General features: G+C 40.6%; 1 protein-coding gene across 1 annotated transcript; it reads left to right on the top strand.

The window, feature by feature from the left end:
- The first annotated feature begins 63,459 nt into the window (after positions 1-63,459).
- Positions 63,460-69,582, top strand: LOC145098354 (uncharacterized). Its single transcript, XM_079035992.1, has 4 exons — positions 63,460-63,553; positions 67,036-67,437; positions 67,552-67,803; positions 67,904-69,582. The coding sequence occupies exons 1-4, from the start codon at positions 63,460-63,462 to the stop codon at positions 69,580-69,582; spliced, it is 2,427 nt and encodes an 808-aa protein (XP_078892118.1).
- The last annotated feature ends 2,507 nt before the right edge of the window (positions 69,583-72,089 follow it).

Here is a 72,089-nt window from a genome sequence, read left to right as displayed (position 1 = left end):
ACGCAACCAGAATCGTGACCCTACTCGCCGAGTCCACCCATGGACTCGCCAAGTTGACCATTCACAATTTCACTTTGAACCCTAAACTTGCACTCCTAAACTCGGGATGTTATAGCGACTCTGGGATCGCTTCAAGGGAAGAAGCTTTCGAAAATGCAGAGAGGTTGAGGGTTGAAGATGTGCAGAAGTGTTCTTCAGAGCCTTCTATTTATTGTAACGCCCCATTTCTGGTATGTAAATTTAATTAAAGTATCTCCATTTCTTAAGGGGTACTCGACGAGTGTGTAGCCCGACTCGTCGAGTAGAAGTGGGATGAGCTCGCGATTTAAGTTGGCTACTCGGCGAGTCCATATGTCGGGACTCGGCGAGTCTGCCGGTCTGGATGAAGCCCTAATTTCAAGGGTTTGTACCCTATTTAAATGTCATTATAGCCTCCCACCCCAGCCTCCAGCACCTTTAGAGCATTTCCCCTGTAAACCCTAGCCTCCATTAGTGAGCTTGAGTGTGTTTGTACTAGTTTGGAAGCTTTAGAAGAGAAGGAAGGAAAGAAGGTCCATAGAAGAGAAAGGAGATCCAAGAGTTAGCTTCCATCTGTTTCTCATTCAGGTAATAAAGTTACTACCTTGTGTATTCCTCCATTAAACCCTCTATTATGCTTGTTATGTCTCTTTTGGAGCCTTATAAGATTTAAAACTTGAGATATGGACTCTCCTTTGGATGGAAACCTTAGATCTGGACGTTATTGAACTCCAAGAGCTCATTATAGCCACTTTTATGCAATCATGGCCTTGTTCCAAACCCTAAGTGCCTAGTATTTGATGATTTTGGGTATTTTAGCCTTATACTCTTGTGCATGCACGTAAAGTTGGAAACTTTACGTGTAAAACCAGTCTTAGAAGCTCAGATCTATGATTTGGAAGCACTGAAATCGATTAGAATCGACTGGATAGTAATAACATGCTTGGGACTCGGCGAGTTGTTCTTCAGACTTGATGAGTTGTTCTTCAGACTCGACGAGTTGTTCATACGACTCGGCGAGTCACAGTCTGGACGTGTTCATATGTTGAAGGAGAACTCGACGAGTTGCTCATACAACTCGGCGAGTCGGATGAAGTTAGACTCGATGTTAGTATCGAAGAAGAACTCGTCGAGTCTTTGCCAAACTCGACGAGTAGAAGCGAGTAGAGGACCAGAATGGATGATTGGGACTCGGCGAGTTGGCGGCCCAACTCGGCGAGTCAGGTCAACTGGAATTTGGCTTTGACCAGGAAGTTGACTTGACCAAGGGTATATAGCTATTTTACCCTGAGAACAGTTATCAATATCTGATTTAGTGCTTATGGGATTATAGCCGGGGAGTTTTGGAGCAGCAGTCAGCCAGTTCCAGATTTAGTATCTCAGCAGCCAGTGTTACGAGGTGAGTTTCCTTCCAATAGGAACGGGTCTACGGCCACAATGTCGGCCCGTCTAGTTAGCAGTAGTTCCGGACTTCGTTCCGATGTAGTAGTTCAGTGTGCTTGATGTCTTTGTGATTCAAGCCTGTCTTTGTGTTATGTGTTTCGGGCTTGGGTCCGATGCAGTATGCAGTATATGTGTTTATGCTAGTAGTTATGATTATGCTATGCTATGTTCAGTCAGTTTCCGTACTTCGGTCCGATGCAGAGGGCAAGGCCCTGGTTAGTTCCGGAATTCGGTCTGATGCAGTTTCTGGACTTCGGTCTGATGCAGAGGGAAAGGCCTTGGTTAGTTTCGGACTTCAGTCCGATGCAGTTTCCAAACTTTGGTCCGTTGCAGAGGGCAAGACCCTAGTTAGTTCTGGACTCTGGTCCGATGCAGTTTCCGGACTTCAGTCTGATGCAGTGGGCAAGGCCCAATATGTGTTTATATGTTGTTGTATGGTATGTGGTAGTATGGGGGAGCTCATTAAGCTTCATGGTTACAGATTCAGTTTTGGTTTCAGGTACTTCCGCTAGCAAAGGGAAGAGCTCGGGTTGATGGCATCGCACCCACCACAGCTTCAGTTTTATCCTGGGAGTTTTATTTAGACATTTTGTTATGATTGATACAGTTTTGTTTGACACAGTTACTATGACTTTTGAGTTCTCATTCCATGGTTCTTGTTATATATGACATTGGATGATGTGATTTTTAGTAATATTAAAACAAAAAATTTTGGGTCGTTACAAGTTGGTATCATAGCCTTGGTTTGAGGGATTCAGGCATACTTTCGAGTGTGTCTGAACTCAAATTAAGGAAATGGTGAAAGATTTTTAAAAAGAGAAACGTTTTCGAAAAGAAATTTTGAAAAGAACTTAGAAAGAAAAAGAGTTTTCTTAAAAAGGGGTGTGGTGCATGCGATCAGCCGAGCTCAAGTAAGTACTCCCAAATTACCCATACAAGCTTATGTTATGATTATCCGTTTTAGTTTCATTAGAACAGCATGCTAGAATAGGACTAAGGATCTAGGTGGATGCCTTATGTGCCTACTATATGTGTTTCAACTTTATGAGAATTGCATGCTAGTATTGAGTAGACAGAAGTAGGATAGCCTGGTTAGGTTATGCCTGATAGTATGAGCTTAGCATTGTATGCTAGTGCAGATTAGTCAGTATGATAGCCAGAGTGGTATATGCTTGCTTATGTACACAATGCCCGAATGCTGCTTACTTTGTGCTTTTAGGAGTTCTAGTTGTCTTTCACTAACTAGTAAACGAGTATGTTAAGTTACATATTGAAAGGACTAAATAATTTCAGAAGTTTAGGTCTAGCTCTATTTCGCAGCTCTTGTTTGAGTCCAACCGTTATAGGGTAGGATCTCTCATTCGAAGAATTATATAGTCTGAGTGATATGTAATAATATTCGCGAGCTAGTTAGGGGAAGAAAGTGGGGATTTCTTATGCAGCTGATGGCGGAGAGTGGGTTGATGATTACCCTGGGGCAAGCCTAGGATGAGATCAGCAGTGGTAGTAAAAGGGACTTGGTGGAGTCGAGGCAGTTCTTGGGAAGGTATAGATAGATGTGGAAGGTAGTAAGGGCCCATACTACTGAAAGCAGAGGATCTGTACTTGAATTAAGGAAGGCCAAGGCGAAACCTGGAAACTTGTAGTAATAGTGATCCCTCAAGATATATCAGTATTTCTGACGTTGTCGCTATGTGTTTCAGAATGGTGGTTTTACGCCCTAGACCAGTAGTCGGCAGTTCAGGTGTCGGTGAGGGATCAGGACCATGCTCAGGAGCCGAGCATTTGGATGATCATACTAGGGAGTTTCTCTCTTCAGAGATTACCGCATCATACTCGAGCAGACTCCTGTGATCTTTGGTTCGATCAAGGAGGGTATTTTGGAGTTGATGGATGAGAGGTTGAGCACCTTTCGTGCTGAGGTGGCGACCATGATGGGGTTGCGCATGGTCACCTTCAGGGAGTTCAGAGCCTGTGGAGCTCCTGACTATCATGGGGCTCGGGACCCCATAGCGAGTACCAGGTGGTTGGCGGATGTCACCAATGCTTTCCGCACCAGCAGATGTCCCGAGGGGGACAAGGTCAGACTAGCATCGTGTCTTCTGAAGGACAGGGCACGAGATGGTGGGAGGAGATCAGGCATGTCATCAGGGATGACACATCACTTGATGCGATGACTTGGGCTGATTTTACTACCAGGTTCAGAGCCGAGTTTGCACCGGTTATCGAGGTGCAGCAGTTAGCCAGGGAGTTTCAGGATCTCACCGAGACTACAGAGACAGTGGCAGAGATTACCGCCAAGTTCAGGGAAAGTACTCTTCTCCTTCTTCAGTATGCAGCTGATGAGGAAATGAAGAAGGCCCATTATCATGAGATGTTGCGGAGTGATATCCGCCGGTTTGTGAGCCGGTCCAGCTGTAAAACGCTGGATGACATGATTGCTAGGGCTCGTGAGAGAGATTGATCTAGAGATGGAGAAGAAAAGGAAGCCAGAGGCGGTATCTGGCACTGGGAGTTCGGTCAAAAAGCCCAGGGTATCAGATCACAGATCTAGAGGTCAGCAGAGCCACGGTCGGTGTGGCAAGTGTGGGAGATTGCACGATGGGGTGTGCAAGGCATGGAGTCCCGGTTACTACTAGTGCGGTCGGACCGGGCATATGAGCAGAGATTGTACAGCTACTCCCACCGTTACCGCGGTATCTGATCTGATTTGCTTCCATTGTAATCAAAGGTGACATAAAAAGTCCCAGTGTCCAAGTTTTCCAGCAGCAGCAGCAAGGAAGGTGGCAGCACCTGCCCCTGCAACATTTAGGATTACAGACGACCGTCAGGGCCGAAGTGAGGCGCCAGTGGCGAAGAGTAGAGCTATTCAGATGACAGCAGAGGAGGCGCGGGCGACTCTTGATGTGGTGACGGGTATGTATCTTCCCTTCATCTCTTTATTAATGTTGATTTTTTCTTATGGTTATATGTTTTTATATAGGGTCGTTCTTAGTGAACGGCATATCAACTACTTTATTGTTTGATTCGGGGGCTACCCGATCATTTGTTTCACTTGCGCTTAGCAAGAGGTTCAGTAGAGCTCCAAGGGAGCTAGATTATCCACTTGAGGTTAAGATAGCTGATGACAGGACCGTCAGAGTCGCGAGAGTACATAGGGCTTGTTCGCTGCAGTTATTTGATGAGCAGTTTTAAGTGGACTTGGTTCCCATTCCCCTGCGAGGGAATAAGGTTATAGTGGGTATGGATTGGCTGAGCCCCAATGGGGCAGTGGTTGATTGTGAGCTACAGTTAGTGAGGGTCTGCACCCCTGGTGGGGGAGAGTTAGTGATTCAGGGCGAGAGGCCACAACGCGGACTGATTCTTTGCTCGCCAGCGAGAGCTCGACGCTACTTCCAACAGGGTTGTGTGGGGTACGTCGCCTATGTTTTGGACGCCCGGGAGAAGGGAAAGGTGACTGTTGACGATGTACCGATGGTACGTGAGTACCCGAATGTATTTCCAGAGGATCTGCCTGGGATACCTCCGGGGAGACAGGTTTAGTTTCGGATTGACCTGGTTCCGGGTGCGGCTCCGATAGCCAAGACACCGTATCGGTTGGCTCCTCCAGAGATGCAGGAGTTGTCTACGTAGCTGCAAGAGCTGCTAGACAAGGGTTTCATCAGACCGAGTATTTCACCATGGGGAGCCATGATCCTGTTTGTGAAGAAGAAGGATGGGTCGCACCGTATGTGTATAGATTACCGAAAGTTGAACAAGGTAACGGTGAAGAACCGTTACCCACTCCCGAGGATAGATGACTTGTTCGATCAGCTTCAGGGAGCATCTTGGTTTTCCAAGATTGATCTGCGCTCCGGTTATCATCAGATGCGGGTCAGAGGTGAGGATGTTCAGAAGACAGCTTTTCGGACCCGTTATAATCATTATGAGTTTGTGGTGATGCTGTTTGGGCTCACCAACGCGCTAGCCACGTTCATGGATCTCATGAACCGCGTATGCAGGCCGATGTTGGATCGGTCTGTGATAGTGTTCATTGACGATATCTTGGTTTATTCCAAGACTTAGGAGCAGCATGAGGAGCACCTGAGGGAAGTGCTAAAGACTTTGAGGAGGGAGAGACTTTTCGCGAAGTTCTCCATGTGCGAGTTCTGGTTGCGCGAGGTGCAGTTCCTTGGACACCTCATCAACCAGAAAGGGATACTAGTGGATCCGGCCAAGATAGAGGCCGTTATGCAGTGGGAGGTCCCAAGATCTCCATCTGAGATTCGGAGCTTTTTAGGGTTGGCAGGGTACTATAGGAGATTCATCCAGGACTTCTCCAAGATAGCAGTTCCACTTACCCGACTGACTAGAAAGTCGGTGGTGTTTCGTTGGGGGCCTGATCAGCAGGCGACATTTGAGACCCTCAGACAGCGATTGTGCGAGGCACCGATTCTTACCTTGCCAAAAGGAGTATATGACTTTGTAGTCTATTGTGATGCTTCGATCACAGGGATGGGAGCAGTGTTGATGCAGCGAGGGCATGTGATAGCTTATGCCTCTAGACAGTTGAATCCTCACGAGGCTAATTATCCGACGCACGATTTAGAGCTGGGGCAGTGGTGTTTACCCTCAAGATTTGGAGACATTACCTCTATGGGGTCCGCTGTACCATTTACATGGATCACAAGAGTATGAGGTACCTCATGGACCATCCGAATTTGAACATGAGGCAGTGTCGATGGTTAGATGTGGTAAAGGACTACGATTGTGAGATCCTTTATCATCTGGGCAAGGCCAACGTTATGACTGACGCCCTGGGCCGCAAGGCGATGGTGGCACCGATTAGAGATATATGTCTGAGGATGACGGTGATTACTCCATTGTTGGAGCAGATTAGAGAGGCATAAGTCGAGGGCTTGAAAGAGGAGAGGAAGAAGTGTGATAGGATTATGGGCCGAGTATCTTGTTTCGAATATGGCAGTCGAGGATTGTTGACCCTTCATGGGAGAGTCTGGGTGCCGTATTGGGGAGGAGTACGGCAGGTGTTTATGGATAAGGCCCACAAGTCCCTGTTCTCCATCCATCCAGGGGCGACGAATATGTATAGAGATCTTCGACCCGATTATTGGTGGCCTTGCATGAAGCGGAACGTAGCCTGGTACGTAGAGAGATGTCTGACTTGCAGGAAGTTCAAGGCAGAACACCAGAGACCCCACGGCAAGATGCAGCCGTTGGACATTCTGGTGTGGAAATGGGAGGATATCACTATGGATTTAATCACTAAGCTTCCCAGGACCGCACATGGTGTTGACTCGATTTGGGTCATAGTGGATTGGCTGACCAAGAGCGCGCATTTCATACCGATTCAGGAGAGCATATCGGCCGAGAAGCTAGCCGATATTAATGTGCGTGAGGTAGGGACACGGCATGGAGTGCCTGTATTAGTAGTATCAGGGTTTTGGCCCGGGTGGGTCGGGTTGCTTATTGGTTGGATCTTCCAGCAAAGCTTAGCCAGATCCACAACACATTCCATGTTTCTCAGTTGAGGAAGTTTTTGGTGGACGAGTCAGCAGTTGTACCCTTAGAGGATATTCAGGTTGATAGTAGTCTGAATTATATCGAGAGTCCAGTTGCGATCTTAGATCGGAAGACGAAGACCTTGAGGAACAAGGTGGTTCAGTTAGTAAAGGTGCAGTGGCAACACCGAAAGGGTTCAGAGTGGACGTGGGAGAGCGAGGGGGAGATGAGGGAGAATTATCCTGAGTTATTTTTGGATTCAGCGGTAGCAAACTTCGAGGACGAAGTCTAAGATAAGTGGGGGAGAGTTGTAATGCCCCATTTCTGGTATGTAAATTTAATTAAAGTATCTCCATTCCTTAAGGGGTACTCGACGAGTATGTAGCCCAACTCGTCGAGTAGAAGTGTAACACCGTGAATTTTCAAAATAATTTTTCGCATAATATAAAAACATATTCATTTAATTTTCATAAAAACATAAATGTTTAAAACTCCAATCCATGTCATACAAAATCCCAAGATCACATATCATAAAAATCCCATGTGTGTGTACTGATCAAGCCGGCGCCTTCCCACGGTCATCACTAGTACCTGAAACAAATAACACCAACACTGTAAGCATAAAGCTTAGTGAGTTCCCCAAAATACCACACGTAACACATATTAGCCACTCGAGGCTATAACCCTGTGGGTCCGTAGACCCTACTCTGTGAACCCACTGGTTCTAACTCTGGGAACCCTCCGGTTCCAACTCTATAAACATGCACAACATAAATCACATAGAAATAATGCAGTACAACACATAACATACATATAACATACAAATACTCTGTCACATAACTCTGATTACCTACTCAGGGTAAAGTATAGTGAGAAGACTCACCTCGCGTATCTCGATAACTCGCAAATCCCGGAAATCACTCGCGCTCGATCCTCCGAGCTATAATCCTCCTATAACACAATATGTCTCTAATTAACACTTTCTCAACAAAGGTTGACTACCCCCATCAAGTCAACACTGGTCAACTCTGGTCAACGGTCAACGGTCAACTTTGACCGGACTCGGCGAGTGCACTAGAGTGACTCGGCGAGTCTATATGTGTTCACTGACTCCCTAGGATCCTCTTGTGACACGTCGAGTACTTCCCTGACTCGACGAGTTCCACCTGGCATGAATCGCGGGGCCACCCCGACTCAACTCGCCAAGTCTCAAGAACAACTCGGCGAGTTCCAGCTCGACTCAGTCCATCTGTCAACCCTCTCTAACTCTCCCTGACTCACTGAGTCAACCCCTTAACTCGGCAAGACCACTCGCTGAGTGGTTAAGGACAATCTTCATGCTACTCGTCGAGTCTGTTCTTCGGACTCGGCGAGTCCATGCCATGCATCAACTCAAACTCGCTCCTGAGGTCAGATCCGCTCCAACAACTCATAGATCTAGTCCTCCCAAGCACATTCATCATGTAAAGTTACAATCTTGGCTACCATGCAACGCCTACAAGGCTCCTTTTGGTGAAATGACCTCTAAAATGGTAACCTAAGTCCCCAACTAAAAAGGAAAGGCATAAAGCAGGGCATTTGGGACTCTCTGGACCTAATAAGGTCCAGATCTAGGCACCATTTCCCCAAGGGACCTCTCACACTCCAAATACAAGGCAAACAAGGCATGAAGAAACCCTAAATTTGGCCATATCAACAAAAACACGAGAATAAGCTCTGAATGTTACCTCAAATAGCTTCCTCTGTCGAAATGGAAGTAGATCCAAGCTCCCCAACTCTCCTAGCTTGACCTTCCTCTTCCTTTCTTGCAAACACACACAAAATGGTGAATAATGGCCTCTTATCTCACTCACAAGGACTCTCAGCTGCTCTGGTGCTCTCAAGGTCGAAGGTAGCCGTAATGAAGGGGGTATAAGGTTCTTTAAATATGGCTCAAGGCCGGGAAATTAGGGTTTCATTAAACAGCGTGGACTTGCTGAGTCCGGACACGAACCCGCGTCCAAATCCATGATCATACTCGGCGAGTTTAGGCTCCAACTCGCCGAGTCTCCTCACAAATTATCAAAAAATAAATAAATGAATAATACCTGGGAATCCGGGCTGTTACAATTCTCCCCCACTAGAACTAGACTTCGCCCTCGAAGTCTCGCTCTGCAAATAACTCTGGATGCTGCTCACGCATCTCACGCTCCGGTTCCCAAGTCATCTCGGACCCTTCCGATGCTGCCACTGAACCAAAACTAGGGGTACCTCCTTGTTCCTCAGAACCTTGATTTTCCGATCTCTGATGGCCACTGGTCTCTCAGCATAATTCAGGCTCACATCCACCTGAATATCCTCTAATGGAACCACTGCCGACTCATCGTCTATACACTTCCTCAACTGCGACACATGAAAAGTGTCGTGCATCTGCCCCAACTCTGCTGGCAAATCCAAACGATAGGCTACCCGGCCTACCCTCGCGATCACTCGGAAAGGACCAACATATCGGGGCCCCAACTTGCCCCTCTTCTTGAATTGAATCACTCCCTTCCAAGGAGAGACCTTCAGGAGTACAAGGCCGCCGACCTGAAACTCAAGCTCGGACTAGCGTCTGTCTGCATAACTCTTCTGACGACTCTGAGCGGTCAACAACCTCTGTCTGACCTGCTGGATCTGGTCTGTCGTCTGAAGCACGATCTTTGTACTGCCCATCACCCGCTGTCTAACCTCTCCCCAACAAATGAGGGTCCGACACCTCCTCCCATACAACAGCTCAAAGGGCGGCATACCAATGCTCGAATGATGGCTGTTGTTGTAGGAAAACTCTGCCAAGGGCAAATATGCATCCCAGCTACCCCCGAAATCCAACACACATGCCCGAAGCATGTCCTCGAGCGTCTGAATCGTCCGCTCACTCTAACCGTCTGTCTGGAGATGATATGCGGTACTAAAATGCAGCCTAGTACCCAACTCCTCATGAAACTTCTTCCAGAATCTGGAAGTGAAATGCACATCACAGTCTGAAACAATCGAAATCGGCACCCCATGCCGAGATACCACTTCCCTCACATACACCTCTGCCAATTTCTCTGCTGAAGAACTCTCGCTGATAGCAAGAAAATGAGCGCTCTTCGTCAACCTGTCCACAATCACCCAAATTGCATCAACTCCTCTGGAAGTCCTTGGCAATTTGGTGATGAAATCCATGGTGATCTGTTCCCACTTCCATTCGGGAACCTCCAACGGCTGCAACTTACCATGCGGCCTCTGGTGCTCGGCCTTAACCCTGCGGCAGGTCAAGCACCTCTCAACAAACCACGCAACATCCCTTTTCATACATGGCCACCAATTCTCCTTTCTCAGGTCCAAATACATCTTAGTGGCCCCGGGATGGATCGGAAATTTCGACTGATGAGCCTCTTCCATTAAAATGGTACGTGTTCCTCCCACAAACGGCACCCAGATACGCCCCTGAAATGTCATAAGCCCCCGACCAATGGTAACGAACTCTGAAACCAAACCAACAACCCGCTCTTTCTTCTGCATCTCAGGGTGCACAGCCTCGGCCTGTGCCCCACGAATGGCGTCCAACACTGGAGCTATCACGGTCAATCTCAAACATACATCCCGCAATGGGGTGCTCTCCGCCCTGCGGCTCAGTGCATCAGCTACAACATTAGCCTTGCCTGGGTGGTACAGGATCTCACAATCATAATCCTTGACCACATCCAACCACCTTCTCTGACGCATGTTTAGGTTGGGCTGATCCATCAAATATTTCAAACTCTTATGGTCCGTGTATATCGTACACCGAACCCCATACAGGTAGCGACGCCAAATCTTGAGGGTGAACACCACTGCCCCCAACTCTAGATCATGGGTGGGGTATCTCATCTCATGAGGCTTCAGCTGCCTCGATGCATATGCTATCACATGCCCCCTCTGCATCAGCACCGCCCCCAACCCCAAAATCGATGCGTCACAGTATACCACAAAGTCCTCCATCCCTTCCGGGAGGGCTAACACCAGGGCTTTGCACAACCTTTGGCGAAGTGTCTCAAAGGAGGCCTGCTGCTCGGGGCCCCATGAAAAAGCAACACCCTTCCGGGTCAATCTGGTGAGTGGCACTGCGATCTTAGAGAAATCCTTGATAAACCTCCGATAATACCCTGCCAACCCTAGGAAACTCCTGATCTCGGAGGGTGACCTCGGCACCTCCCATCTCATCATCGCCTCAACCTTGGCCGGGTCAACCAATATCCCTTTCTGGTTAACGAGATGTCCTAAGAACTGGACCTCCCGCAACCAGAAATCACACTTGGAGAATTTGGCATAAAGCCTCTCCGATCTCAAAACTCCGAGAACCTCTCTCAAATGCTCCACATGCTGCTCTCTAGATCTCAAATATACCAGAATGTCGTCGATAAATACAATCACCGACCGATCCAGCATCGGCCTACACACTCGGTTCATGAGATCCATGAACACTACCGGGGCATTGGTGAGCCCGAAAGGCATCACCACAAACTCATAATGCCCATAACGCGTCCTGAACGCTGTCTTCTGGACGTCCTCATCTCGCACCCTCACCTGATGATATCTAGACCTCAAATCGATCTTGGAGAACCAAGACGCTCCCTGCAACTGATCGAACAAATCGTCGATTCTCGGCAATGGGTAACGGTTCTTGACCGTCAGCTTGTTCAACTCCCGGTAATCAATGCACATCCGGTGTGAACCATCCTTCTTCTTGAAGAACAGGATAGGTGTTCCCCACGGCGAGCTGCTCGGCCGAATAAACCCCTTCCCCAGCAGCTCCTGAAGCTGCAAGGATAACTCTTGCATCTCTGGAGGTGCAAGGCAATAAGGCACCTTAGCGATAGGCGCGGCCCCCGGAACCAAATCGATACTGAACTTCACTTGCCTCACAGGAGGCACACTCGACAACTCCTCGGGAAATACATCCGGAAACTCACGCACTACCGGGATCTCCTCAACTGACCTCGGTCTCTCGGAGTCCACCCGCGTATCCATCACATACGCCACAAAACCCTTACAGCCCTGCTGTAGACACTGCCTCGCCCTAGCGGCCGAACAAAATGCTGATCCTGAACGTGTACCCTCGCCGTACACCGAAAGAACTCCCCCACTAGGGTCTCATATGGTCACCAGCTGTCGCTCGCAGTCGATAACCGCACCGAATCTGCTCAACCAGTCCATGCCCACAATGACACAAACATCACCCATCGCAATAGGAACCAGATCAATCGGTAACTCAACACCGAAAATCTCGACTACGCACCCTCGGAGAACCTCCGTGGCATATATCACCCTCTCATCAGCTATGGAAACTCTTAGAGGCCGACTCAACGCCTCACGACTAACACTGATATGCTGACTAAAAGCCAAAGATACAAAAGACCGACTCGCACCCGAGTCAAATAACACCAAGGCAGGTACAGAATTCACAAGAAAAGTACCTACGCATAACATAATATAAGCATAATATATCAACATCAAAATAAATACACGAAAGAATACCTACCAGCCACGACATCGGGCGCTGCGCGGACCTCCTCCGCGGTCAGCTGAAAAGCTCTCCCTCGTGCCCTTGGCGCCTCGGCCTTCACTGGCCGACTCTCAGTAGCTCTGATGGCGGCAGGGGCAGATCCCTGAGGTGCTCCCTGAGATGATCCTCACAATTGCGGACACTCTGCCTTCCGGTGTCCAGTCTGGTTGCAGTGGAAACACACCGCAAACCCCTTGGGGCAATCCTTGGCCATATGCCCCTCCTTGCCACACTTATAGCATGATCCCGCTCTACAGACTCCACCGTGACCCTTGCCGCACTTCCCACAAGTGCGGCCCTTCTGGCTCCCTGGTTTGGGATCAGCGGGCTTGGCCCGCTTGGCTGCCGGCTGAGACTGCGTCGCCGATCCCTCCCCTGAGACTCCGCCTCCTCCCTGGCCTGAGTCTCTAGCTCAATCTCCCTCTTCCGGGCATTTGCCTGAAGCTCGGAAAATGTCCGGTACGAGGAGTTCGCCGCGAACTCCCGAATGTCTCTCCTCAAAATACTCAGATATCGGCTCATACGTGCCTGCTCAGTGGACACGTGCTCAGGGCAGAACATCGCCCTCTCATGGAACATCCTGGTAATCGCCGTAACAAACTCGGTACCCTGCTTGAGGGTCAGAAACTCCTGGGCCAAACGCTCCCTCTCCACCTGGGGAACGTACTCATCTCAGAACATGGCAGTGAACCTCTCCCAGGTCACTGCCGCAAGCTCAGTAGGCGTAAAGTGCGCCGTCACAAACTTCCACCAGTCCTTCACTCCCAAGCGAAGCTGGTTCAGCGTGAACCGAACCTTCAAATGCTCAGGAATTGAGCAAGTGAAGAAACACCCCTCCATGTCAGAAATCCATCTCATAGCCACCACCGGGTCCTGGGTCCCATCAAAATCTGGTGGTTTTGTGTTGCTGAACTCTCGGAATAGCAATGCATCACCACCCTGCGGCCTCGCGGTAGCAATAGCTGCGGTGGCCGCTGCAACAGCAGCCTCAGAAAGAGCGGCATAACGCTCGTCAAAGGTCTCAATCAGCGTGGTCTTAATAGACCCAAACATCTCTGGTATCTCTGCCCTGATGGCCGCAACCACCTCCTCATGGATGATCCAACGAATCTCCTCATCACTGGTCTCACTGCTCTCAGGCATCAGACGTGTCCTCACCATGATCTACCACTGAAATACAACATACGATAAATTAGAATCCATTCGAGCATACTCACACTTGACAACTCATCCCTCCTTGATCCTTGGTATTCCAAAGATTCTTACTTGGGCTGTACACCGCTCCGGTGCTTTCAGTAGTACGGGCCCAATACTACTGTCCACACCGTATCAGAATACACCCCAAGTCCTCCTCTTCGGATCCCAAATTCCAAGTACTCTATCATGCATAATCCACTCTCTAACAGATCTCTCATAATCCCCTCGTTGCTACCTACTCACTCTCAAGCATCTCATAGCAGCTCACCTCTCCCTAGGCTAAGGCATCACAAATCAGGCCACTCTAGTCCTAATAGGAGTACCTAGCCTACTCTAGCATGAGAATACATCATATCAATATCAATATCACATAATATGAGGGTATTTTGGGAAATCACCGTTCGGGCGCGGACTGATCGTACACACAACTCTGCTCTACGTTTTTCCAAAAATTTTTTACTCTTTTTGAAAATACTTTTCAAATCATCAGTTTGAGTTCAAATACGCCCGAAAGTGTACTCAAATCCCTCAAACCAAGGCTCTGATACCAACTTGTAACACTGTGAATTTTCAAAATAATTTTTCGCATAATATAAAAACATATTCATTTAATTTTCATAAAAACATAAATGTTTAAAACTCCAATCCATGTCATACAAAATCCCAAGATCACATATCATAAAAATCCCATGTGTGTGTACTGATCAAGCCGACGCCTTCCCACGGTCATCATTAGTACCTGAAACAAATAACACCAACACTGTAAGCATAAAGCTTAGTGAGTTCCCCAAAATACCACACGTAACACATATTAGCCACTCGAGGCTATAACCCTGTGGGTCCGTAGACCCTACTCTGTGAACCCACTGGTTCTAACTCTGGGAACCCTCCGGTTCCAACTCTATAAACATGCACAACATAAATCACATAGAAATAATGCAGTACAACACATAACATACATATAACATACAAATACTCTGTCACATAACTCTGATTACCTACTTAGGGTAAAGTATAGTGAGAAGACTCACCTCGCGTATCTCGATAACTCGCAAATCCCGAAAATCACTCGCGCTCGATCCTCCGAGCTATAATCCTCCTATAACACAATATGTCTCTAATTAACACTTTCTCAACAAAGGTTGACTACCCCCATCAAGTCAACACTGGTCAACTCTGGTCAACGGTCAACGGTCAACTTTGACCGGACTCGGCGAGTGCACTAGAGTGACTCGGCGAGTCTATATGTGTTCACTGACTCCCTAGGATCCTCTTGTGACACGTCGAGTACTTCCCTGACTCGACGAGTTCCACCTGGCATGAATCGCAGGGCCACCCCGACTCAACTCGCCGAGTCTCAAGAACAACTCGGCGAGTTCCAGCTCGACTCAGTCCATCTGTCAACCCTCTCTAACTCTCCCTGACTCACTGAGTCAACCCCTTAACTCGGCAAGACCACTCGCTGAGTGGTTAAGGACAATCTTCATGCTACTCGTCGAGTCTGTTCTTCGGACTCGGCGAGTCCATGCCATGCATCAACTCAAACTCGCTCCTGAGGTCAGATCCGCTCCAACAACTCATAGATCTAGTCCTCCCAAGCACATTCATCATGTAAAGTTACAATCTTGGCTACCATGCAACGCCTACAAGGCTCCTTTTGGTGAAATGACCTCTAAAATGGTAACCTAAGTCCCCAACTAAAAAGGAAAGGCATAAAGCAGGGCATTTGGGACTCTCTGGACCTAATAAGGTCCAGATCTAGGCACCATTTCCCCAAGGGACCTCTCACACTCCAAATACAAGGCAAACAAGGCATGAAGAAACCCTAAATTTGGCCATATCAACAAAAACACGAGAATAAGCTCTGAATGTTACCTCAAATAGCTTCCTCTGTCGAAATGGAAGTAGATCCAAGCTCCCCAACTCTCCTAGCTTGACCTTCCTCTTCCTTTCTTGCAAACACACACAAAATGGTGAATAATGGCCTCTTATCTCACTCACAAGGACTCTCAGCTGCTCTGGTGCTCTCAAGGTCGAAGGTAGCCGTAATGAGGGGGTATAAGGTTCTTTAAATAGGGCTCAAGGCCGGGAAATTAGGGTTTCATTAAACAGCATGGACTCGCTGAGTCCACTCTTGGACTCGCCGAGTCCGGACGCGTCCCCGCGTCCATATCCGCGATCATACTCGGCGAGTCTAGGCTCCAACTCGCCGAGTCTATTCACAAATTATCAAAAAATAAATAAATGAATAATACCCCGGAAACCGGGCTGTTACAAGAAGCGGGATGAGCTCACGATTTAAGTTGGCTACTCGGCGAGTCCATATGTTGGGAATCGGCGAGTTTGCCTGTCTGGATGAAGCCCTAATTTCAAGGGTTTTTACTCTATTTAAACGTCATTATAGCCTCCCACCCCAGCCTCCAGCACCTTTAGAGCATTTCCCCTGTAAACCCTAGCCCCTATTGTTGAGCTTGAGTGTGTTTGTGCTAGTTTGGAAGCTTTGGAAGAGAAGGAAGGAAAAAAGGTCCATAGAAAAGAGAGGAGATCCAAGAGTTAGCTTCCATCTGTTTCTCATTCAGGTAATAAAGTTATTACCTTGTGTATTCCTCCATTAAACCCTCTTGTATGCTTGTTATGTCTCTTTTGGAGCCTTATATGATTCAAAACTTGAGATATGGACTCTCCTTTGGATGGAAATCTTAGATCTGGACGTTATTGAACTCCAGGAGCTCATTATAGCCACTTTTATGCAATCATGGCCTTGTTCCAAACCCTAAGTGCTTAGTATTTGATGATTTTGGGTATTTTAGCCTTATACTCTTGTGCATGCACGTAAAGTTGGAAACTTTACGTGTAAAACCAGTCCTAGAAGCTCAGATCTATGATTTGGAAGCACTGAAATCGATTAGAATCGACTGGATAGTAATAGCATGATTGGGACTCGACGAGTTGTTCTTCAGACTCGACGAGTTGTTCATACGACTCGGCGAGTCACAGTCTGGACGTGTTTATATGTTGAAGGAGAACTCGACAAGTTATTCATACAACTCGGCGAGTCGGATGAAGTTAGACTCGATGTTAGTATCGAAGAAGAACTCGTCGAGTCTTTGCCAAACTCGACGAGTAGAAGCGAGTAGAGGACTAGAATGGATGATTGGGACTTGGCGAGTTGGCGGCCCAACTCGGCGAGTCCGGTCAACTAGAAGTTGACTTTTACCAGGAAGTTGACTTGACCAAGGGTAAATAGTTATTTTACCTTGAGAACAGTTGTCAGTATCTGATTTAGTGTTTATGGGATTGTAGCCGGGGAGTTTCGGAGCAGCAGTCAGCCAGTTCCAGATTTAGTATCTCAGCAGCCAGTGTTACGAGGTGAGTTTCCTTCCAGTAGGAACGGGTCTACGGCCACAATGCCGGCCCGTCTAGTTAGCAGTAGTTCCGGACTTCGGTCCGATGTAGTAGTTCAGTGTGCTTGATGTCTTTGTGATTCAAGCCTGTCTTTGTGTTATGTGTTTCGGACTTGGGTCCGATGCAGTATGCAATATATGTGTTTATGCTAGTAGTTATGATTATGCTATGCTATGTTCAGTCAGTTTCCGGACTTCGGTCCGATGCAGACGGCAAGGCCTTGGTTAGTTCCTGACTTTGGTCTGATGTAGAGGGCAAGGCCTTGGTTAGTTCCGGACTTCGGTCTGATGCAGTTTCCGGACTTCGGTCCGATCCAGAGGGCAAGGCCCTAGTTAGTTCCGGACTCCGGTCCGATGCAGTTTCTGGACTTCGTTCCGATACAGTGGGCAAGGCCCAATATGTGTTCATATGTTGTTGTATGGTATGTGGTAGTATGGGGGAGCTCATTAAGCTTCATGCTTACAGTTTCAGTTTTGGTTTCAGGTACTTCCGCTAGCAAAGGCAAGAGCTCGGGTTGATGGCATCGCACCCACCACAATTTCAGTTTTATCCTAGGAGTTTTATTCACACATTTTGTTATGATTGATACAGTTTTGTTAAACACAGTTACTATGACTTTTGAGTACTCATTCCATGGTTCTTGTTATATATGACATTGGATGATGTGATTTTTAGTAATATTAAAACAAAAATTTTTGGGTCGTTACATTTATAGTCATGGATTTTGGGTACGTGCGTCGCGCATGATCATCGTGGCTCCATCCACAAAATGTCACGTGTCACTTCCCAAATTGGTCACTTCACTCGCAATTTGCTCGAATCCGATGTCAAGTGCGCGGCGTGCAGAGACGCGCCCCTCACGCACACAAAAAGATTTTGTAAAAATCATAACTTCTTAATGCGAGCTCCAATCAAATCCCTCTTTATATTTATATGATGATCTCAATATGTACTAGAACTCTCCTTTAGGTTGTCTTAGCTAGTTTTGAGTTTCATTTTCATGCTTAATGGGGGTAAAAATAAATGATTTTACAAAAATCATATCTCTCTCATACGGATCATGTTTTCGAAAAACTTTGTCCTACAGCTTATATCTTGAGGAGTACTACGAAACTCCTTTTTGCACTTTTAGTCAAAACTCAACCAATCTCTAAGTACTATTTTGACGTAATTAATTTTAATTGCGCGGTTGATTTCTATTTTATAAAATCCATAACTTTTTCCTTTAGAGTTGGATTTTTACGAATCTTATATCCTTGAGATTACGTTAACGAGTACTATCCAAGCATGTTAACCAGCTTAGAAAATGGTACAACTTTTCAGACACTAATGTTTTAGCCTAATGGATGTTTTAACAACTAAACGTAATGACACATTTTACAAGACTAATCTATTACATCTATCTTCCCTACTCTTTCCTAATGGTGATCAGTGACAGAAACCTCTTGGTTGTCACAGTCCCAAAATTTTATCTTGTCATCGGGCTTCCTTTGAACAAGTGAGTATACTTTTCCTTCATTTGATCCTCTCTTTCCCATGTGTACTCTGGTCCTCAGTTAAAGTTTCATCGCACCTTGACAATGAGAATCTGACTCTACTTGAGTCGTTTGACCTCTTTGTCCATTATTTTGATTGGTTTTTCGATGCAGTTCAGTTCAGGTTTAATCTGAATTGCATCAAGTGGAATGACAAGCGTGTCGTCAGAAAGGCACTTCTTAAGATTAGACATATGGAAGATATCATGCATGTTATTAAGCTCCTAGAGTAACTTAAATCGACAGGCAACTGGACCTATCATGTCAAGGATTTCGAATGATCCTATGTACCTCGGATTTAGTTTACCCCACTTTTCGAACCTTATAACTCCTTTTCCAAGTAGATACTTTGAGCATCACCATGTCTCCAACTTGGAACTCTAGGGGTTTTCACCTTATGTCATCATAGCTCTTTTAACGGCCACGTGCTGCTTTCATGCGCTCCCGTATCTGCATTATCTTTTTAGTCGTCTCATGGATAATCTTTGGGCCTGTTCATAGGGTATTCCCTACGAATTTCGTGGCCAATTAGGTGCCACCAACTTCTGTCCAGAAAATGGGAGATCGATATTTCCAACCGTATAGTGATTCGAACGGTGTTGCTTTGATGCTTATGTTATAGTTGTTGTATGAGAACACAACCATGGGAAGGCGAGTATCCCATGCACTTCCAAAATTTATCACACATGCTCGGAGCATGTCTTCTAGCGTTTGGATGGTCCTTTCATTTTGGCCATCGGTGTGCGGATGATAGGTTGTACTCATATCCAGGTGAAGGGTTTTGAGCATTCTAACACTCCTAATGTGTACATGCAACCCTAGAAACCTTGGATCTATGTTTTACTATGATACATGCAAAATTGATTTTCCAAGGTTTTTAACATATCTAGCATACCATGGGGAACTTTTAAACATAAATGTCACACCCCCGAACCAAACGGCGGAAACGTCCAAGGGCTCGCGTGACTTAAATTGAAATATCATCATAATGAATATACATGAAACATAACATAAACATCACCATGCATTAATATATTACAACTGGCATTGTTCACATCAAGTACATTGTCTAAATATTACATTTCCATAGCATAAATTGTTTGAGAGTTTTCAAAACATAACATCCTAATATACTTGGTATTGTTCTTCAGTTTATCTGTTACCTGAGAATACAAGTTATTTTGAAAATGTCAACATAAAGAATGTTGGTGAGTTCATAAATAGGTTTGATATGAAAATGTTTTGTGTAGTTTATAAAACCCCGAAAATCCGATATTTTCTGAACCAGCAATTGTTTATACAAAAAGTGTGAAGATCCATAGGTATATGCATGAATGATTTTGAAAACGTGTATAAATAATGAGAAGTTTTGCAATATAGTAATTGAAAATACAAGTGAATAATATTGATTTCCCCTGAAAAACCCGATGTTTTCCGATAATTAGTATGATCGTTTTGTATTATTATATTGTCACAACGAATAAATATGATTTCTCCTTATTACTTAGATGGTATTGGATTTTTATGTGAGTCGTTATAACCATGCATGATAATGACTACTTCGTCTGTCTTGGCATTCTAGTGAATGCCAAAATTGATCTTATGATTTTTTCACCCTAGACTGGCCGAGTCTAACTATAGCGAACAACTTAGTTGTGGGGGAGTCACCCCCATATAGATCTATACACAAACTCTCGCTCTCCCTCCAGGAGACTTTGATTATAACTACAGACTACGACCGACACTTAATGGTGTCGCCCGTTATTACTCATTTAATCCAAATGAATTTGATTACCCTTGATTAACGACCTGATTTTTGGTTTACTTAAATAGAAGGTAAGTCTAACAGACGAGGAGTAGAGGACAACGAGGTCCCACTAATCGCGTATGTTATCTAAGGTTGTCGAGTATACGAAGGCGCGTTGGCCTACTTCGCATATGATTTATTTGGACCTTACTAGCAATGCTAGTGGGCCACTGAGGCCCAACAGCAAGTAAGTGCCATTGAGGGTCCCTTAAGCATGTAATTGGGTCACAGGAGGCCAATTAAACATGTATTATTGTTGTTAGGCCCAAACGTTATGTTAATGGGTCACGAAGGCCCAATAAGCATGAGTAGAATCTTTCAAGCCCAACAATTTAAATATTTACTTGTTTTAGGTATAGTATAATTGTCGGAAAGTCTGATTGAACAATTGTTAAATCGCAAAGGCACGAAGTTTGACGATTGTTTTATAACGATATTTAAATATATGTATATTTTTCATTGTAAATTCATAAGTTGTAATTTGGTATTTTTGGCCCAATATATTAATAATAAAATAATTGACTCCAAAATATTGGTTTGACCTATTCAGCCATTCTTTAATAAAAATGACAATTTTAGCCCCCTTTTTGTAAAAAAAATGACGTTTTAGGTCCTTAAACTATTTTTCTTGACATATTGGCCCAAAGACTTATTTAAATAATGTTTTCAGCCTAAAGTTTACTTTTTGGCAGTTTCAGCCCCTTTAGTAAAAAGATTTTCATTTTAGTCCAAACTTTTCGCAACTTTTACAAATTTGACCCAAAATCCAAAACCTTTACATTTTTAATCCTTATTGGCAAAAGGGTCATTTTAACCCTTGAAATAGATTTATTTACCATTTTACCCACTGTTTTGAGAAATTTACCATTTCAACCCTTAAAAACCATATTTTTCGCAAATTAGGGCCTATGGGCCGAAAAGCCCAAAATTTGAGCCCAATAGGCTAGAACTTTCATTTTTAGTCCTTTGAAAAGCATAATGTTCATAAAAACTTCTATTTTAATTGTTTTGACCCTTTTGATCCTTGTAAAAGCTGTAAATGACAACTTTTTCCCAACTTTTGTTTATTTGACAAAAATAGTCCAAAAATGAGTTTTATGTTGTAACTTGCTTATTATAACCTTAGATGATAATTTTTCTTAACTTGTTAAGTGTAATACATCCTACATCACATATGTTTCCCTCATGAACTATAGATCTCGAATATCTTTCATTTTTTGCACATATTTACCACATAAACACAAGAAACCACACATAACATACAAATACACATAGATCTACACATTTTACTTGTATTTTCCCCCATAAAACATGTGAAAACCAAAAATAGAGGGGTATGAACTCACCTTCGCTTGTTGTTTTCGGTTTTGAAGAAAGAATGGAAGAGTTTGATGTTATTTTCGGCCCAAGAAAGCTTCTTGAGAAGACTTTGGCTTAGATAGGTTCTAAGAAGCATGATCATGAACTTTCATGAGTTAGAATGAGATTTATAAAAAAATCAAGAAACTAAACCATGGATCTAAGTACAACTTACCAAGGATGATGATTTCTTATGGAAGAACCTCCTTGAAATGCCCTAGATCTCGAAACTTTGATGGAGGAATGAAAGTGTTCTTGAGGGAATTTGGAAAGAGTTGGAAATGAATTATGTGTGTGTGTGTCTACCTTCGGCTGAGAGTAGGAGAGAAGAGGGGAGAGATAAATAGATGAAGTGATGTTGCATGGGGAGGAGAGGGTGGTGCATGGATACCCAAAATGTAAAGATTGGGTGTCTAACTGTGACATCCCTAATTTCACGGCCAGAAAAGACCGATTTGTTTATGCTTTGTTTTATAAATCAGAGTAATCGTTTAAAGAAAACGGTTACGGAATTTGTTCCCAAAACAAGATATGATAATAACTTATCAAAACATTTCTCAAAGAGAATGTATTTTTTATTTAATAATAAAACCTCGGGATGTCATGTTCCGATACAAACACATAAGAATAAACATATCATACATTCATTTATACTAGTGATTTGCATCTCTTTTAATCTCTCAGTGAAATGGGTCTTCGCATCGATACCTGTGATACAAGGAAAATTGAGTGGGTCAGGCTTAGGAGCCTAGTGAGCATATAGGGTTTTCAACCCACAATAATACATTTATTATATTCAATCATCGAAAAATCAACCCAAACACCCATCCCCATATCTCCTTTATTTCTTAAGGGTTTACCCTAAGAATCAACTATCCTTCATCCATTCATTCCTAAGGATTTATCTAAGGGATTGGCACAAAGTCCATTGCTGCCAAAGTTTATCTATCGGGTACTAAATCCATAGTTATCAGGTGATAACTCCATAGTCACCAAGGTTTACTCAACAGGAACGAAGTCACATCGTCACCAAGGTTTACTCAATAGGCGCTAACTCTATAGTCACCAAGGTTTACTCAACAATAGGCATTAACTCCATAGTCACCAAGGTTTATACAATAGGCGCTAACTCCATAGTCGCCAAGGTTTATACAATAGGCGCTAACTCCATAGTCACCAAGGTTTACTTAACAGTAGGCGCTAACTCCATAGTCACCAAGGTTTATACAATAGGTGCTAACTCCATAGTCACCAAGGTTTACTCATATCATCTTCCATCACACACCAACTATCCCATCTACCCATGTTCTACCCAACATTTTCGTAGATATAAATACTTACACAGTTTAAATCATTTAACACCTATATAAAACATCAATTTCCATGCCCATCTCAAATAGACAAACAATATATAACACCTAGCACGTATGTTATAGAGAATAAATCATATCTATGAGTTAGAAGAAAGTGAATATGCATTCTCACATATAAACAACAATATGTACACAAAACACGTATTTCATATCAAATACTTCATAATTATGTGATAGAAGAAAGTGACTATACACTCACTTGATCAGAAGATGATCGGACAGCACTACGACTTGTAGAAGTAGTATTCTTCGGCGGATCTGGAAGATCTTCACAAAAATTGGTATCTCGCGGGCAGAGCTTCAACTCGGGAATTGCACTTCTAGGGATCTTTGGGGCTTCGGGACTTCCTACAGGGCTCGGGATTAATACCAGGGCTTCGGGATATTTCTTGCACGAAAAACGAGGTAAAACGAGAGAGAAAGAAGAGAAAAGGAGCAAAGAACTCAGCAGCCTCAACTTCCTTTTATAGGAGGCTGGATCCTCGATTTACGTTGGGCGTAAATCCAGGTACGCTGGGCGTAACCCGGATAAGCCCGGTGACTCCCCCCTTTGGATAATATCTGAATTTATATTTAAATTTAATATTTTAATTATTTAATAAACTTCAAAAATTCATATCTTCATCATACGAACTTCTGTTTTGACGTTCTTTATATCCACGCGTAGGTGAGACTACATTCTACAACTTTCATTTAGACTCCGTCGGATAATTTTGAATTTATTTATTTTATTTATTTTTAGTAGGCCGGGACAGGAAAACTCCGTTATAAATTTATGACTTCTTCATCCGACGTCCGTTTTCGTCTGTATTTTTATCATCGCACTACTAATGATGAGTTTTTCGATTCTCGTTCAGATTGCTTCAGCTAGAAATCACTCGATCTCGAATTCGAGTTTCAGGCTGCATACTGCTAAGCCGAAACTTAGAAAAATCATAACTTCCTCATACGAAGTCAGATTTGGGCATTCTTTTTATGCACGCTCTCGGTTTAACGTAATCTACGACTTTCATTTAGATCGCTAAGGCTAAATATCGCTCTAACATAAATTCACTTTTTACATCACGCTGTGTCGTGTCGGTTCTGTCGCAAAACTTGGACATGACATAACTTCTTCGTTATAACTCGGATTTCGGCGTTCTTTATATGTACAGAATCCTTGTAACATATAATACAACTTAGTTAAGATTACTCCTTCTAAATAATCTTCCGTCAAAAAGTCATTTTTGACGCTTATCGTCTCTAAATTGACTAGCCCTGATATACAGGCGTTACACTAACCCTCAATAATTCACTTCTCTCCTTTTTTTCTTTTTTTATTAATATCATGGGTGTGGGCCAAGAATCGGGCTAGGGAAAAGGAGTTGAGTATTTTGGGCCATTAGTTGCCCTAGTTCGAAATCATAGGCCCAATAAAGCTTATTAGTTTAGTTAAGGCCCATTAGGGCAATTTATTTCATTTTAGGCCTATTATGGCCCAAAATGTTAAATTTTATGAAAGTGGGTCCAATTAGAGCCCATATAAGGGTTCTAGGCCCAAAATAGTCAAGTTGGAAGTTTATTGGTCCATTAGGCCCAATAAGGGAATCCTAGTCCATAATGGACTTAAACCGGGATTTCTAGGGTTTCCAACCTTTTGTTGACTATTTGAATGTATGTAAGGTGTTTGATGAAATTTTTTTGTTATTGAATAAATATCATACATGCTTTCAAGTTTTAATTACAATGTTATCCTTGTTAAGTGTTTACAAAGCATCAGAATTCCTGGTTGTGACAATAAATGCTAGAAGAAGAACATACCTTTAGTAGTTTGGATTCCTTGAGAGCCTTGTGAGCCTAGAACCTCAAGTGTGATGCCTCAAATGTCTCACACAACACTACAACTCTTGGAATATACTTGAGAGAAGTTCACTTACACCTCAAAATCGGCTAGCCCTCTATCTTGTACAAGTAGTACCGATTTTGCTAGACTAGGGGTCTTTATATAGTTGTGGCACAAGTAGGGTTACACCATGTAAACCCTAATTGTCATGGCTTTTCATATTCCATGATCCATGGGTTTGTAACCTCCATGGGTTATCTATGGAGCACCTTATGGGTTTTAGCCCAATCCATACAAACCATGGATCATTAGCCCACTATATAAGAATAGATTATTTACACATTCAACCCCATATATTTAATTAGTCTCTTTTTGATCACTTAATTAATTCCAAATTAATTCTTTGGTCAATACTAATTAAATAATATTATTAATATATTAGAACTTATAATATATTAATAATCCTTAAGTGTCCTTTCTCTCATTTAGTCTATCCAAGTGTTGCAATGCCATGCAACCCAAATGCACCATGCCAACTGGGTCAAGTACATCCCATAAATAGTTATGAGCTTAGACACCTAATCCAACAGTCTCCCACTTGGATAAGTCTAATAACTATATCTACAAGAATAACTTCAGGAACCGATCAGCAATCGTAGCTCTTTCAAGGTCTCGCGGAACTAAGATGATGATGATACGCCATTTAAGATAAGTGATCATATAATCCTCTATTCTAGATATCAACCGAACAACTACATGGAACAATGTCTTACTTATTGTCCAGCTGTTTGTTTCCCGATTTCCGATTTGTTTGACATAGAACTTAATTGAACACATCAACTTAGTTCTGACCGGTCTCGGTACATGGGTCAACACAACATCATCGAGGGGCCCAAATATCGCTTCTAATCCAAGAAGGAATAGATAAACTTCGACTCATATGCTTGTTCTACTACTTGTTGAATCATACACAAAGGCACGTTTTATAACATCGAGTTACCAATGCATTTTCGTACAATCAGTGTATAACCAACTCATACGCAACAAGTCATATCTCTAGGTTTGAAGACTTATATGATATTACCATCTCACGATCACTTGAGATAAATTCCATGAAGTGATACCAATGAGCGTGGGTTGAATCCAATACTCAATACTTATGAGCACTCATGAATGTTGCAGCAACTCGTGCTATGTCCCATACCTTGGACATCTATAATCCAACTTCATGACAATCTTGATTCTAATCTACTTCCAACATATGACCGACTGTGGATGGTTTGAATAACTTAGTCATTCAGGAAGAATGACCTAGTTATTCTGGAAATCAAAACATGTAAAGTGAAACACTAGAATAATTGAATCAAATATGGTCTCAGAACTTATGAATATAAATAGAGCATCTTTTATTTATCACCATATTGATTACACATTATTCATTGCATACTGTTTCAAACTATCAACTTTATACTTGAATTAAAACAATAGTTGTCCCATGCTCCAAGCATGTACACTATGGTTGTTGCTAAACACTAGTCATGCCATACACCAAGTATGCACACTATGTTTTCCCAGACATTAGTTATGCCATACACCAAGTATGCACACTAAGTTTGTCTATGATCTTTACTCTGTGAAATAGATTGATTGAACATAATTCCAATGATACTCATTTCACAATCCCAAATCCTTACCGCAAATGCAAGAATTCCAAATTCCTGCCATTTACCTAAATCTGTTAGATTCTAAACTTATATGCATTGGTCCTCTTGTAATGATTATGCACAAAGTCACAAAGACTTGTCAACAGGCATTACAAAGTACTCCAAAGGAGATCAACTCCATGGAAATGAAGTCTCATATTCAAAGTTCATTGCTTTGAACATTCTTCTTGCATTAAATTTCCTAATCTTACACAGATTTAATGAATAACTTCCACTATGGGAACATTTCCATATTCCCCTTTTGACTATTACTCTTGAACAAGAGTTGACTCTTTTCAGAATATGTCAACATGGTCCTTCCAAAATTAACACTATACTTTCAACTATCCCTGAGCAACCAATCTTTGGTAAACCTTATATTGTCCTCGACAGTTGCTTAATCAAATTAGTCATATCAAGTTCTAGTACTTTTTCCCTCTTAATGTTATGGGCATTTGGAAAAATTTAGCACAAATGAATATTATAGCACATGAAATCGATCCTATATCTGAAGTATATGGGACACGATTCATAAATACATGATACTAGACCAGTCTTTTGCTATAATATTTATATTTCTATTTGCCAAGTTCTCATAATTCAGATTATAAAAAGGGATGTCGTAATCATAATCGAATTTTAGAACGCAAATAATGGAACCATATATAGAATTTTCATATGTTGAGCCATTCCAACATAAAATTCACACACACACACACACACACACACATATATATATATATATATATATATATATATATATATATATATATATATATCCTTGACTAAAGACGATTAAAACCTCAATATAAGCTTTTAGAATTGAAATGAAGTATAATTTTCTCTCCCTTAATTATAGCAAAACAACTTTTTCCCAATTGAAACCTTTTTTTTCTATAATTAACATTGCTAACTTGCAACACTTATTATAATTTTCATGCTCCCACTTGCATGATGATTATTAGCATAACACTTATGCTCCCACTAGCTTTGACATGTACTTAGAAATCAGTTGGACTTCTAGAAATCAATACTTTATTGAACTTCTTACCAAAGTTCATATTTATGATACGAGATGCTTTGATAAAACTTTATCAAAATCATATACCTTTCCTTAGATAACACACATGTGTGTCTAAACAATTTCAGAACTATGAAAAGGGATGTTGTAATCATAGATTCAATTGTTTAGACCTTTGCCATTTCTCACAAGTCCATGTTAGTGTGTTGGTTAACCACACACGCTCCACTAACGACTTTAAGAATGCAAATATCACAATTGCTATCTACTTAAAATCTACTTAGTGAAAGCGTTTCCTCACCATCATTTTCATGAATCGGATAGAAAGCTTCTGACACTTTAGATTTTATGGTGTATGTGTGCCTATCCATGTGAATTTGTCAACAACATAACCACAAGACAAGGTTAGTGACAAATCCAAACTCTTATGGATTAAACTTGTGCAATCTTAACTTCTAGCCACCTGGAAGCACAAGGGTCTGCCATTGCTTCCAAGTTGTTATGCAACCAACTGAGAACTCTCATAACTCATATGCAAAGCCAACTTTAACTGAAATGGGCACATAAATAGGAATATGTCAACATGATAGGTTATAAACCTCAAGTCGTGTGCTAGTGATAAACTATATGTTTTTCTTCTTGATTAGATCTGGAAGCTTTTCCAAGATCTTTAAGACTCCCACTGTCATCTTGACATATAAGACTCACTTGCTAAATATTCAAGAGATAGTGCGGATTCTTTATCAAGACAAACACTTCACACAATTGTCCTTAGTTGGTCTTTGGTTTATCCAAAATATCACAACTTACCAATTTCAAATGTACAAGAGTAGGACACACTTTACTCCTACATTTGACGAGTGTTATAAACCTTTCTTTAAGATATGTCACTCAAGTTACAATCTTGGAGTATGACTCTAAGATTTGTTTTTGGAACGAAGTATGACTCATCTTCTTGATTTAACCACTTCAACATTTCATGATTCCTCTTCTTAGCCATAAGAATGCACTAAGATGTCCTTAGAGGACCAATTGTGATATGGTTTCTTAATCATTAAGATGATCACAAAACATGATACTAAAGTACTCTCCCATCTTTTCAGATTTGAGTAACTTTTATCTTTCTGCCTTATTTGATTCTTCTCATTCGTTCTGTCATACATTGAAACTTTTCCAATGTTTCAGAATGATACTTAAACTTGTAAGTATAAACATATTTACTAAACTTTAGTAAATCATGACGAATAGTCTTATCAATCTTTTATGGTGGACTTGACAAGTGAAAAAGAATGTGTACTCGATCCCTTAGTCCTTCACTCGACTCACATATACATGTGAACAAGGTATTAGTCTTAATTTTCCAAAGATGAAAATTCTTATTCATCATATGACTTGCATGATTCCAAGTTTCTATCCAACTGAAACTTGGGTAATGAGAATCTTTCCTTATTTGGTAAATAATGACACTACCACAAACGAAAGAATCAAATCCATTTTCCAATGGTGCTATCAGTTGAATCATATAAACAACAATTTTTACAAATGCCACTGTAAGAATATTTAAAATAAATAAAAACGAAACTTTTCTTTGTTTTAAAACTTGCGGAAAAACTTATCCTTACAATGCAAATGCATATGAAAACTATGTTGTTATCTATTCCTAAACAATTTATCACAACTCTTAAGCAGTAGCTCAAAAATTCTGATCACTGAACCATGCAATCGAAATCCATCTTCGCGATCAGAATCAACTTACTCTTCTTTAAGCTTCCTCTCTTTTCTTTGATTCTTAAAACTTCAACATGTGACTCAGTCACATCATGTAATAAGAATCTCCAAATAGGAACTTAATAGAGTTAGATAGTGGACTTACCTGAAGTGGAGTAAAAAAAATTGACTTGACCAACCTTATGATCTTTCAGGTAAATAAGGCAGCTTTGCAACTAATGTCCCTTCCTTTGGAAATAGAACCATATGGACTCTTTGGTAATGGTACATGGGACTATCTCAGACATAGCCTTTCTCTTTACCATTTGATCAACTGAGTTGACTATGGCCGATCCCTTTCCATTGGGAAGAGAAAGCTTCTCTAGATATCCAATGTTACCAATTGTCAATGTCCATTGTAGTTTGGGAAGTTGATCTACTAATCAAATTTGCTCTACCAGTGCTCCAAATCATTTCTGATTCAGCAGCACCAAGAAAATAGATAAGATAATTAAGGGTCATATCATAGTCTTTTACATAGTAGTCCCAAAGGACACTTACTATAAGACTTAGAAAGTGATTGAACAACCAAATTTCTCAAGACTTTAACACCCAACTCTCTCGGCTTGTCAAGATGTGACTTCATCTCCAAGATGTGAGCACACATAGACCTTGCTTGCCAATAGGGCTTGAGTGACCTTGAACTTGTGGGTTAGGGAGAATAATTGGAGGAGATAGAGGAAGTGAAGAATGATTTCCATGATCCAACCACGGGACGTCATCTTCATTAGGAAAGCTTGTTCCAAGAGATTTGGGAAGATCATAGATGTCTAAACCAGGCATCTAATGGGAGATATTTAAGATAGATGATTTAAAGTCCTAAATATAACATCCAATATGAAATATTAAGGATAGGACCCAACACAATATTTTATAACTTGGAAGAGGGATTCCGTAATCCAAGCTATAGAATATTTGAAGGTAGGCAAATGACGATTCACCAATTTCCACCATGAAAAACGAAATAATTATCAGGTTTTAATTGGTTTTGAAACTCCTAGATTCTTTGAGATTCATTGAACTTTTCAATGGCACGTTTCAATCTCGAGTGTGCCCTTCAGGTTTTGTGAATGGGATGTCGAGGATCGCAAAACAAGGTGTGATGTATCTCTGCAATTTACTTGGTACCCTTAATGTTTTACCCCTCAATCGATGTGTCGGTTAACCACACACGCTCCATCGATACTATGATAAACATTAAGTTACCCTTTGCCTACCTTGTCAAGTCCAGCTAGTGTGTCGGTTAACCACACGCGCTCCACTAACCGACTTAAGTAAAGTACAAAGTGTAATTTCATGGGTTAGCACCTTATTCACATTTTCCTAAAGTAACTAAGATTGGGAATTTATAAAACATTTAGTTACTTTATATTTATCATTAATACTTTTAATGAAGATTTAAAGTCCTTGTCTTACCCGTTCGACTAACGACCCTCCACCGATCAAAGAAGCGGTGGGTGAGAGGGGACACCCATTAAGCTGCCATTTTATAGGCAGCAACCTTATACCCCCCTTATAGACCGACTTCGTGAATGAGGCCTACTCAGTGGCGGAACACAGAAGGGGCCAGGGGTGGCCATGGCCCCCCTGGTTTTGTATCTACTATATACCAGTTATTATATATAATCACTAGGTGTATAAATTAAGTTTTTTAGAAAGCAAATGAACGGCCCCTCCAAATTTTATGAGCATCTAAGTATCAATTAAAAAAAGAAATCAAACCTAACATATTTGTTAAAGAAAATTTTCAGCTGGGAAATCCACTAAATTTGGAAACTGAATAACTAACTCTATAAAGATATCAAAAAACCAATTATCGACTCACATCTTCAAAATAATAAATAAATAAACCTAAAATTCTCATCGTCGTTGCTATGCCTTCTTGCTCTCTATTTGTCTCTCTCACCTGGTTAAGTCACCGAACTGAAAAATGTGTTGTTTTCTTCAATCTCTCCTCTTCGTCCGAGTGCGGGTACCCACTCCCCCTCATGTTTTCTATTTCTGTCCCTAAAAGGTATGACATTTCTTCTTCGTTTCTCTCTTTAAAATTAAGGTTTCTTTTGATAGTTTCTATCTGGGAAAGTGTTGTCCAGTAAAGTGCTGTCTGGGAAAGTTTTTCTGACTGGGAAAAAAACCATGTTGTTTGATTGTACATCTGATTGACTGTGCTGAATGATGAAAAAAAAAGTAATAATTCAATAAAAAATAAATTTTAAAAAAGTTATTTAAAAAAATTAATAATCCAATAAAGAAAGAAAGATGCGGGGTTTGGTGTATAATTTTCTTTCCAGTCCATTCAGCCAGAAAGATATGATTTTGGGGCTTTCTGGGAAAGACATATCTTACCGGGAAAGACCCCTTCTTTTGTTCAAATCAAACAGTCTTTCCGGTCCATTCAGCCGGAAATATCTGTTTGGACCTGGAAAGATGGGTATCAAACGGGGCCTAAAAGTGCAACAAAGTTAATTAAATAAAAGAAATGTGAATTCTTATAACCTGCAGAGCTACCCACTGCATGAGTTGTCTATGTCAAATAGTATATATGGTCTAACGTGCAAATTGTCAAAACCGTAAATCAAAACAATAAAATAAACAAATGAGTGTAGGTGTACCGACCCTATTTTCCGAATAATAGAGAACTATTTGTTTTATTTTTATTTTAAGATTGTGAATATAAATAAAATAAAGATTATGTAATATTTGATTATTTGTATTTGTATTTGTTTCATTAGTTGTTAGTTATTAATTTATTTTTGTTATGTAATATATATTATTATGAAAAACCAATTTACTATTCACGAATTTGTTAACAGAAAAGAAAACGAAAAAATTTCTTGTATTGGTTGTGTTTGGAAGTGTTGGTTTTGGCCCCCCAAAATTCGATGCTCGTGTTCCGCCACTGGGCCTACTAACGGTAAAACGACTTATTCTTATACATATATAATTATTATTAAACTTATAATATTATAAAGTATAAGGGTTGAATTTTAACTTTTAAAATTCTAGGGGTTGGAACTAAAGCTTTTAAAGTGACTTTACATGTTCCAAAACTTGAGGGCAAGTTTTGTAACTTTCAAAACTTTTCATTTTTTCATAACTTATGAGTTAAATGGTTTATTAAAACAAGATACTTTTCATTTTATGTAACCTATGTGTTTCTTTAATGGACTTTAAAATGATGACTTTTGATAATCCATAACTTGAGGACAAATTATAGATTCCATGAAAACACATAATGATCAAGAATAAAACTAACAAGCAAGTTACAAATAATTCCTATGATCTTCTAAACTCATAAGTGTATGAACTTTCATATCAACAATTTCAAGTATCATAAATAAACCATACAAAGCTTGAAATTTTGATAATAACCTTTGAAATTAGATTAGCATAATCATTACCACGTCAAAAATAGGTTTTAAGGTTCAAAAAACAGTTTAGGGTAATGATCCTCATCCAATACCAAGGAAAACCCCGAAATTCTGCATACATGGGGCATCACCACGTCGTGGTAAAGACTGCCACGCCGTGGTGATCAGTCAGATGCAAAAAATGCAGAATTTCAACTTTTGAAAAAACATGTAGCATCAAGTATCAAGAAAACAAACCTAGGCTCTGACACAACTGAAGGGTTTTGAGCATTCTAACACTCTTAAGTTGTACATGCAACCCTAGAAACCTTGGATCTATGTTTTACTATGATACATGCAAAATTTATTTTCCAAGGTTGTTAACCTATCTAGCATATCATGGGGAACTTTTAAACATAAATGCTAGAAGAAGAACATACCTTTAGTAGTTTGGATTCCTTGAGAACCTTGTGAGCCTAGCACCTCAAGTGTGATGCCTCAAATGTCTCACACAACACTACAACTCTTGGAATATACTTGAGAGAAGTTCACTTACACCTCAAAATCGGCTATCCCTCTATCTTGTACTAGTAGTGCCGATTTTGCTAGACTAGGGGTCTTTATATAGTTGTGGCACAAGTAGGGTTACACCATGTAAACCCTAATTGTCATGGCTTTTCATATTCCATGGTCCATGGGTTTGTAACCTCCATGGATTATCCATGGAGCACCTTATGGTTTTAGCCCAATCCATACAAACCATGGACCATTAGCCCACTATATAAGAATAGGTTATTTGCACAATCAACCCTATATATTTAATTAGTCTCTTTTTGATCACTTAATTAATTCCAAATTAATTCTTTGATCAATACTAATTAAATAATATTATTAATATATTAGAACTTATAATAAATTAATAATCCTTGAGTATCCTTTCTCTCATTTAGTCTATCCAAGTGTTGCAATGTCATGCAACCCAAATGGACCATGCGAACCGAGTCAAGTAAATCCCAGAAATAGTTATAAACTTAGACACCTAATCCAACACCTGGCACGTACCAAGGGACTAATGTAAACTCTGCGAGAAGCGAGAGGTAAACCTACTATCCCTATTAGAGATAATAGATAAGGGTACCCCATGCAATATGGCGATCTCTCTAAGGTACGTATTGGTCAACTTCTCCATCTTATTCGTTTCTTTTATTGGTATGAAGTGGAAGACTTGGTTAATCTATCGACAACTACCAATATAGTTTCATAACCAACAGTAGTCTTTGGTAATTTAGTAACAAATTCCATTGCGATCTGCTCCCACTTCAACTCAGTAATCTCTGGTTGCAGTAGCAATCTCAAGGGTTATTGATGTTCTGCTTTGACCTAGGAACATGTTAGGCATTTACTTACGTAGGTTGCAATCTCAGCCTTCATGTTTGGCCACCAATAAAGGGCCTTTAGGTCCAGATACATCTTGTCTGCTCTAGGATAAATGGAATACTTAGTCCTGTGGTCCTTATTTAGGAATAGTTCCTTGACCACTCCAAATTTCAGAACCCATAATCGATTCATGAAATATCTCATTCCATCATCCTTAATTTCGATTTGTCTTTCCATCCCTCTGAGGCATTCTTCTTTAACATTTTATTTTATTCAAGCCTCGATTTGAGCACTCCTAATCTACGATATTAGATTTGAATGGATAGTCACCGTAAGTACTTTGACTCTACGAGGTTTAACTCGTTCTTTACGGCTCAAGGCGTCAGCTACGACGTTCGCCTTTCCTGGGTGATATCGAATCTCATAATGATAGTCGTTCATAAACTCTAACCATCTTCTTTGTCTCATTTTGATCTCTTTCTGATCGAAGATGCGCTGCAGACTCTTGTGATCCGTGTATAATACACACTTGGTTCCGTAAAGATAATGACGCCAAATCTTTAGGGAAAAAACTATCGCTCCCAACTCTATGTCGTAGGTGGTGTAGTTGTTCTCATACACCTTAAGTTGTCTTGTGGCGTAGGCTATGACCTTCTCCCTTTTCGTTAATACACATCCTAACCCCTGATGTTAAGCATCACAATACACTACGAAGTCATCAATACCTTTTGGAAGGGATAGTGTCGGTGCACTACACAACATTTCCTTCAGCTTTTGGAAAGTTGTTTCCTGTTGGTATCTCCAAACGAATTTTACGTCCTTTTGGGTTAATGTTGTGAGGGGTTTAACTATGCAAGAAATTTTTTCTATAAATCTCTGATAATAGCCAACCAGTCCTAAACATTGACGAAATTCTATTGGCATCTTGAGCGCTTCCCAATTCTTTACCACTTTTATCTTAAAAGGGTCGACATGAATTCCTTTGCTGCTTACCACATGACCAAGAAAGTGTACATTTCTCTTATCCAAAATTCGCACTTAGAGAATTTTGCGTACATCTTTTCTTTCCTTAAAATAGGATCACTCGAAGGTGTTGCCCTTTCTCTTCCTTGGTTCGCGAGTATACCATAATATCATCGATGAATACAATCACGAATTTGTCCAAGTAGGGCTTTCACACTCGATTCATGAGATCCATAAAAACAGCTCAAACATTGGTTAGTCTGAAGGGCATGACTAAGAACTCGTAATGACCATATCGTGTTCTGAAGGCAATCTTTGAAATGTCCTCTTCCATGACTAGAAGTTGATGATATCTAGATCTCAAGCCGATCTTAGAAAAGTAACTGGATCCTTGCAGTTGATCGAAGAGATCATCTATTCGGGGTAATGGATCTATTCTTAGTGTTCAACTTATTTAGCTCTCTATAGTCAATGCACATTCAAAAAGATCCATCATTCTTCTTAACAAATAGAATGGGCATTCCCCAAGGCGAGAAACTTGGTCTAATGAAACCCTAGTCAAGAAGTTCTTGTAGTTGGTTAGAGAGTTCTTGCATCTCCAAGGGTGCCAATATATAAGGAGACTTTGCTACTAATGCAGCTCCTTGAACTAGATCGATATAAAACTCTACTTTTCGAGCTGGTGGTAGACCTGGTAGATCTTCAATGAATATAAAAGGGAAATCGCACATTTGAGGTACTTCCTCGATTTTTTCTTCTTATTGTCTTTCCCATCGACAATATTGTTTTGGTTAAAAATCGATCAAGTGCAATTCAACCAAATTGTATGAGAGGTTGTGATGTTAGTGTAATGCAAATGTAGAATAATGATCAAAGTGAGACAAGTGGATTACAAGGAAAGCCCTTGATCCTTTTTTAGGATCTCCTACATAAAACCTTGGATGGTGATAAGGATCACCTTCCATGTTGCTTTTTATTGATTTTAATATGTGATTACATAGATGATGAAGATAATACGAGTACAAGTGTAGTACTAGAGCTAATCATGTATGTAGTGTGCGAGTTACAAGTGTTATTTATAGTATAAGCTAATTAACAAGAAATCCAAAGGATCCTCCTTGAACAATGTGACATCCCCAATTTCACGGCCAGAAAAGACCGATTTGTTTATGCTTTATTTTTAAAATCAGAGTAATCGTTTAAAGAAAACGGTTGCGGAATTTGTTCCCAAAACAAAATATGATAAGAATTTATCAAAGCATTTCTTTAAAGAAATGTATTTTCATTATATACCAAAATCTCGGGATGTCATGTTCCGATACAGACACATAAGCATAAACAGAACTTACATTATTTACACTAAAGATTTTACATCTCCTTTAATCTCTCCGAGAAATATATCTTCGTATCGATACCTGTGATACAAAGAAAACTAAGTGGGTCAGGCTTGGGAGCCTGGTGAGCATATAGGGTTTTAATCCCACAATGTTATATCATATAAATATATATAGAACATCCAAACTTATATAATATCACCATATAAAAGCAACTCTTATCCCACCCCATCGATCCTCACAACGACACGATCTAAACTCTTATATCTAAACTTTTCCTCTTTATCTGATCCCTACTTACGGATCTAAACTAATCTCTCCACCTGATCCATACTCTTGGACCTAAAACTAACCTCTTGGTCTAATCCATACTCCCAGATCTAAACTAATATCTTGGTTTGATCCATACTCCCGGATCTAAAACTGTGCTCAATCCATACTCCCGGACTAAGGACAATTTACTATACCTAAATCTAGTTCTGATCCATACTCCCGGATCTAAACTGTGCCCAATCCATACTCCCGGACTAGAGACAATTTACTATACCTAAATCCTGTTCTGATCCATACTCCCGGATCTAAACTGTGTCCAATCCATACTCCTGGACTAGAGACAATTTACTATACCTAAATCCTATTCTGATCCATACTCCCGGATCTAAACTGTGCCCAATCCATACTCCCGGACTAGATACAATTTACAATACCTAAATCCTGTTCTGATCCATACTCCCGGATCTAAACTGTGCCCAATCCATACTCTCGGACTAGGGACAATTTACTATGTCTTAATCCATACTCCCAGATTAATAACAAGTTTATCTCTTTTCCTATTCCATATTCTCGGATCTAATTCCAATCTCTTGATCTAATCCATACCCACAGATCTAAAACTAACCTCTTGATCTGATCCATACTCATGGATCTCATCTACCCATGTCCTACCCAACATATTTGTAGATACAAAATATCTATACAGTTTAACTCGTTAAAACCTATATAGTTCATCCATTCCATACTCATCTCAGATAAACAAACAATATATAAACACATAGCACGTATTTCATAGCAAATACTTCATATATATGTGTTAGAAGAAAGTGATCACATACTCACCCAAAACATATACTTAATACATTCAAACAATACTTGTATTATAATCGTGTTTATGAAAGGGACTATACACTCACCTGATCAGAAGATGATCAGGCAGCACTACGACTCTAAGAGTAGTATTCTTCGGTGAAACCAGGATCACTTCACACACCGGGCTTCTCGCGGGTAGAGCTTCGGCTCGGAAACTCTTTTTCTTCTCGAGATCTTCGGGATTCGGGACTTGCTTCGGGTCTCGGGGTTGATACCGGGGCTTCGGGATATTTCTTGCACGCAAATCGAGGTAAAATAGGAGAGAGAAGAGAGAATGAGCAACCAAACTCAGCTGGCCCTTCAAAGCTATTTATAGGGCAAAATTAGCCCTTGCCACGTCGTGGCACCCTTTTCCACGTCGTGGGCTTGGTCGTCACTGCATGCATCATCGCAAGTTGCATCTGGCAGACTCCTGGAGGTATCAGAAGACCTGCCACATCGTGGCACTGCTTGCCACGTTGTGGTATCTAACAGTTTTGGGGTTTCACGCCCCGAACTTCAGAAATTCATAACTTTCGCATATGAACTCCGTTTTCGACGTTCTTTATATCGACGCGAAGGTGAGATTATGCTCTACAACTCTCGTTTAGACTCCATTGGCTAATTTTGAGTTCACTTTTAATATTATATATATATATATATATATATATATATTACTTACATATTATTTTTAGTAGGCCGGGACAGGAAAACTCCGTTATAAACTCATAACTCCTTCGTCTGACGTCCGTTTTCATCCGTCTTTCCGTCATTGCACTACTATCGATGACATATTCGACTCTCTTTTAGATCACTAAGGATAGATATCTATCTACCTTAAATTCACTATTTACGTCGCGCTGGGTCGTGCCGGTTCTGTCGCGAAACTTCGACAGGTCATAACTTCTTCGTTATAACTCGGATTTTTGCGTTCTTTATATGTACGGAATCCTTGTAACATATACTAAAACTTAGTTAAGATTAACCCTTCTAAATAATCTTCCATCAAAAAGTCATTTTTGATGTTTATCGTCTCTAAATTGACTAGCCTTGATCTACGGGCGTTACAAACAAGTATTTGCACGTTGTTTGACTTGGTATCCCGAGTCTTAAGCTTGGTTGAAGTGACTCTCCATTGAGAATTATTATTGTATTGACTAGTTCTATATATGTGAGAAAAAGAATGAAGAATATAGTCATTATAAGTGTTAGTAAATATTAGTGATAATAATCAGGATCCTAGGATATGCCTAAGGATCCTAAGACTTCAGGATTATTAAGGATCCTAAATATGATTCTGGGATCTTGCCCCTAACAATTTCCCCCAAATTATACACGTGAAATATTAAGGTTAATTTCCAAATATTTAAAGGTATAATTTAAAAAATAAAAGAGATAAAAAAAATTTGAACTTCAAACCCTAATTGGATTGGTTTTATCTGTTGCATAAGCATCATTGCTCAAATCTCTCTCTCTCTCTCTCTCTCTCTCTCTCTCTCTTCCGTTACTTAGGTTAAATAAGAGTAACTGACTTAAATTCTTTCACCTTCCCTAATACTTATTTCAATCACCTTTGGCCACCTTCACACATAATTCCTTTCTCTTCTTTTCCTTGTGTTTTCCTCTTTTTTCTGATCATGGGCAAGAAGCCAACCCATTATCGTGCCAGCATTACTGCCCCTCCAGAGAACGACTTCATTGATAAGGGGATCCAGACCTACGATGAGGTATGTTCCTTTGATGATGAACATATGCAATCTCTCAAAGTCAAGAGAGCTTTTCCTTCTGATGTAATCTTCAGATCCTTCGAATCTTCCATTCAGCCCAATTTTGTTTCTCCTTCCTGGATATGTTTCCCTGAGTATCCCTTTTCTCTGGATTTCAAATACCCTTTTCCGAGCATTGTTTCTTTTTTCTTTCAAGCTACCAAACTTTCATATATTCAATCCATGCCTATTATCTGAGGATTCTATTCTGGATTGACCAAGTGAATCGTTCCCACAATCGGGACATATGTCTCACCGAGTTGGGTTATGTTTATGAACTTTCTACTTTTGGGAATTCTCGTTTTCTGCTTAAGGTCAAGACCAACAAACCTTCTCTTATTTTTAAAACAAAACATAATGACGAAGCCTGGAAGGAAAAATACCTTTTTGTGAGGCACGATTCTATTGATGGTGGGGATCTCTTGCCCAAAGCTTGGGTTGAAACAGGTGATGAGTTTTGAGCATCACATCAATCCTATGGTGCACATGAAAACCCTAAAGCTTTGGATATAAGTTTCTCTAATTGTACATGCAAATCATCCAAAGCTTGTAAACCCTAATCTAGCATACAACAAAACAAAAATAACATCTAATAAACAAGTTAGAAGGTTACCTTGATTGTTGCTTGAAGACCTTGAGCTTTTGAGAACCTTAGCACCTCAAATGTTGTGCCTCTAATAGATCACAAACACCAAAGCAAGTTGGAGAATAATAGGGAGAAATGGGAAGGCTAAAATCGTCTCTTAGACTCTTCTTAGGGTTGTGGTAGCCGATTCATGAAGCATTGTGGTCCTTTATATAGGTGAGCTGCTAGGGTTTCAGTCAAAACCCTAATTGAATTGCTTAGGCCTTAAGCAGTCCAAAGGAACCTTCCAGAATAAGGCCTTGGACGAATTCAAGGTGGGCTTCCCTCCTTGATTTCGTCCATCCCATTCTAATGGATCCTCAGCCCAAAATCCAATTATCTAATAATTGCAATTCCAATCCCCTAGGTTCAATTAATATATTTTGATCACAAAATTAATTTTTTAATTAATTTTTGACCAATATTAATTAACCAATGTGATTTCTCTTTTAATGTGTTATTCATATAATATATTAATAAACCATAATAACCTCTTTTTCCATTATTCATCCAGTCAAGTTGCTTTGGTGAAGGCAACCCAAAAGGACTATGCTACAACCGGGTCAAGTACATACCAAATATAGTTATGGGCTTAGACACCTAATCCAACAGTCTCCCACTTGGATAAGTCTAATAACTATAGATGCAAGTATGACTTCAAGATCCGATTAGCAACCGTAGCTCTCAAAAGCCGTTGTTGAACTTTGGCACGTCCTTTAGATAAGGATCGTACAGTCCTCCGTTCTCAAGATATAGTGTGGACAATTACATGGAACATAGTCATACTTATTGTCCAATAGTTTGTTTCTCGATCTCTGATTCGTCTGACATAGTACTTAATTGAACACATCAATTCAGTCCTGACCAGGTGTAACATCCCAAAATTCAAGACCAAAAATTTCTTTTTATTATTAAGTTATTATAAAACCAACAGTATAAAAACATGCATAATAACATCACATGTCAAGACCCAAGTGTCAGTAATTAAAATATGTTATCATAAAATAATATCAGAGTATAATCCTAAAGTCCATCAGTGCCTCCATCCAAAGGTCTATAAATTACCTCCTTTAGTCCTAAAGCCTCTACACCAATCAAATTCTAGCCCATGGCCCTGAAATAAGAAATTACAGGAAACAGGATGTTAAATTCTAAGTTCATAAAAATGAAATCTTGATTGTTAGTTTCCATCCATGCATGAGTTTTAGTGTCTTAATGAGTTAAGGAGTTAGGGTTTTGTTGTTAGGAACTTAATAACCATGTAAGACCATAAAGTTGGAAACTTTATGGTTATGATGTTAGTTTACGACTAGATCTGTTATTTGGACAAAAGAGATTAAGGATTAAGCTCTTAATAAGAAGGAAAAGGGGTCAGTCGCGTATGTTGGGCGTACCAGATGGTACGCTGCGCATACGCAATCAACATCCTGTGTTTTGGTCAATGCCTCAATACGCCCTGCGTACAAGCTGAGTAAGCTCAATGTACTCAACCGAGTTGACCCGGATTGACCTTTTGACTTTTTGGCATTTTACCAGGATTTAACAAAGTTTAAGCTAAGGGTATATTGGGTATTTTGAGTTGTATTTGAGAGTAGTCACTATTTGATGAATAGGTGATGGGTAGAGCTAATATTTGGAGTAGATACCTATTCATCTATTTGTTCGGACTGAGAGGTGAGTTTTCCTCATTATACTTATGGGTTGAAGGAACCAAGGTCGACCCATTAGATTTGGTATCATGTTTTATTGTGGGTTGTTATGATGAGATATGTATTAAATGGGCATGTGATTAGACTTGTAGATCTATAGGACAACCTGTGTTTGATGATTATTGTTTGATGTTGTATTTTCAACATGTTATGGTTCGTTGGGTTGAGGTGGACTAGCTGGTACTGAAGGCTAAGATACCCTAGGGCGGCCCGGATATACTGAAGGCCTAGAGGTGGTCCAGTCAAATCAAAGGCCCAGAGAGCTATCCAGATAGACTTTAGATCCGGTGCGGTAGTCCAGTAAGGCTGAAGGCTCATGTATGCATGCGTTTGTTTGTATGGTTGTATGTGGTACTTTGGGTGAACTCACTAAGCCTTGACTTATCGTATCAGTTTGTTATTTCAGGTACTTCAGAGGATCAAGGAAAATCAAAGGAGTGATTGTGGACATTCATTTGGATTATTTTATGTTATTGGATTATGAGATACCATTAGGGATGAGCAGCGGAAGCGGGTACCTGCTTTCGGAACCAGAACCGTCTCGGAACTGTCGGTTCTGGAACTAGAACTGCCTTAAGCGGTTCCGGTTCCAATTCTCATTTTTACAAAACCGATACCCATTGGATACCCGCCGGTTCCGGTTCCAAAACCGGGTACCCGGAACCGGCGGGTACCTGGAACCGATACCGACGGGTACCCGCCTATTTATAATATATATATATATATATATATATATATATATATATATATATATATATATATATACGGGTACCCGCCTATTTATAATATATATATATATATATATATATATATATATAATTTCTATATTTTGTTGATTTGTTTTTAAAAATTAGGGCAAACGTTTTTAGGGTTTGTCACTTTGTTTGATTCTTTCTTACAAACAACCGCCGACACCCTATGCTCTATTCTCTCAATCTACCTTGTCCGCCCAGGGTGTCTTGGCCTACAACACACAGCAGGACCTGCGTCAACCCTTTCCCCAAACCAACAACATGTGCACATACATATAAACAAGTAAACATGTAGATCTCAAAGATAACTAATCATGGAAACCATCCTATAACCAGAATACTGATCTAACCGATCACTAACATAACAACCATCCTATAACCAGGATACTGATCTAACCGATCTCTAACATAGCAACCAACCTATAACCAGGATACTGATCTAACCGATCTCTAACATAGCAACCATCATATAACCAGAACACATATCGTAAGCATGACGTATAATAAACCCGGATAGACATCCGAAAAGGGCCGACATTAGTGACTTAGACCCTGTTGATATAGTGAGGATAAATCACATGGCACTGCTGAAGTCCCGCAGATAAAAATCCAGATGCTGGTTGACAGCTTCCCGAACTGTCAACATCAAAGAATACCCAATTAATAATTGGTTCCAAGCCTAAGGTCCAACTCACACTTCAAAAGCCCAAAAGCCAAGTAATGGGACAAAGCCCAACATATGGTCCAATTTTCCAAATTAGGCCCAGACCTCTACATGGTCTTTCGTTAAGGCTCATCTATTTATTCTAATCCAAACTCTTGATATTCCCATGGCTCAATATCACATAATCATAAGGGCCCAATTATGGCCCACGTATGGCCCAATTTTCCATATTGGGCTCAAGTCCCTCACATGGGCCTTACCCTAAAGCCCGTCTAATTATTTAGTTCATTTACTTGTTCTTGGATAGTCCATCAGTAGCTCAATCTCCAAGCCCAGTGGAAAGGTCCAATTCAACGCCCAAGTGAGATTAGGGTTTACACATGAAATGATGATTAGGGTTAAGTATTTCTTACTTAACCCCTTAGGGACTTAATCCATTAAGTCCAATATTGCCTTAGGTTAATTTTCCAATGATTATTAATTAATATTTTAACTCTACTAAATAAATCCTGTGCGTGTCCCGATAAATCCCCAAAATTAGGGATCAAATCCATTAGGGTTTTCCAAACCCTAATTAGGTTTTACTACCCATTACTAGCCTATTAGTCAATTGGTTCGGCTTTAAGGTCATTTTGGACCTCATTGGGCCCATTAGGGCTTTTATTGGGCCCATTAGAGTTTCATTAAGCCCATTAGGATGTTTATTGGGCCCACTAGGGTTTCAAACATCCCAAACGAGTCCAAGAATGCAAATGAGGCACACCGCCACCCAACACGGCGGCCGGTGGCGGTAGGAGGCGACAACCACCACTCTACGGGTGGTGGTTTGGGTTTTTCCTTTCATTATACCACTTTTGTTACAATTACAATGCTAAAAACAAATTAGCACTCACACACACACACCTAATCCATAGTACAACATGCACACAGCCACCACCACGCGGCGGCTGGCTGTGGTAGAACAGAAAGGTGGTGATAACCACCATGGTTGGCAGCCATGGTGGTCCTTCCATAGTTTCCGGCCAAAAGGGAACAACCACCCTCGCAAAACAAAACCAAAAAACACACAAGCATGAACTGATCACGCAAACCCATCTATCAACGACTTGAAGGCGGCAAACGGTGGTAGATGGTGGTAGGAAAACGGCAACAACAACAATATGGCGTCAGGCAGTGACAGCAGCGCGAGTGGCGGCGACAACCGCGATTTTGGAAATGGTAGCCACCACCTCATGGTGGTGGCGGTGACTTCTCTTGGTTCCCAACCAAGTAACTTTGACCTAACACGAGTAGAAGGCACACGAACTCAAACCCCGGCGTCAGATACGCACCCACCTCGATTGCTTTGGGGCGGCAACATCAGTGTTTGCGATGAAAGCCACCATTTCACGGTGGTGGCGGCGGTTTGGTTATTGATTCACACCCCAACAACACGTCGCCCACACATGAGATGACGTGAATCGGTAGCCCTCAGCCACCGACTGTGGTGGCGCTACGATGGCGAGACGGAGGAACGACGACAGTACCCGAAGAATGATCTTCCGACTTCAATGGAGACGACATCGGTGTTATTTGGTACGGCGACCCATGGAACCAACGTCACAAAAGGCTATTCGTCCCTGTCGTGGTTGCACCGTCGGTTGGCTTGGACGTGGCGGCCAGACATAGCAGTCATGGATGCGACGACTGGAGAATGGAGGAAGGGAGAGGTGGCGGCTGGAGCTTAGAGCATCTAGGGTTAGGGTTTAGAGGAATAGACGGGTTATATACCTGGTTCCTTAGGCTTTATCCCATAATAGCAAAAATGCTCCCTCCTTGTAGTATTCTTTTCAAAACAAATCCCTAATTTACTAATTAAACCCCGCCTTTTGAAAACCATTCCAAATAAAGTCCAAAATGTTACCAATCAGTCCCTCTTCTACGAAATTTTCTCATATTAGGTCCAAAACTTACTCTTTAGTCCATGCTTCCATAAATCCTTACAAATTAAATCCCAAAATTACACTTTAACCCCTGTAGATTCAAATCTTGACATTTGACTTCCCGAAACCAGCACCCCACTAAATATTATTCGATTTTGGGATATAATAATACGGAATAACAATAAAAATCACTTCTCGGGGTTTCGGGTTTATTATTTAATTATTATATTTAAATGGGATGTTACAACTCTCCCCCACTTAAATTTGATTTCGTCCTAAAAATCGTTCTTTATCATTCATTACACGCCAGACAACTTGAACTACATGGCCACAACTACAAGCATACCCCAGCCTTTCCCAGGCAACCGTACTCATCCCTCGCATGGTCCTGAAACCTGGTGATAAACGAATTCCTTGCAATATGATTATATATATACTAAATTTGAAGTGCGAAGTCTCGAGGTGGTCTGGCTCCTTGACAGACAACCCATACTGAATCATTGTCGAATTCATTACACTGAACTCCCAACTGGCTACTCAACTTCTGATAATCTGGGGTTCCTACTAGAATATAGAGTCACAGACCAAATTTCCCTGCAGAACACTTATGCTTGACAGAAACTCATATGGAATATCGGATTCCTGCCCGGTTGCTGAACCAATGAGCGATCGTACAGTCGCTCCACGCGATTCCTGAAAGAAACTTCAACTACTAATTGCCCTAGCTATATCGCCACTCATGGCTCTATCAATCCTTCTGGTCTATCCGACCATAATAGTCTAACAATTTGTCGTCATTGAACCAAATACGAAAAGTGAACGCTACCAGAATACTATAGTCTTACATCATGTCCGGTCTCCAACGACCTACCATTTTCTGATTCCGATTATGCTGTGGTCTACCCATAATCTTGCGAACTGGCCCGCCTTGGCCTAATCGTCTGAAACATTTCATGAATGCTACAGGTCCTTCCTCAGTCTCACAACACTTCCCTCACTATCTGACCGCTAGGTCTAATAGATTACATACAAAGTCTTCAGCATGACTGGACCGCCTCACCAGGCCTTCAGTCTATCTGGACCACTATCAGAACCTTCAACATGTCTGGACCGCCTTTCCGTGCCTTCAGCATGTCTGGACCATTCTTCGAGCCTTCGACCTGACTTGTACGCCCCGCTGGCCTTCAGTCTATCCGGACCGCTCTAAGTCTGTTGTGCATAAACCTGGACCCATCCTGGTGCCCTTTCCTATATAGCCAGTTCTCCCCCACTTGGGATTTCGAACTCCTGCTCCAATCCGTGGACTATAATCTCGGCCTAAATCTAGACCTCATGTTGATCCCCCACCCTCTCGGGAAACCGTATTCCGATCGTTGATCCGCGTATCTACCGTATATGCTAAATAACCCACACACTTGTGGTGAATGTACTGTTGAGCCCTGACAGCTAACAAAACCCTTAATCTATCAATCCAAAAACCCTCAGAGTCGAGCACACACTCGACCGAACACCCGAACTGAGCTCAATTCATGACTAGAACCCCAAACCGATTCCCCAAATTCTGCTATCAAGCACCAAGAGGACCTGATACACATGATGGGGAGTTTTACCAAACTCCCAACTCACACAGCTCTCAAACCAACAACCACTTGGGCTGTCTTTCTTCCTAACAAGGATGCGAAACTTATCCCAGTTTCGAAACCACTCCCGTTTCTATATCTCAGGGTAACTCTCCCCCACTTATATTCGACTAAGCCTTCATAATACATGAGAATTTGGAGGATTCCAATCCTTTTCACTTTCCAAGTATCGATCTGATGACAACCAACTCCTTCCAACCAGTGCTCAATTACCGACCGATCCCAATTGATCACACGCTTTTAAGAACTAGATGAACACTTCCTGAATCCTAGGGAGACCAACAATCCTTAATGCTCGAATGATCCCACACCCAAAAATCTTGAAGTCCAAAGATAGATGCTCCAACTAATATCTCAACAATGAGCTACTTCCCTTGGTGCTTTCCTCCGCCAATCAATAACGGTTACTGAAACTACTGAATCTTGACAATGTTGAACAACCATCCTGTGGGACCCGATCCGCAGACCTCCCACATAATACCCTTCTTCCCAGGGTGCTCCAAACAAATCTCCCATTCTCGGCTCTAGAAATTTTATCATTCAGGGTCTCGCACCCTGATTCGCTCATCAACTCAAACGTCCACAACTGAACTGCAGTAGCTGAAGCAACCTCTGCCCTAAACCGGGCTACAAACTACTCCCAAGACATAGTCTACAATCCTAAAAGTGAAATAGGTCGCACAATCAATCCTTACCGCCCGATATAAGAGATCCAAGGCGAATCGGATCTTAGCTCCTATGGGCCGGGACGGTAATCGCGTACGCCACACAAGATACTCATGCCATATCGGCCCACCTGCGCTCACCAGTGCTGAAATGATGTCACCAACTGTCACACCCCAAAACCGATAACGGCGGAATACGTTTTGGGGTGGATGACGTATCGAACAGTATCATCACAATTGCATAATAGTAGAAACAAGAAACATACAACCATAGCATTACATAGTGAATTTAATTACAAGCGTGTTTTGTAATGTTTAACAATCACCCAAAAGTAATCAAAAATAAGAGATGGGTCTTGTGTGCTCCACCTTCTCCAAAAATGCTCCGACTGTACCTGTCTATCTTTGACCTGAAGATACAAGTTATTTTGAAAACGAATATCAGCATAAAGCTGGTGAGTTCATAAGAGTTTAGTGTGAGTTTTTGTATACAAAGCATTAGTGCTAAAAATGTATCATTTATGTTCATAAGTAGTAGAAACTTAGAAAATTCCATATTTTCCAGAAAATGCATTGTAAGTGACAATCTGTGAAAAGTATGCGTTCTTCATTTCTTTGAAACAGTTTATTGTAAAAATATATTGGCAAATCTCCAAATAACAAATGTGATAGAATAGGTTAAGCCTGTAATCAGTGATAGAGGTGTAAGCTTCCTTTAGTGATAGATACTTACTTGCTTCGGGGTGCAGTTAGCATTTAGTGTAGTATTTTAGAGTAGTTGTAGCGTATTCCTTGTATATTACTAATAGTGAGGATAATAGAGGATCCCATGACCTTCCCAGTCATGCACAGTATAGTGAAGTAGTGGCATCCCTGGGCCTGCACGGCGCGGACTGAGTTTAACAGTCGGGATGTAATAGCGTCTGCCCCGTATAGATCTATACATGTAGAGTCGTCTCCCTGCTGGAAAACTCCGGGCGTAGTGGATAGCAAATAGAGTATCTCGTAGTGGGTTAGTGTATTATTGTTTGTTTAGTGTTTTCTCTATTTTTATAGTGTAGTAATCTTTTAGTATTGATCATAGTGTATTCTCTTACTAGTGTATCGTCTAGTAATAGTAAGTATTATAGTGTAGATAGAAATGACTTTAGCGAGTAGTAGCTGTAGCAACCGTAACTATACCTATTATAGTTATCTTAGTGGGGATGGTTCTTGGCATGTTAGTGACTTTAGTATTAAGTGAAAGCAGTAACATTCGTATCCCACACTGATATACAGATTATATAACTAAGAAATCAACGACAGTCGGACGGATAACTACTACCCTAAGCCCACAATCAAACAAGAACAGGAAATAAGGCGAGATATCGGTCCTAAGTCCTCCAAGTCTTACTTATATAAATATATCAGAGTGGTTACATTTTATAAGTAAATTGATTGAATAAAAGTATTTTTCCAAAAGAACATTTAAAATCGGACTCACTGTTTAAAAATAGTTTGAAAAGGGTAAAACCCGTTTATAAGGCATAGGGACAAATCACATGTGATTTGAACTAAAGGTAGTGAATCACATGTGATTAATCCTTGTAACGCGGAGACCGTTCTGTAAAACTTTACATATATATTTATAAGCAACTTGTATCTCCCCCCTAAAACATTTAAAACATTTGAAAGGTTCATTAAGGGGTATGAACTCACCTGAAATCGCGGAAATCGGGTGAGTCGGGTAAATCGGGTAAAAGTGTCGATTGAGCGTTTGGTACCAAATAACCACTTGAGCACCTTTTAGGACCCTAATGTCATATGAAATATGTATTTTACAAGAAGTTAATCATCTTATGTTTTTCATTACAGTATTTGGACATTCTAGCATCGTTTTCGGGGTTTTAAGGCCTAGAAAGGGTTCCCGGGAGTGGTACAAGGCCATGAATGATTTACGGGAGGGTCCATGAGCTCACTCCCTTGGAGTTTATGGCCCAAAGGCCATCCTTTGGGAGTTTATGACCGTAAGCCCCCTAGGCTTGGCCGTAAACTCTTGTGACACTCCAAAATGTATGTTTAGGGCCTTATATCACTTCCTTAATTTAATGGTATGTATTTTGGACTAAGAGGGAGGGATTAAACCCTTAATTTGTGACATTTTTGGGGAGTTTACGGCCAAGACTTGTTCTTGGTCCGTAAACTCCAATAAATCCTTCAAGATGTATGTTTTAATGGTACAACATGGTCTCATACACCTTAGATAAATCCTATAAGGCCTAAAAATGAGTTTTGGGAAAATTTGGCATCAACTTTTGGGGAGTTTACGGCCCAAGAACATCCTTGGCCATAAACTCTTCATTTTGCATCCAAATGTGAAGTTTAATGGTACAACACACCTCCAAAGGCCTTAGCTAAATTCCTTACATGCATTTGAGTGGTTTTGGGACTTGTTTGACACAAAAACTTGGGTGTTTACGGCCCAAGCTTAGCCTTGGCCTTAAGCTCCTCTTTTTGTGTTCAAATGATGTTGTTTGATGCTTTTAAGCCTTCCTTGTTGTCAAGTCCAAATTACCAAACACCCTAGAAGAGTTTTTGGGGCTTTAAACATAGATTTATGGGGTGTTTGAGGTGTTTACGGCCTAATCACAAGCTTGGGCCGTAAACTCCTTTTTAGGCATCAATTTCTTGTGTTTTAGTGTCCAAACCCTTCTAGATATATGCCTTAATTAGTATACTAGCTTAAAGGAAGGAAAAACATGGTCTTTGGCATGATTTTGGGGGTTTACGGCCTAAGGAGCTTCTTAGGCCGTAAACTCCTTTTTGGTCCTTGATTTCTATGATTTTGGCTTCTAAATTCAGTAAAGTAAGTCTAGATTAAGATAGGGGATGAGTACTTACGTTTGGAAGTCGGAAATTAGCGGAATTGGGGTCGATTTCGGGTTTAGAGAGAGAAAGTAGAGAGAGATAGAGTGGGTGTGTGGTAAAAGAGTATTCAAATGTTGTGTACACTCATTTCATATGTCTCGGGTATCGCACCCGATACACGGCTACCCGATGTTTAAAGTTAACTGGGTTAAAACTTTTTACCCGGGTGAAGTGGTTGAAAATGTAATACAACTCTATTAGGTTAAACGGGGTTAACACATACGAGTTATATTTCTTATGATCATATCAAGCCATGCATAAATTTAGATATTCGGATATTGACGATTCCAAATGTTACATAAAATAACGTATAGTGATACGTTCCGTTAGTGAAAATGGGATTTGTAACGGAAATAGATTTGGGGTTGTCACATCATCCCCCCGTTAGGGGAATTTCGTCCCGAAATTTAGAATTCAAATAGATAGGTTATTATAATACTACTAAGCGAAGAGATGAGGGTATTTGAGTTTCATTTGATCCTCGCGCTCCCAAGTGAATTCCGGTCCTCGCTTGGCGTTCCACCGAACCTTCACAATTGGGATGTGGCTTTGTTTCGTCTGTTTTACTTCACGATCCAAGACCTCCGCAGGTTCTTCCACGAAGTTGAGGCTCTCATTGATCTAGATCTCGTCGAGGGGAATCACGAGAGTCTCATCAGATAGACATTTCTTCAGGTTTGAGACGTGGAGGGTAGGATGTATGTTACTTAGTTCGCGGGGTAAGTTTAGTTTGTAAGCTACAGGGCCGATTCTGGCAAGAATCTCAAAAGGCCCTATATACCTTGGGTTTAACTTTCCACGCTTCCCGAAGCGTATCGTGCCTTTACAGGGCGAGACCTTCAGAAGGACCCGGTCTCCCACCTGGAATTCCAAGGGTTTTCTTCGTTTGTCGGCGTAGCTTTTCTGTCGATCCCTAGCGGCTTTTAGTCGTTCACGTATCTGTACAATCTTCTCGGTCGTCTCTCAAAGGATCTCTGGACCAGTGAGGGCGCTATCAGGAACTCGTCCTTTAGCTAACTGAGTGTCTCCCACCTCGGCCCAGCACAAAGGGGATCTGCACTTCCGGCCGTAGAGGGCTTCGAATGGAGCTGCCTTGATGCTCGTATGATAACTATTGTTGTAGGAAAACTCCACAAGAGGCAAGTGTGTATCCCACGATTTCCCGAAGTAGATCACACAAGCTCGCAGCATGTCTTCTAAGGTTTGGATCGTCCTCTCACTTTGTCCGTCAGTCTGCGGATGGTAGGCTGTACTCATGTCCAGCCTCGTTCCTAGTGCCTTTTGCAATGATTGCCAAAACCTAGAGGTGAATCTACTATCTCTGTCTGATATAATAGATATAGGGACGCCATGCAATCGCACTATTTCCTTTATATAAGTCCTAGTGAGCTTTTCCATCTTGTCCGTCTCCTTGATGGGTAGAAAGTGGGCAGACTTGGTCAGCCTGTCAACGATGACCCAAATGGTATCTAATCCACCCGTTGTCTTGGGCAGCTTGGTGATAAAGTCCATTGTGATTCGCTCCCACTTCCATTCTGGTATTTCCGGTTGTTGGAGGAGTCCTGATGGCTTTTGACATTCGACTTTGACCTTCGCGCAAGTAAGGCACTTACTTACAAAGGTAGCGATCTCCGCTTTCATGTTCGGCCACCAGTATAGCTTTTTGAGATCCAGATACATCTTATCTGAGCCTGGGTGGACGGAGTAACGAGTGTTGTGTGCTTCCCTCATAACCAAATCTCTGAAACCTCCATGGCGTGGAGTCCAGATTCGGTCCATAAAGTAATAGGTTCCGTCACCCTTAACCTCCAGATTTTTATCTATTCCGCGCAGGGATTCTCCCGTCACGTTTCCAGACTTTAAAGCTTCCAGCTGAGCCTCTTTGATTTGCGTGGATAGATGTGAATGTATAGTCATTGTCAACGACTTGGTCCTTCGTCCGGAATATTCCTTTCTGCTCAGGGCGTTAGCTACTACATTGGCTTTCCCCGGATGATATCTAATTTCACAGTCGTAATCGTTAAGTAACTCAACCCATCGACGCTGTCTCATGTTGAGTTCTTTTTGGTTCAGTATATGTTGGAGGCTTTTATGATCAGTGTACACCACGCTCTTTGTCCCATACAAGTAGTGTCTCCAGATTTTTAGTGCGAAGACGACCGCTCCTAACTCAAGGTCGTGAGTAGTGTAGTTCACTTCATGGTTCTTTAGCTGTCTCGAGGCATAGGCGATAACCTTGCCTCGTTGCATCAAGACACAACCGAGCCCCTGATTGGATGCATCACAGTATACGACGAAATCCTCTGTCCCTTCGGGAAGGGATAATACTGGTGCGGTGCATAGGGCTCGCTTCAGGGTTTGAAATGCCTTCTCTTGTTTCTCTTCCCAGTCGAATGATACACCCTTCTGTGTTAACATGGTGACAGGTTTCGCAATCCGAGATAAATTTTGGATGAATCGACGGTAGTAGCCAGCGAGCCCTAGAAATTGACGAATTTCCGTAGGCGTCTTTGGTGCTGACCAGTTCTCAATAGCTTTGATTTTGGAGGGGTCCACGTGGATTCCGTCTTTACTGACCACGTGCCCTAAGAATTCAACTCTCCGGATCCAAAACTCGCACTTAGAGAACTTCGCATACAACTTCTCGGATCGCAGGGTTTCCAGGACTAATCGTAAATGATTTCTGTGCTCTTCCTCGCTCCGAGAGTAGACAAGTATGTCGTCAATAAAGACGATGACAAACTGATCTAAATATGGACGACATACCCTATTCATCAAGTCCATGAATACTGCGGGGGCGTTAGTCAGTCCAAAGGGCATCACTACGAACTCAAAATGCCCGTAGCGGGTTCGGAAAGCTGTCTTTGGAACATCTTCCTCGAGCACCCGTAACTGATGGTACCCCGATCTAAGATCAATCTTGGAGAAGTAACTTGCTCCTTGGAGTTGGTCGAATAGGTCGTCGATACGAGGGAGAGGATAGCGATTTTTGATCGTGAGTTTATTGAGTTCCCTATAATCGATGCACATCCGAAACGACCCATCCTTTTTCTTCACGAACAAGACCGGAGCTCCCCAAGGTGAGAAGCTCGGTCTTATAAAGCCCTTGCTGAGAAGTTCGTTGAGTTGACCGGATAGTTCTTGCATTTCGGCGGGCGCTAGACGGTAGGGCGACTTAGCTACGGGGGTAGCTCCTGGGATTAGGTCGATTCTGAATTCAACCTGTCGTTTGGGAGGTAGGCCTGGAAGATCCTCCGGAAAGACATCAGGAAAATCGCATACTACAGGAATGTCTTTTGGATCTTTCGATTTCTGGTTAGTGTCGACGACGTGAGCAAGAAAGGCGCGATATTCCTTGCGCAAGTATTTCTGAGCCTGAATACTAGAGATGATACGAAGGTTTGTACTTGGCTTATCTCCGTATATCAATAGGGTCTCTCGATTCGGAAAGTTCAGACGAATGGCTTTCTCGGAGCATAGGATGTCGGCGTAGTGAAGGCTTAGCCAATCCATACCAACAATGACATCGAAATTTTTGATTGAGACTGGTATAAGGTCGATTAAAAAGGGGTGATCATCTAACATGAGAGTACAACCTATATAGATTTCATTAGAGCTTTCTGTCTTCCCATTATCCATTTCTACGACGAATGTTTCTTTTAGTGGTTGAGGGGTTTGTTTGAGCAAGTGTTTAAAGTTTTGATTTATGAAGCTTCTTTCTGCACCACTATCGAATAAGACACAGGCATAAGAGTTGTTGAGAAGAAACGTACCCGTGACCACCGTGGGATCGGCTACCGCTTCATTGTGACCGATAGCAAGTAACCTTCCAGTTCCTCCAGCATTTGCAGCCTTCGGACAGTTCTTCTTAAAATGGCCCGCTTCACCGCAGCCATAACAAGTTGGGGTCACTCCCGTACTAGGAACCTGTGTGATAGGTTTGGGAGGGGCCTTGCAAAATCGGACAGTATGGCCCTTTCGTCCGCAGTTGGAACACTGCAATTCACGGCAAGGACCGTTGTGGTGAAAAGGGCACTTGGGACACTTAGGCAAGTTTCCACTGTAAGCCTTTGGCGGGGCTGGAGCAACTGGTGTGGCTGGGATGGTGGCAGCATGGACCGCCACAATTTGCTGATCCTTGGAGTTGGTTTGAGTCTTCTTGCCTTTCTTCTTATCCCATCGTTTCCTTTTTCTGTCAGATGATCCGGATGGTGCAGTGGTTGTTGTGGTTGTTGTTGCTGGAGTGGAGGAGATTTCGTGATTGATCAGACTCTGGGCCAATTCCTTGGCGCTATCAAAAGTGGTAGGGCGTGAAGCCAGAACATTTCCTCGATACGGGGGCACTAAACCCCAGATGTACCGTTCAATTTTCTTGCTTTCGGACGGGATCATATTAGGACACATAGCCGCCAAGTCGCAAAACCTGGCAGTGTAAGCCATTATGTCGGTCCCCTTCATTTTAAGGTTCCAGAGTTCTTCTTCAAGCTTCTGAACTTCGCCCCTAGGACAATACTCTCCTCTCATAAGATATTTTAGAGTGTCCCAGCCCATGGCATTGGCTGTGACCAAGGAGAGTGTGTTGACATGGCCGTTCCACCATGACAAGGCCCTGTTAGTGAGGGTAGCGGTAGCGAACTTGATTTTTCTCTCTTCGGGACAAGAGCACATTTCGAATACAGCTTCGGTTCTTTCGAACCATTGGGACAATGCCAGAATTCCTCCGGTACCATCAAAGAAAGCAGGTTTACAATTCATGAAGTCTTTATAAGTGCATCCCTGCACTCGTTGGTGGACTTCACCAAATCTACAATTTCCACCGCTCGCATCACCCGAGTTCATTTGGGCCATGGCTGCTGTTACAGCCGCAGTCACAGCCGTTTGGAACAACACCGGATCGAACTGAGGAGGAGGAGGGGTTTGAGTTTCAGGTCTTCCTCTGCTGGGACGCTTTCGTGGAGGCATCCTTTACTGGAAGATCATAGAAATGATAGCAATAGTAAGAGCCTATTGCGAATATGAATAGAGTGTTTCATGGATTAAATCAACATAATCCAAGATCAGGGTAAGAGTTATAGTAATAGAGAAATCAACTGCCAGCATACTGGTATTAATGATGCAACACATATTCATGAAAATTGACCTAGCAGTAGGTCTTACATCATACCATAGAGAGAATGTTGGCAGTTTAGAGGTTCAACTAGAGTACTTTTAAACTAGGAATGTTTACAGACAAGAGACCTACGGAACATAGAGATAAAAGGCTAGTCCTTTGAACAAAAGAGTGAAGTAACTAGATGTCTTCTACTGGCGACGGCTGCTTGTTGGGCGAATCCTCAGATCCGCTAGTTGACGCATCACTTCTTGAAGGTGTCGATCATGAGTCCTTTGGCGTGCTTGGAGTTCCCTAACTTCAGCTCGGGATGCAGCCAACTGATGCTGCAGAGCCTCGTTGGTCCTCCTTGTCCTGTCCACGACTTCCTCGAGTTGGCGAATGCGAACAGTATTGAGGTTTGAGTTGGCATCCACTTCTACAACTCGACCAATAGCAGCTTGACCTTGCTCAACATTCCTGGCAATCCTTCGGATCATGATGGGCAGAACCCGATCCGCCGATCCTCCTTCGCTTATGTGGTAGAAGCTTCGGTCTCCATTGTAAGGCAAGGGCTGACCCTGCTCCTCGCTCCATCGATGCAAGGATATTGCCCACATAGGAGTGGGGCCCTAAAATGCCGGTCGGGGGTTAGGGTTCGGGGCTTCAGGAGGTTGGTTGTTGACTTCTGGCTCGGAGCTCGAGCTATCCGAGAAGCCTTCAGCATGATGATCATCCAAAGGAATAGGGTGATCGTCGTCTGACTCCTCTTCGAGCCATCCTCCATTGCCCTGGTTCGGAAAGTACGGATCACCGGGTAGGTGGAAGCCAACCATGCTATCTACGCGAGAAAGGGGGAAAAGAGGATTAACAGACGTACTATTCTAAGATACTTATAGGAGGAATCATTACTAGTTGACCCTATACTTGCATAGTGCATACCGATTACATGTAACCGAAGCAAGATAGTCCTTCGAATAAACCACCCTAACTTCAGACCCCCAATCAAACAAGAACAGGGAATGAAGCAAAGGCTGCAGATTCTGAGTCTATAGCGCCCTAATCACATGTAATCGTGGTGTATCCACTTAGCAACTATTGTCCTACTAGTAACGACCCTTTTTGTTAACACATACGTATAATCTACAGATACAGAATACTCCTATAGTATTCTTATGTTAGCGTTATTGTGGTATTGTTGGTAAGTTTTAGACTTGTTGCAACATCACAACCGAACTTAGGCACATGCTAGTCACCCTCAGGAAAACGTAGTTGATCAGGCTACATCATCCTGAATGTGACTATATGTCTCTAAACCCAATTGTGCTGCCCAACAATCTTAATACTTTCGTTTTGTTCTAGGACGATACTGATTCCTGTGTTTCATACTGATGTGTGTATATATATACTTAGTTAGATCTTTTAGATACTTAACAGTATATATTTTTAGTCAGAGTGTTTTAGTCCCGAAGTGTTTATAGTTCGTATATCTTTTATAGGTTGATATACTTGATTCACTATAAACAATGCTCTGATACCAATCTGTCACACCCCAAAACCGATAACAGCGGAATACATTTCGGGGTGGATGACGTATCGAACAGTATCATCACAATTGCATAATAGTAGAAACAAGAAACATACAACCATAGCATTACATAGTGAATTTAATTACAAGCGTGTTTTGTAATGTTTAACAATCACCCAAAAGTAATAAAAAATAAGAGATGGGTCTTGTGTGCTCCACCTTCTCCAAAAATGCTCCGACTGTACCTGTCTATCTTTGACCTGAAGATACAAGTTATTTTGAAAACGAATATCAGCATAAAGCTGGTGAGTTCATAAGAGTTTAGTGTGAGTTTTTGTATACAAAGCATTAGTGCTAAAAATGTATCATTTATGTTCATAAGTAGTAGAAACTTAGAAAATTCCATATTTTCCAGAAAATGCATTGTAAGTGACAATCTGTGAAAAGTATGCGTTCTTCATTTCTTTGAAACAGTTTATTGTAAAAATATATTGGCAAATCTCCAAATAACAAATGTGATAGAATAGGTTAAGCCTGTAATCAGTGATAGAGGTGTAAGCTTCCTTTAGTGATAGATACTTACTTGCTTCGGGATGCAGTTAGCATTTAGTGTAGTATTTTAGAGTAGTTGTAGCGTATTCCTTGTATATTACTAATAGTGAGGATAATAGAGGATCCCATGACCTTCCCAGTCATGCACAGTATAGTGAAGTAGTGGCATCCCTGGGCCTGCACGGCGCGGACTGAGTTTAACAGTCGGGATGTAATAGCGTCTGCCCCGTATAGATCTATACATGTAGAGTCGTCTCCCTGCTGGAAAACTCCGGGCGTAGTGGATAGCGAATAGAGTATCTCGTAGTGGGTTAGTGTATTATTGTTTGTTTAGTGTTTTCTCTATTTTTATAGTGTAGTAATCTTTTAGTATTGATCATAGTGTATTCTCTTACTAGTGTATCGTCTAGTAATAGTAAGTATTATAGTGTAGATAGAAATGACTTTAGCGAGTAGTAGCTGTAGCAACCGTAACTATACCTATTATAGTTATCTTAGTGGGGATGGTTCTTGGCATGTTAGTGACTTTAGTATTAAGTGAAAGCAGTAACATTCGTATCCCACACTGATATACAGATTATATAACTAAGAAATCAACGACAGTCGGACGGATAACTACTACCCTAAGCCCACAATCAAACAAGAACAGGAAATAAGGCGAGATATCGGTCCTAAGTCCTCCAAGTCTTACTTATATAAATATATCAGAGTGGTTACATTTTATAAGTAAATTGATTGAATAAAAGTATTTTTCCAAAAGAACATTTAAAATCGGACTCACTGTTTAAAAATAGTTTGAAAAGGGTAAAACCCGTTTATAAGGCATAGGGACAAATCACATGTGATTTGAACTAAAGGTAGTGAATCACATGTGATTAATCCTTGTAACGCGGAGACCGTTCTGTAAAACTTTACATATACATTTATAAGCAACTTGTATCTCCCCCCTAAAACATTTAAAACATTTGAAAGGTTCATTAAGGGGTATGAACTCACCTGAAATCGCGGAAATCGGGTGAGTCGGGTAAATCGGGTAAAAGTGTCGATTGAGCGTTTGGTACCAAATAACCACTTGAGCACCTTTTAGGACCCTAATGTCATATGAAATATGTATTTTACAAGAAGTTAATCATCTTATGTTTTTCATTATAGTATTTGGACATTCTAGCATCGTTTTCGGGGTTTTAAGGCCTAAAAAGGGTTCCCGGGAGTGGTACAAGGCCATGAATGATTTACGGGAGGGTCCATGAGCTCACTCCCTTGGAGTTTATGGCCCAAAGGCCATCCTTTGGGAGTTTACGACCGTAAGCCCCCTAGGCTTGGCCGTAAACTCTTGTGACACTCCAAAATGTATGTTTAGGGCCTTATATCACTTCCTTAATTTAATGGTATGTATTTTGGACTAAGAGGGAGGGATTAAACCCTTAATTTGTGACATTTTTGGGGAGTTTACGGCCAAGACTTGTTCTTGGTCCGTAAACTCCAATAAATCCTTCAAGATGTATGTTTTAATGGTACAACATGGTCTCATACACCTTAGATAAATCCTATAAGGCCTAAAAATGAGTTTTGGGAAAATTTGGCATCAACTTTTGGGGAGTTTACGGCCCAAGAACATCCTTGGCCATAAACTCTTCATTTTGCATCCAAATGTGAAGTTTAATGGTACAACACACCTCCAAAGGCCTTAGCTAAATTCCTTACATGCATTTGAGTGGTTTTGGGACTTGTTTGACACAAAAACTTGGGTGTTTACGGCCCAAGCTTAGCCTTGGCCGTAAACTCCTCTTTTTGTGTTCAAATGATGTTGTTTGATGCTTTTAAGCCTTCCTTGTTGTCAAGTCCAAATTACCAAACACCCTAGAAGAGTTTTTGGGGCTTTAAACATAGATTTATGGGGTGTTTGAGGTGTTTACGGCCTAAGCACAAGCTTGGGTCGTAAACTCCTTTTTAGGCATCAATTTCTTGTGTTTTAGTGTCCAAACCCTTCTAGATATATGCCTTAATTAGTATACTAGCTTAAAGGAAGGAAAAACATGGTCTTTGGCATGATTTTGGGGGTTTACGGCCTAAGGAGCTTCTTAGGCCGTAAACTCCTTTTTGGTCCTTGATTTCTATGATTTTGGCTTCTAAATTCAGTAAAGTAAGTCTAGATTAAGATAGGGGATGAGTACTTACGTTTGGAAGTCGGAAATTAGCGGAATTGGGGTCGATTTCGGGTCTAGAGAGAGAAAGTAGAGAGAGAGAGTGGGTGTGTGGTAAAAGAGTATTCAAATGTTGTGTACACTCATTTCATATGTCTCGGGTATCGCACCCGATACACGGCTACCCGATGTTTAAAGTTAACTGGGTTAAAACTTTTTACCCGGGTGAAGTGGTTGAAAATGTAATACAACTCTATTAGGTTAAACGGGGTTAACACATACGAGTTATATTTCTTATGATCATATCAAGCCATGCATAAATTTAGATATTCGGATATTGACGATTCCAAATGTTACATAAAATAACGTATAGTGATACGTTCCGTTAGTGAAAATGGGATTTGTAACGGAAATAGATTTGGGGTTGTCACACCAACCCCTACAACTAACTGATCCGAGTTGGAACACAACCTGATCCTGGGGTCCCAAGTCTGCTTACTCCTTCGAGCTCGAAAACTCAAAGGGCACAATCCTTGCCCAACAAAATGACATTCCAATCCATCAATTAACCATTCTACTTCCAGCTGCAAAACCCCAGCTGAACATAATCATCACTACTTTCCGGAGTCCCCGCGACTCACATTCCGGCCTCGAGCAAAACCCCCGAAGCCTCAAATCTAGAAACTCATGCGCTAGCCTCTCCCGCTCAACCCGCGAAATGTAACAAGTACGGAACATCTCCATGATCCCAAGTAACTGCAGCCCTCTGCTCATCATAATATGTCCCAGTAACAAGTCCCCGTACTGGTAAGCTCGACCGGCTCCTCCCCCTGCCGACGTTGTAGCTATTGAAGCTGTTGCAGCAGCCGTCTCAGCAATGGCTGCATAGCGCTCATTGAACTACTCAACCACGGCGGTCTTGTTAGACCCAAACATCTCCGGAATCTGACCCCGGACAATCTACCTGACACGATCCTATGATAATACTGGCCTATCCTAGCTGCCAGCTCCCAATCCTAACCCGGATCCGGTCTCAAGGCGTCTTGGATAATCCATATAATAATAGGGAACCAACTCCCAACTAAACCCTAGGGATTATAACTTCCTTGCTACACGTATGGGTCCTATGCTTTTAGTAGTACGGGTCCATACTACCTTCCACGCCTACCCATATTTGTCTCAAGTATCACCACAACACCCTAACAATACACATAATTATAGCAAGCGCTCAATCCTCACTCATATAGGAATGCTAAATATCTCACAACTGGCCTCTCGGCCTTTCACAACCCACCCATGAAACTTCCACCAACCATGCAGCACTCGTGTATGCTAACCATACATAACGCTGGACCTTATAGACTTTCGAATACCTGATCCTACCCTAAGCCCTTCATCAAACAAGAACAGGAAATAAGGCCAAACCAAACATTCTCAGGCTATAAGATCTTAATTATGTATAGTCGTGATGCATAAACTAAGCAACTACAGTAATGATGTCAATTTCATATAAGGAAAAACTCTAGGCTATCAGGCATCATATAATCAGACAATTTTATCATGCATTTCATGAAGATCCCTAGCCTAGTACTGCATGCTATTTTAATCATATCTCATAACTCAAATAATCCGTAAGGTATTTTGGGGTCTATCCGCGAGTACCGACTGATCGTACACTTGCATCATCCTTTTATTATTTTGAAAACATTTTTAAGAAAATCGTTTTATAACCTTGTCCTAAGTTTGAGACTGGAGACACATGAGTGTTTCCTCCAATTCACTCAAACCAAGGCTCTGATACCAACTTGTAACACCCATAAAATTCAAGCCAAATTAAAACTTTTTAAAACATTTAAAACCATCAAGTTATTTCAGTTTACTTTCAAAACAATTTAAACATCAGAGTATCCCCATAATCAATCATGAAAAAGTAAGGAGGTGCACGATCATGCCTTCACCTTCCTACGATCATCAGAACACCTGAAACAATAATTGATAAATGTAAGCTCGAAGGCTTAGCGAGTTACCCCCAAAATACCAACGCCATACAGATATAATCATATCATATAAACATATAAGCAAACAGATACAACATGCATAATGAGCCATCAGTATGATTGGACCGACTCCCGGTCCTCAGTCTATCTAGACCACTCTCCGAGCCCTCGGTACGTCTGGACCGCTCTCCTCGGGGCCTTCAGCCTATCTGGACCGCTCGCTGGGCCTTCGGCCTGACTAGATTTGCCCGACCCGGGCCTGCAATCTACCCGGTCCGCCCAGGGTGTCTTGGCCTACTGCACACAGCAGGACCTGCTTCAACCCTTTCCCTAAACCAACAACATGTGCACATACATATAGACAAGTAAACATGTAGATCTCAAATATCAATAATCATGGCAACCATCCTATAACGAGGATATCGATCTAGCCGATCACTAACATAGGAACCATCCTATAACCAGGATACTGATCTAACCGATCTCTAACATAGCAACCATCCTATAACCAGGATACTGATCTAACCGATCACTAACATAGCAACCATCCTATAACCAGAACACATATCATAAGTATGACGATGGATAGACATCCAAAAAGGGATGACATTGGTGCCTTAAACCTTGTTGATATAGTGAGGATAACTCACATGGAACTGTTGAAGTCCCGTAGATAAAACTCCAGATGTTGGTTGATAGCTTCCCGAATTCTCAACATCAAAGAATACCCAATTAATAATTGGTTCCAAGCCTAAGGTCCAACCCACACTTCAAAAGCCCAAAAGCCAAGTAATGGGACAAAGCCCAACATATGGTCAAATTTTCCAAATTGGGCCCAGACCTCTACATGGTCTTTCCTTAAGGCCTATCTATTTATTCTAATCTAAACTCTTGATATTCCCATGGTCCAATATCACATAATCGTAAGGGCCCAATTATGGCCCACCTATGGCCCAATTTTCCATATTAGGCCCAAGTCCCTCACATGGGCCTTACCCTAAAGCCCATCTAATTATTTTAGTTCATTTACTTGTTCTTGGATAGTCCATCAGTATCCCAATCTCCAAGCCCAGTGGAAAGATCCAATTCAAGGCCCAAGTGAGATTAGGGTTTTCACATGAAATGATGATTAGGGTTAAGTATTTCTTACTTAACCCCTTAGGGACTTAATCCATTAAGTCCAATATTGCCTTAGGTTAATTTTCCAATGATTATTAATTAATATTTTAACTCTACTAAATAAATCTTGTGCGTGTCCCGATAAATCACCAAAATTAGGGTTTAAAGCCATTAGGGTTTCCTACCCAATACTAGCCTATTAGTCAATTGGTTGGGCTTTAAGGTCATTTTGGACCTCATTGGGCCCATTAGGGTTTCGTTAGGTCAATTAGGGCTTTTATTGGACCCATTAGAGTTTCATTAAGCCCATTAGGGTTTTTATTGTGCCCACTAGGGTTTCAAACATCCCAAACGAGTCCAAGAATGCAAACGAGGCACACCGCCACCCAACACGGTGGCCGGTGGCGGCAGCCACCACTCTACGGTGGTGGTTTGCGTTTTTCCTTTCATTATACCACTTTTGTTACAATTACAATGCTAAAACCAAATTAACACTCACATACACACCTAATCCATAGTACAACACACACAGCCACCACCACGCGGCGGCTGGTGGTGGAAGAATAGAAAGGTGGCGATAACCACCATGGTTGGCAGCCATGGTGGTCCTTCCATGGTTTCCGACCAAAAGGGCACAACCACCCTTGCGAAGCAACACCAAAAAACACACAAGCATGAACTGATCACGCAAACCCATCTATCAATGACCTGGAGGCGGAAAGCGGTGGTAGATGGTGGCTGGAAAACGGCAACAACAACAATACAGCGTCTGGCGGCGGCAGCCGTGGCTTTGGAAATGGCAGCCACCACCTCACGGTGGTGGCGGTGACTTCTCTTAGTTCCTAGCCAAGTAAGTTTGACCTAACGCGAGCAGAAGGCACACAAACCCAAACCCCGACATCAGATACGCACCCACCTCGATTGCTTTAGGGCGGAAACAAGAGTGTTTGCGATGAAAGCCACCACCTCACGGTGGTGGCGGCGGTTTGCTTATTGATTCACAACCCAGCAGCACGTCGCCCACAAACGAGATGACGTGAATCGGTAGCCCTCAGCCACCGACTGTGGTGGCGCTACGATAACGAGACGGAGGAACGATGACAGTACCCGACGAATGATCTTCTGACTTCAATGGAGACGACAGCGGTGTTATTTGGTCTGGCGACCCACAAAACCAACGTCACGGAATGCTATTCGTCCCTGTCGTGGTTGCACCATCGGTTGGCTTGGACGCGGCGGCCGGACATAGTAGTCATGAATGCGACGGCTGGAGAATGGAGGAAGGGAGAGGTGGCGGCTGGAGCTTAGAGCATCTAGGGTTAGGGTTTAGAGGGATAAACAGGTTATATACCTGGTTCCTTAGGCTTTATCCCATAATAGCAAAAATGCTCCCTCCTTGTATTATTCTTTTCAAAACAAATCCTTAATTTACCAATTAAACCCTGCCTTCTGAAAACCTTTCCAAATAAAGTCCAAAATGTTACCAATCAGCCCCTCCTCTACAAAATCTTCTCATCTTAGGTCCAGAACTTACTCTTTAGACCCTGCTTCCATAAATCCTTACAAATTAAGTCCCAAAATTACACTTTAACCCATGTAGATTCAAATCTTTACATTTGACTTCCCGAAACCAGCACCCCACTAAATATTATTCGATTTTGGGCTATAATAATACGAAATAACAATAAAAATCACTTCTCTGGGTTCCGGGTTTATTATTTAATTATTATATTTAAATGGGATGTTACAGTATTATTTAGCAAAACGAATAGATCTATATAAAATTCTTCTATATCTCTTCACCTCTTGAGATACAGTCGTTTCCTGACCTTCTCTAAGGTTTCCAGAGGGTTTGAATCACAATCCTTCTCATAAAATTGGCCATAAATCTTCTCCATTCGACCTAATGTTTGGATATATATATATATATATATATATATATATATATATATGTATATATATATATATATATATATATATATATATATATATATAGTCTCCATAAAATCTGATCACCACGGCATGGTGGATAGGCACCACGTTGTGGTCTTCATAGATATTCCGTATTCTCCAAGTCAGCTTAATGGTCACGAATCTTCCATTCGCCATGTCGTGGTGGATGATCACCACGTCGTGGTCTTTTGGATTTTGGTCCTCTTTGTCTTCTTTTTGTCTTAGCCCAAATTTTCCTGCTTCCAACTCCTTGTTTGCTTCCTTTTTATCCCGAGCATGTCTTTGCTACTACAAAACAAATTTCAACCATAATAAGTACCTTTTATCCCCAAAATAATCATAATTGTAGCTAAAAGTATTAAAAATATACACAAAATACATAACTAAATATGCACATATCAGAAGGTGAAAGGAGGGGGATATTTATTTTATTTTGTTTTTTTAATTTAAAATAATAAATAAATTAAAGAAAATGAAAAAAAAAACTATTAAGGGAAAAATAGTCATTTCATGTCAATAAGGATGTACCGTGCAAGAAAAAACAAATCCAAGGATGGTCCGAGTTAATTTTTGAAAATAAGGACTAAATGTGCATTAATAAACTATTTATTAAAGAAAAAAATATAGAATATGCATTTTAGTACATACATAAGGGATGAATGATGTAATTTACCTTAAACTTAGTTGTTGTTTCGTAAAAATTAGAGTAAATTACACGAATCATTCCTCGGTTAGGTATCAAAAAGCACGTGTAGTCCTTATTTTTAAAAATTAACCTGAACCTTCCATATGTTTTCATTTCTTTGCATGTTTAGTCCCTATCACCGTTAGCCGTTAATGATTTTCGTTTAAGTGCCCCCCAAAGCACATTAAGTCCCTCGTTTCTTTTAAATTTATCATTTTAGTCGCTCGTTTCTTTTTAAAATACTATATTTCTATTTTTTTTATATTTTTTTCATTTATTTATAATTTATCAATTAAATTAGATTAATTATAAATATTAAAAACTTATATCATTTTCATATATATATATATATCTCATTTTCTCTCTATTCCCTATCATATTTCTCAATTCGGGCAACTATCTCATATCATAGCCGACAACCATCTCCTTTCACCGTCGGCATCTTCACTAACCACATCCTGTCAACACCAAATTTGATACTATAACCAAAATCTAAATCTCAAACCTAAATCCGATACTCGAACCAGAATCTGGAACTTATAATCAACATCAAATCCTAATCTAAAACCTTTAATCGACACTGATTTTTGAGATGAAGTCCCCAATCCTAAAATCAATCATGAAATCCCTACATCAATGTAAAATCCAGAAGGACTGAGATGTAGAATCGAAACCCTAGATTTTTGTCCTATCTTCTTTCTCAAATCTTGCAACCACCACTTATCACCATTACAGAAGAAAGAAGAGTAGTCGAAATATAGATCTACGAATAGAGTATAGATCTGAAATCTAGATGTAAAAGGGTTGTTGACGACATGCCCTAAATCACTTACAGTGCCGGTGAAGACCAGGGGCAAGCAGGACTAAGGCACAGGGCCCATTCTTTTATGGGGCCCATTTTTTTTAACTATATTGAGAGTAGCCCATGAATGTAAAATTGTGAAGGCCGCAAAAAACAAACGGGAATTTCCTTCATTTGTAATTAGTCCATAAATCAACTTGTCCAGTCCACATTTGTAATTAGTTGATCAATGAATTGAGTTTGGGACGCACGCAAATAACGAACGACAAAAAGAAGGCAGAAGCGATTGGCCAATTGCGATTGATTATTCAAGCTTAGCGCTTTATCCAACATTCCAACGAGTCGGCGACCATCGATAGGAATTACCCTTTGATTGAGTTTAATCAATCACTAATTGCTAACCAGGTAAAGGGTTTTAATTTTGCAATCAAACACTCAAACCCGAATTGAACTTACAGAATTGAGAATTGGTATCAAAATTGTTTATTGTTGGTTGTAATTTTGTATTTCCTTGCAAAATTAGATTAGAGTTTTATAATTTTAGTTTATATATATATATATATATATATATATATATATATATATATATATATATATATATATATATATATTCTTTTTACAGTAAAACAAGAAATCTAGAATATATTATATATGTTATCACTTATCAAGATTTAGAATAATAGAATTCAGTCAATTTCATTCAACATTCATGTATCACATTTATACTTTATGTCTTTATACTAATATACTTTATGTCTTTATACTAATATACTTGAATGAATAGATTATCATAATCACTTTATTAGATATAACTTGAATGGTATATGACATTGAATGAATGTTGATTGTTAAATGTTGAACTTTTAGTGATGAAGTCGAAACAACCATCTGGTAGTCAAAAACGTAAGAAAATAAAACTAGATGAAGAAAAGAGAAAGGTTGACGCGGGTGCCCTAGATAAATTTATCTATAGACAACCTGTTGAAGAGCACGTTGAAGAGCATGTTAAAGAGCATGTTGAAGAGCATGTTGAAGAGAAAGAGCATGAAGAAGTAGAAGTAGAAGAGGTAGAAAATCAAGAGCACGTTAAAGAGCTTGTTGATATATGTGATCCAAGAAGGTGGGAAAAACTTAATTATGATGAGATTAAACTTTTGGTCGAGAAAGGTCCTAAAAGAGATACTAGTATTATGTATGGTCCCTATGATAAATTTGGTAGACGATTTTCCGCAGCTTTATATACTAGAACTTTACCAAATTTGGAGAAGTGTGATAGAGAATGGCTAGTATATTCAAAAGAGCAAGACAAATTATTTTGTTTCTGTTGTAAAGTATTTAGAAAAGGGATTTCGAAAGGTAAATTGGATGGTGAAGGTTATGCAGATTGGCATCATGTTACCACTAGGGTTAAAGAACATGAAATTTCCTTGGATCATCTTACAAATAGGAGTAAGTGGTTTGATATGCGTAAAAGATTGAACTTGAACGAAACAATTGATAAAGTTCAATACGAGCAATTCAAGAAAGAAAGAGATTACTGGAAAGTAGTCCTTTTGAGAATCATTGCAGTCGTGAAGTTTCTTGCTAAACATAATTTAGCATTTCGTGGATCCAATGAAAAGTTGTATCAAAAAGGTAACTATAAATTGTTTTTTTTTGTTCCAATTCCACCAAATATCTTTTTCTTAATTAAGATGTCTGATTCCACTTCTTATTTGTTAATTATATTTAATAGGTAATGGGAATTTTTTGGGTGTCATTGAAATGTTGGAAGAGTTTGACTCGGTTATCAAAGAGCACGTACGGCGGATCACAAATGACGGGCTTCATGTGCATTATCTTGGCCACACGATCCAAAATGAACTAATACTTTTGATAGCTCAAGAAATTAAAAAAGAACTTATCAAGAGGATAAAGGAAGCAAAGTACTACTCAATTATACTTGATTGTACTCCCGATTCAAGTCACCAAGAACAGATGACTATAATAGTGAGGTATTTAAAGTTATCATATAATTCTGTTACTGTCGAAGAGTCATTTTTAGGTTTTTTGAATGTTGATGATACCACTGGAAAAGGATTATTTGATATTACATTTGAGGAGTTAAAGTCTCTTGGTCTTGAAATTGATGATATGCGTGGTCAAGGCTATGATAATGGAGCAAACATGAAAGGAAAACACCAAGGAGTGCAAAAGAGATTTTTAGATATAAATCCTAGAGCATTTTACACTCCTTGTGGTTGCCATTCTCTCAATCTAACATTATGTGATATGGCTAACAAATGTGTTAAAGGAAAAAACTTTTTTGGATTTATCCAACGCATTTATACTATCTTTGCAAATTCTACTAAGAGGTGGGAAATTTTGAAAGATAATGTTAAATTTTGGAGTCTTAAGTCATTGTGTCAAACTCGTTGGGAAAGTCGGGCTGAGAGTGTAAAGGCTATTAAACTGCAACTTGTGGATGTCCGGGAAGCTTTACTTCAAGTTGGAGAAAATGATAATGATGCTGCAATTGCTAGTGAAGCAACTTTACTGGCAGAAAAAGAACTTAGTGACTTTGAATTTTTGGTATCAACTGTTATTTGGTATGAAGTACTAAACCATGTGAATATTTTAAGTAAGAAGTTACAATCAAAGGATATGCATCTTGATAATGCTATTACAGAAATAAACAAATTGATTGGGTACTTTAAGGATTATAGAGAAACTGGTTATTCAAAAGCGATTGTTGAAGCTAAGGAGATTGCTATTGAAATGGGTATCAATCCAATATTTCCACAAAAACGTTTGATTGAAAGGAAAAAAAGATTTGATGAGAGTTCAAGTAGGGAAGAAGTTTCATTTACACCTGAAGAGAATTTCAGAGTCAATTATTTCTTGTACATTGTTGATCAAGCCATTTCTTCTCTTGAGACAAGATTTGAACAATTCAAAGAATATGACAAAGTATTTGGTTTTTTATTTCCACATAATTTGAGAGGAATTGAAGATAAAGATCTTAAGTCGTATTGTCATCGTCTTGAAAATGCACTCAAGTTTGAAGAAAGATCGGATATCAATGCCGAGGAACTTTATACGAAATTGAAATTATTTGAGACATTGAAAACCAATGAATTTAGCAACCCTATAGATGTTTTGAAGTTTTTGAAAGAACTTGATTATTTCCCAAATGCATGCATTGCATATAGAATATTGTTGACTATTCCAGTAACGGTCGCATCTGCAGAAAGAAGTTTTTCAAAATTGAAGTTTGTGAAATCTTACTTACGCTCCACAATGACCCAAGAAAGACTTAGCGGTTTGGCGATGATATCTATCGAGAACGAACTCTTAGAGAGTATAGACTACGAAGATTTGATCAACCAATTTGCAATCAAGAATGCTAGAAGAGCTTCACGGATAGTTGGTTAGCTGTTACAATATGTAATTACTTATTAAAATACTATGATTTTGCTATGTTTATTGATATAAGTTTATTGTCCTTTTAATTAAAATTTAGTTTATGAAATTTAATTCGTTACATGTTAAGGCCTAAGGGCCTTTTTTATTCACCTCGTCCTGGGCATTTGAATCCTCAGGACCGGCCCTAATCACTTATTTGACCATAAAAGACAAAAGAGGATGAAAACAAAGGGAGTTGTTATTGGCGTACCCAAAATCACATATCCGAACAGAGTTATTGTCAGAATATAGATTTTCGTCTCACTTTCCTTCTCTCTCTATATTGTAGCAACACACACATACAAGGTATATGTGTTATGTGTTTCTTTTCTATGGTGAAATTAACATCACTGGTAATTAGTGGCATGTCGGTGGTTTTCCGACAGTAGTTGTGATGTTGGTGCTTTTTAGGAGTTGATCTTAAAGAAAAAAGAAGGATAAAAATATATTATGTTAGAATTTTAGGGTGGGCGGGTCGGTAGGGTGTGTGGGATCTAATTTATGATTAATACAAAATAAATTAATTAGATTAAAAATAAAATAATGAGGTTAATATAGTTTGTTGATACATGAAAGTGACCTTCGTCATCTAAATGGGTTTTTGAGAAGATGTGAAGAGTTTGAGTTGAGTTGATGCGGAGTGTTGTTTCTTTTGATGTACCAGACAGCTTATGAATATTAGAGATATAGAAGGTGACTTAACGAAGAGTTGCTAACTATTTATCTTTTGTGATACCAAAGAGTCAGAGCAATGATCACCTCTACTGACAAAGAGTGTTTGGTTGGTATTGTCAGAGCCAAGTGTGGGAGGCATGACCGTCTATTTGAACATTTCTTTTATATTATACAGTTGTGGACTTATAACTTTTGTGCTATAAATAGATGATATTGTTGATCGATTTAAGTGTTACTCATCTCATCTTCCTTGTAATTTTCTCAATATTGAAATACAAGTATCCTTATCTCCATTAGCTTGTACCGTGTTATTCATCACTTACTAACTTGTGTTTGAATGCAAACCATGTTACTATTCAACAAGTATCTTTAAATTTACGTATATTTATTGATGTACTTTGTTGCTATGTTTCATATATAATTCTGCGAACTTATTATTATTGAGCCTCTCTATGACCCATGAGATTAATTTAGCACCCTAATCTCTCTAATCAGAAGTTCTTCTCTTAACATAGTCATTTTATGTCTGGTAAAGGATAAAACATGCAAATTTAAGCTAACGGTGGTGGCGGGTGGTGGTTGGAGAAGGTGCCGACGGTGAAAGGAGATGGTTGTCGCTAATGATATGAGGTGGTTGCCCGAATTGAGAAAAAAGACATGGAATAAAGAGAAAAGGAGAGGGAGAGAGAGAGAGAGAGAGAGAGAGAGAGAGAGAGAGAGATGAAAATGATAAAAAGTTTTTAAAATTTATAATTAATCTAATTTAATTGATAATTTAATATTAACCGAAGAAAAAAAATAAAAAATAGCAATATAGTATTTTAAAAAGAAACGAGGGACTGAAATTATAAATTTAAAATAAACAAGGGACTAAACGTGTATGGATACTTAAATGGAAACCACTAACGGTTAATGGTGATAGGGACTAACCAGATAAGGAAATGAAAACATAAGGACGGTCCGAGTTAATTTTTGAAAATAAAAACTAAACGTGCTTTTTAATACGTAACCGATGGACGATTTGTGTAATTACTCTAAAAATTAACATCCACACAAAACAAAAGATAGTAAGCAAAACCTCACATAGGTCCATGGGGAGGCGGGTTGCGGGCAATTTCTAGTTGTTATTAAATGCAAAGTTTTTATGAATAGCAATTTTTTCATTTTTGGAGTTTTGCCATAAAGATTTTAGATTTTGACAGATTTAATTCCTATAATTTTTTAATTTATAGAAATAGTCATGTAAAGTTTTTTATTTACCAAAACAATCCATATGTCTAAAAATTTGTATATTGACAGGTTTGGCTCCAGTATAAAAAATAAATTACAAAAATTATCTCTATAATTTATAGGAAATTGCATTGTGTATTTTTTTTTTACAGAAACGGTCAATGTGTTTACAAAAACAAAAAAAATGTCCCCATAATTTATAGAAAATGTCATTTTGTATTTTTTTTTTTATAAAAATAGACCATATGTTTAAAAAAAATTACAAAAATAATCCCAACCTAATAGAAAATTTATAGGTTTGGTCCCTATATTTTCCTACTTCAGCAAGTTTGGTCCCCTAAAAAGTGCACACATAACAATAAAATGATTAACAATAGTACTTTCTCTTTGTCTCACTAGAACATAGTAAGAAAAACGTCGTTTGCGTCCCCCACGAAAATAGAAATAAACTCATCTCTATCCATGTCCTTATTTTGCTTACGTAGGAAGCCACCAAGTTATTTATGTCCATGGTCTTTTTTTTTTTTTTTATCACAAATCAATGTTGTATAACTTGGTTTATTCGTTTAAAT

The sequence above is a fragment of the Lactuca serriola genome, chromosome 4 (genome assembly GCF_051521515.1).
Source record: "Lactuca serriola cultivar US96UC23 chromosome 4, Lser_US96UC23_V15, whole genome shotgun sequence".
Taxonomy (NCBI): domain Eukaryota; kingdom Viridiplantae; phylum Streptophyta; class Magnoliopsida; order Asterales; family Asteraceae; genus Lactuca; species Lactuca serriola.
Note: the sequence above shows the minus strand (reverse complement) of the source record. Positions and strands in the feature narration are given on the sequence as shown.

Excerpts from the sequence above, each read along its gene's own strand:
- LOC145098354 (XM_079035992.1), top strand. The coding sequence starts at position 63,460 with ATGGTGGCTGGAAAACGGCAACAACAACAATACAGCGTCTGGCGGCGG. Across the intron at positions 67,438-67,551 it reads TTTACCAAATTTGGAGAAGT|ATTGGCATCATGTTACCACT; the intron begins GTGATAGAGAAT and ends AAGGTTATGCAG. Across the intron at positions 67,804-67,903 it reads TGAAAAGTTGTATCAAAAAG|GTAATGGGAATTTTTTGGGT; the intron begins GTAACTATAAAT and ends TATATTTAATAG.